We start from the raw sequence: 72,089 nt of genomic DNA on the forward strand, positions 1-72,089 counted from the left end.
CTGCAGGGATGATGAAGTCAGTAGTGTGGTGGATCTGTGAACTGGAGGTGGTGGTGGTGGATAGTTCAGTGCTGTGAGAGTTTGAAAGTTGATGTTCGACTGCTGGTAATATCCTCCAGCCTGTGGATTGTAGCTTTGGGCCTGCTGCTGCTGCAATGCCTGGCTGTAAGTAGCATGGCAGGCCTGCATGACGTTGATCTGGAATTGAGGCATAAGGTTTTCCAATACTTCCCACTCTATTGAAGAAAAAAAATGTAGCACTGGTCTCTCAATGTCGGCTTCCAGGCGGTCAAGGCGTTTGGTGACATCCTGTAGAAGTGTGTTCACATGGGTGAACCCACTCTTCAGTCTATCACCAAGCACCTTAATCCCATCGTGGAAGACTGAGCTTAAGTGCATAAACTCGGGCATAATTGACCTCTCCCAGGCCCTCTGCTGCTGACAAGAAGACCCAACCAAAGCAGTGGCAGAGGGCTGGGAGAGGGGAAAACCTGATTGACCGGTGGCTGCCTGTTCCTCAGCCTGTGAGGCCTGCCAGGTTTCCCCTTTGCTGGTGGATGATTGGGACTGTGTCTGTTCGTTGGCTAGTCAATAAGAGTCCGCTCCCACAGAGGAAGATCCAGGTTGTGTGGTGCTGCACCAGGTACTGTGGTGAAAACAAAAGAAAAACATTAGTAAAACACACAAAAAAAAATAATAGTAAGACAACACAAAATATACTCATGTTCGCATAGCAAGCGCAGGCCAAAGAAAAGCAAGGTTCCGGTGGTATTTGTATTTTCTGAGTATCCTTTGAGCAGCACCACTTTTAACCAGGTTCTCATGTCTCATGTCCTTGTTGAGGCAATCCTTCATCAAGCGCCAACTGACTCTTATTCTCTTCACTGTGAAGGGGGAAAAAAGGAAAAAAATAATTGTAAAACAATGCACCTACATTTACAGTTTCACTGGCGCGTCACACCACATTGTAATACTTACCATAATCATTTCTGGTACATGGAGTGGCATGGTCCCAATAATGCAGCAGCGATCTGGCCACTTCTTCCCAGAGTCATCAAATGACACCAACGTCGGAGTGTTGATGATCACGGGGGTTCCACAACGGTACTCGCTCTTGCACAAGGTGAATTAGCTGCTCGTTTTCAATGTTCTGTTGGGATTCTTCCCATTGTGGAACCTATAGATCCAATAAAACAAAATAATTTTAAGTAAAAATGAAACAAAAGTCAATTACAACTCTGATGAAAAGAATACTTACACCACATCTTAACTCCTGAGACACATGAGCTTGACGACCCTGGGAAGATTAATTTCCACTCGACTGCTCCTGCTCTTCATCAGTGGACGGTACCTGTAAAGAAATTACATGATTTAACACAGGTATAGTATTGTCAGTCAATACATACCAATCAGTATAGCAAATGTGATTACATAATCGGTGTCATGTCCACCCTGGGAAGTAGTCACTTCTTCACTTGAGGTGGACACCGTGTCAGCAGCTACAACTAAGACTGCATCCACCCTCCTGCTACCTAGTATATGTGACTACAACATAACCTCTTGGCATTCACCATAGTGCTATCCTGTGGATGGATATAGTATTTGTATCACAACCCTCAGTACGCAACTGACGAAGGTCTTTTGTATGGACCGAAACGTATTGTAATGCTACTGTTTGGGATACAATAAAAATCACCAACAATCTTTGCACTAAGTTGAGTGCCGGGTTCTATTTTTATTCATTACGATTTGGGAACCTACCTGAGCACCATTAGTCAGCTTTTTCTCTCCGCACCATAAAATAAAAAAGGTGATAGGAATAAGAAAAAACTGAACTTAATCATATAGTCTTATCTTGGTCCCAATTAATCACTTGCGATTTTTAAGTCACTTTTACTTTTTGTATTAGTTGACTTTTTTGTGACAAATTCATCAAAATGGTGCATGTGCTTCATGAACTTGGTGGACAGTAAAAAATTGAATTTCTTCTTACAGTAACAAAAATTAAAAGTTGGTGGTAAAAGTCGCAAAAATGATGAGGCACATAAAAATACACCAATGTGGGACTGGAGTAAAATTTCACCAAATTGTACGATTTTTTTTAAATAGTCACAATTGATGAATCAGGCTAAAACATCTGGAATTGCTAAACTCCTCCCAAAAAGCGGAAAAAATGCATGCGAGTACATATAAAATATACTTCGAAAAGGTGCAAATAGAGTAATGAATAAGGAACAAACAAAAAAAAGCCAAAACTAAACAAAAAATGACATAAAGGCAAGGAGGAGCTGGGGTCTTCGGGTCTAAAAAGGAAAAAATAAATTATCCTGCAATATAGTAAATTGTATATAAAGGCATTAAATCATTTTCATTCTGCACTTTACATTTACATCACTCTACATACATTTGAAGCACACTTTGAGAGTAATACAAAAAATAACTATTGTTATATACCTGTCAGTTTGTGAAGCCTTTATGAGCACCTAAATTAGGTTAAAATCTACATGATCAGCTTACAATGGCCGAGTCCTGACCTCAGTCATTTTGATATGTCATAGCCTGATCTGAAGGCATTAAAATATACCTAAAATTAAACATTTTCATTTCCAAACAGAAAGCATTTGGTTGTGTCTGTTGGCAATAAATAAGGTTCCACTGCCTAGTAAGGGTTCACATACCTTCCTCATAAATGTGTTTAAGATTAAAACCATTTGTTTGCTTAGATTGTCTTTATTTGTAATCCTGATTTAGAAATAAAATGTGGTTCACCTGCCCACTAGAATTAACACCATATATTCTCAGATACATGGTCAATGTGATATACATATAGATCAGATGTCAATTTTTTTTTTAAATCACTGTGTATACCGGTTTATAGCAGTAACTTTATATGTTTTTGTCTATTTTTATAGTACAAATATAAAGTAAATAACAATGGGAATCATTTATTTTGCAACATACAATAATAATAATAATAATTCATTTATAGGGTTAATAATACCTAACCACATCCAAGCTTTTTTAACTTTCACTGCATGTTGGACAGACAGTGCAAAAACTGTTATTTTTCCCTGAGAATAAAGAATTATCTGATTTTCCAACTGCATATAATCCAGCATTGGAATGTTCTTTAGTAAAGCCATTGAATCAATTACTGACATACCACATAAACTAACTCCAAGTTTCAAATTCAGTGATACAAAAATAGCTTTTAACTCATTCCCTGTGTCACAGTGGGTAAAATCACATTTTAAGAAGACATGACAGATGTGTAGTAGGTACAAAAAGGAAAGAACTTCTATACACAATAGAGCTTGTGCAGCATGTTGAGCAAGCAATATAGGAATAGCTGATACTCAAAGTGATGCCATATTTGAGAGAAATGCCATCCTACAAACAATGCTTCTATGAGAGGATGCCAAGTAATGTGGAACATAGTTCGATACTCTGAAAATTAGACTGGAGGAATACATAAGTACCTGAGGTCCCATGGACACGGTATTACAACTTTGAGGTGGTGAGCAGCATCTTAAGTTTCATTTGTTCTGCAATTTAGCTTGTAAAGTACATTTCCAGCTACTTTTTTGTTTAGGCTGTAACTTACATTAAAATAAATGGAAAATCTAAAAAGTCGCAATAAACGATATGCGAGTTACATACACATTACATAGCAACACGCACACATACAGTGGGTACGGAAAGTATTCAGACCCCTTTAAATTTTTCACTCTTTGTTTCATTGCAGCCATTTTAAATTCAAAAAAGATCATTTTTTCACATTAATGAACACTCTTGACTAGTGTTGAGCATTCCGATACTGCAAGTATCGGGTATCGGCCGATACTTGCTGTATCGGAATTTCCGATACCGAGATCCGATACTTTTGTGGTATCGGGTATCGGGTATCGCAACAACATTAATGTAATAATGTGTAAAAAAGAGAATTAAAATAAAAAATATCGCTATACTCACCTGTCCGACGCAGCCGGGACCTCAGCGAGGGAACCGGCAGCGTTGTTTGTTTAAATTTCGCGCTTTTACTTGGTTACGTGAAGTCCCGGCTTGTGATTGGTCAGGGCGGCCATGTTGCCGGGACGCGGACCAATCACAGCAAGCCGTGACGAAATTACGTCACGGCTTGCTGTGATTGGTCCGCGTCCCGGCAACATGGCCGCCATTAACCAATCACAAGCCGTGACGTCACGGGAGGCTGGACATGCGCGTATTTTGAAAAGCGCGCGTGTCCAGCCTCCAGTGACGTCCCGGAAACATGGCCGCCATTAACCAATCACAAGCCGTGACGTCACGGGAGGCTGGACATGCGCGTATTTTGAAAAGCGCGCGTGTCCAGCCTCCCGTGACGTCACGGCTTGTGATTGGTCAGGGCGGCCATGTTGCCGGGACGCGGACCAATCACAGCAAGCCGTGACGAAATTACGTCACGGCTTGCTGTGATTGGTCCGCGTCCCGGCAACATGGCCGCCATTAACCAATCACAAGCCGTGACGTCACGGGAGGCTGGACATGCGCGTATTTTGAAAAGCGCGCGTGTCCAGCCTCCAGTGACGTCCCGGCAACATGGCCGCCATTAACCAATCACAAGCCGTGACGTCACGGGAGGCTGGACATGCGCGTATTTTGAAAAGCGCGCGTGTCCAGCCTCCCGTGACGTCACGGCTTGTGATTGGTCAGGGCGGCCATGTTGCCGGGACGCGGACCAATCACAGCAAGCCGTGACGTAATTTTGTCACGGCTTGCTGTGATTGGTCCGTGTCCCGGCAACATGGCCGCCCTGACCAATCACAAGCCGGGACCTCACGTAACCAAGTAAAAGCGCAAATTTTAAACAAACAACGCTGCCGGTTCCCTCGCTGAGGTCCCGGCTGCGTCGGACAGGTGAGTATAGCGATATTTTTTATTTTAATTCTTTCTTTTACACATTAATATGGTTCCCAGGGCCTGAAGGAGAGTTTCCTCTCCTTCAGACCCTGGGAACCATCAGGAATACCGTCCGATACCTGAGTCCCATTGACTTGTATTGGTATCGGGTATCGGTATCGGATTGGATCCGATACTTTGCCGGTATCGGCCGATACTTTCCGATACCGATACTTTCAAGTATCGGACGGTATCGCTCAACACTACTCTTGACTGAAAAAAAAACAGAAATGTAGAAATTTTTGCAAAGTTAATATAAAAGAAAGACTGAAATATCACATTGGTTTGTCCAATTAACTTTACTACTGAGAGGTGAGACTCTCTTCAGAACTTTTATCTCCAAAGAAATTGTATTTTTAACAAGCAAAGAAGTCAAGATAGGTGAAATCGTGGATGTTTGGATCCGGTAGGTTTGGTCAAACATTTTAAAAACGTTCAGTTTGGGCACCAGAACAGTAACCAAACTTGAACCTGAACCTGGACCCCATTCAAATGAATGGGTGGCACTAATATCTGTGTGACATCGCCGAAAATCACCGACTCTGATGAGAGGTACATTTGTTACTTCTGGTCAGAGCGCTTCGGTTTCCACGCTGTCAAATAAAGAACTTTATTCTTGCTGTGTCTTTATTACAATCTGATTATAAGGTTAGTAATAGTAACGGGGTTAGTAACAGGGGCATCTTATACTATATACTTATATTTATCTCCATTACTAACCTGTGGGCTTGATGTCAGCTGACATCAACCCAACAACTCTTACCCCACTTGCCACTGCAGTAGTACAAGTTGGAAGAACTGGGTAAAGTGCCAGAATTGGCGCATATAATAGATGTGCCATTTCTGGGTAGCTGTGGGATGCTATTTTTAAGCTGTGGGGCCCATATCCATGGCCCCTTACCAGTATGAGAATACCAGCTCACAGCTCATTGGTTTAGCTTGGCTGGTTGCCAAATATTTTTTAAATTATCATGGGAACCCTTTTATTTTTGATAACCAGCCAAGATAGCACTGGCAGCTGAGGGCTGCAGCCCTTAGCTGTCGGTTTTCCTGTGCTAGTTGTCAAAAATATAGGGGACCTCATGTCATTTTTTATTTATTTAGTGCACAAGCACCAACGGGTTAATAATCTCATCATTGTATGCCTGCTCTCACTGCTATCAGTGAGAGCAGGTGTATGATGATGAGAGTAGTACTCTCATCAGCCAATGTCTGTGACCAGCGGTAAGCTTTTTACCACTGGTAAGAACTTCTGGCTCACATTTGCATGACAGTGTGGGAACTGCAGTGCTCTGACCGGCGGTATCAAACATACCGCAGTTCAGAGCCGGTGTTCCTTGCATTATCTCACAGATGAGAGGGTGGTAAACACCCTATGTATGGGCTGCCGAACATGAACAGTAACATGGACTTCCTGGAGAAGTCCATGTTCAGGGTCCATGCACAGACACTAGATGTTCGGTGAGGACCCTAAACTTTGTCGCTTGGGTTCATCTATACTAGCAAGTGTCAATGATGGGCCACATGTTATGTAGGAAGTAACAAGCACTAGGTCTCACTGTGCAGGGATTTAGAATCCAGCACAAATTAAAGGACACGTTTTTGTCTTTGCTTTGGGCTTCTTATTTTTTCCATGTATGCCTCTGAGCAGCGATAACTTTATTGAATCTTACTTTTCTATCTAACAATAAATGGTCACAATAAAAAGGGGTAAACTTGTTTGAGTAGAATTGAATTCTTGACTTTTCCAAAAGTGTGTAAATTCCAGAAACCAAATTTTTTGCAATTCAGTCTGGTCTGTGTAAATTTGGCAAAATGACTGCCAGCTTTTCGTTCTTTTGCTGAATTGTTGTAACGAACGGAAGCGGAGGCACAGGTGGTGAAGTTCACATTTGTTCTTTTGTTGATAAATGTGTGGGACCTCAGGACCACGGTCAGGGGGGCTCCGAAGGGGGCATAACTACATGAGCCCCAGACTCCCGTAGTAAGTCCCCTCGAGCACATTAGGACACAATTCCTGTCCGACGTGGGCACAAGAGTCTTTCCCAGGGGAAGCTCACCAAGATTAGGCTATGAGACTGAGGCTATGGGCACCAACCTGGGCAGCTCGATGATGTGCTGTGGTTCTTCCTCAGAATCAGGAGGCAGGGACGCTCTAGAGAGTGCATCGGCTTTAACATTCTTGTCAGCTGGACGAAAATGAAGGACAAAATTAAATCGGGCAACAAACAAGGCCCAGCAGGCCTGACGTACAGCCTCTGAGTAGAATCGAGATAAGCAAGGTTTGTATGATCGGTGAAGATGACAACCTGATGGACTGCTCCCTTGAGGAGATTTCACCACTCTTGCAAAGCCAATTTGATTGCCAACAATTCTCAATCTTCCACGGAATAGTTCCTTTCAGAAGTGGAAAAAACTTTCGAGAAAAAAACACAGGTTACCATACGACCGGTAGACGACTTCTGGGTGAGAACCGCTCCAGCACCTATGGAGGAAGCGTCAGCCTCAAGAGAGAATTTCTTATCTGAGTCCGGTCGATGGGGAACAGGTGCGGAAGAGAAGGCCTGTTTTAGAGAAACAAAAGCTTCCTCTGCCTCGAGAGTCCAATCTTTGGCGTTTGCGCCTTTCCGGGTCAAAGCTGAGATGGGTGCCACCTGGGTAGAGAAGTGTGGAATAAATAGACGGTAGTAGTTGGTGAATCCCAGGAACCGTTGTATGGCTTTCAGCCCGGATGGACGAGGTCACTTAAGGACGGTGGACACGTTCTCCGGATCCATCTTCAACCCCATGGACAAAACTATATAACCAAGGAAAGGCAAAGAGGATTGTTCAAAGAGGCATTTTTCAAATTTGGCATAAAGTCTGTTCTCCCTAAGTCTTTGTAAGACCTGACGTACTTGCCTCTGGTGCGAGGCTAGGTCTGCAGCAAAGATCAGGATATCGTCTAGGTAAACATCAACCCAAGAATAAAGCAGATCTCTGAAAATGTCATTTACGAATTCCTGGAAAACTGCAGGTGCATTACTTAGGCCGAACGGAATTATCAGGTATTCATAGTGTCCATCCCGGGTGTTAAAAGCTGTTTTCCACTCCTCTCCTTTACATATATGAAATGATCTTTCATATCCAGATCATATCCATATGATCTCTCATATCCCTCTGAGATCCAGTTTAGTGAAGACCTTGGCCCCTCTGAGATGATCAAACAACTCTGAAATAAGAGATAATGGGTACCTGTTCTTTACCGTGATCTGGTTCAGCCCCCTGCAATCGATACAGGGCCGTAGAGATCCATCTTTTTTCTTCACGAAGAGGAATCCTTCCCCTGCCAGCGAAGATGACTTCCAGATAAATCCTCTGGCCAGGTTCTCCTGGATGTAATCAGACATGTCCTGGGTCTCTGCTTGAGGATAGATTCACCCTCGAGGAGGAGACGTTCTGGGGAGCAGATCAATCGGACAGTCATACGACCTGTGCGGATGTAGTCTCTCTGCTTCCTTTTTCCTGAAAACATCAGCGCAAGTCCAGAAGGGCAAGGTAGACCCAGCAGGGCAGTAGACTGGACTGGAGGTGGAACAGATTGAACAGGGATGATACACCGGTCTGAGCAGGAGTCCCACCAGCGCAGAACTTCTCCCGTCTTCCAATTTAAGACTGGTTCATGCTTCCAGAGCCAGCTTAGACCTAAAAGCAAGGGGTGAGACAAACAAGGCAACACATAGAAATTGATTCTTTCCGAATGCGTTAGACCTACCCGAAGTTCCACTTCCACAGTCTGGAACCAAACGGGCTTCAATGGATCTGGAAGATGCTGGACTGGTATCTGCTATCAGTCCACGATCGCCTGCTGAATGAGATTCCCGGCAGCTCCAGAGTCCAGGTGACAGAGTTCCGAAAATGTTATCATGCCAAAAGACACGGAGACCGTTATTTGCAGTGATAAAGAGAGATGCTCCTTACCTAGGGTAGCCTCTCCTACAGACCCTAGGCACTGGAGTTTCCCGACTTCTTTGGGCAGGAGTGGATCTGATGCTCTGAACTGCCACAGTAGAAACAGCTCCCTTCCAGGCGACTCTCCTCCTGGCGGTGGTTGGCAAGCTTGCTTAATCCACTCCCATAGCCTCGGGAGAGGAGGACAAAGTCAGGAAGGCTGCAGGTTTTGGAGAACTAGAAAGCAGGTGGTAGGGCCTCTCATCACATTTAATCTCCTTGGACTGTTCCTGTAACTGTAGGTCTATCTGGACTGCCAGGGAAATCAGGTCATCCAGAGTTGTAGGCATGTCCCCTCCTGCCAGCTCATGCCAGATAATGATGTTCCTTTAATGTCCATTCTCCTCTTCTTCCTCTTCCGAAATTCCAGAGTTTTTGTCTGATTTTCAGGATGTATTCGATGAGCCCAAGTCCAGTTCTCTTCCACCACACAGGGACTGTGATTGTGCTATTGATTTGATTCCAGGCTGTAAGTTTCCTAAGGGCCGACTCTTCAACCTCTCTGTGCCGGAACATACCGCTATGCGGAGTTATGTTAAGGAGTCTTTGGAGAAAGGGCATATTCGGCCATCTTCTTCACCGATGGGAGCGGGATTTTTTTTTGTTGCTGAGAAGGATGGCTCCTTGAGACCCTGTATTGATTATCGCCTCTTGAATAAGATCACGGTCAAGTTTCAATACCCTTTACCTTTGCTTTCCGATTTGTTTGCTAGGATTAAGGGTTAAGGGGGCTAGTTGGTTTATGAAGATTGACCTTCGGGGGCGTATAATCTTGTTTGTATTAAGCAGGGTGATGAATGTAAAACTGCGTTCAGTACGCCGAAGGCCATTTTGAATACCTTGTGATGCCGTTCGGGCTCACTAATGCTCCATCTGTTTTTCAATCTTTCATGCATGATATCTTCCGGACTTATATTGATAAATTCTTGATTGTATATTTGGACGATATTTTGATTTTTTCTGATGATTGGGAGTCTCATGTTGAACAGGTCAGGATGGTATTTCAGATCCTTTGTGACAATGCTTTGTTTGAGAAGGGGTCTAAGTGTCTCTTTGGGGTGCAGAAGGTTTCTTTTTTGGGTTTTATTTTTTCTCCTTCATCTATTGAGATGGATCCGGTTAAGGTTCAGGCCATTCATGATTGGATTCAACCCACGTCCGTAAAGAGCCTTCAGAAATTTTTGGGTTTTGCAAATTTTTATCGCCGTTTCATTGCTAACTTTTCCAGTGTGGTTAAACCCTTGACTGATTTGACGAAAAAAGGCACTGATGTGGCGAATTGGTCCTCTGCAGCTGTTTCTGCCTTTCAGGAGCTTAAACGTCGATTTACTTCTGCTCCAGTGTTGCGCAAACCGGATGTTTCCCTTCCGTTTCAGGTTGAGATTGACGCTTCTGAGATTGGCGCAGGGGCCGTTTTGTCCCAGAGGGATCATGTTGGTTCCTTGACGTAACCGTGTGCATTCTTTTCCAGTAAATTTTTGCCTGCTGAATGCAATTATGATGTCGGCAATCGGGAGTTGTTGGCTATGAAGTGGGCATTTGAGGAGTGGCGACATTGGCTTGAGGGAGCTAAGCACCGTATTGTGGTCTTGACCGATCATAAGAATTTGATTTACCTCAAGTCTGCCAAGCGGCTGAATCCTAGACAGGCTCGATGGTCCTTGTTTTTTTCCCGTTTTGATTTTGTGGTCTCGTATCTTCCGGGTTCCAAGAATATTAAGGCTGATGCCCTTTCTAGGAGTTTTTTGCCTGATTCTCCTGAGGTCCTTGAACCGGTCGGCATTCTGAAAGAAGGGGTGGTTCTTTCTGCTATTTCCCCTGATTTACGATGGGTTCTTCAGGAATTTCAGGCTGACAGACCTGATCGTTGTCCAGTGGGGAAACTGTTTGTTCCTGACAGATGGACTAGTAGAGTGATTTCTGAGGTTCACTGTTCTGTGTTGGCTGGTCATCCTGGTATTTTTGGTACCAGAGACTTGGTTTGTAGGTCCTTTTGGTGGCCTTCTTTATCACGTGATGTGCGTTCTTTTGTGCAGTCCTGTGGAACTTGTGCGCTTGCAAAGCCTTGTTGTTCCCATGCTAGTGGGTTGCTTTTGCCATTGCCGGTCCCTGAGAGGCCCTGGACGCATATTTCTATGGATTTTATTTCTGATCTTCCGGTTTCCCAGATGATGTCGGTTATCTGGGTTGTTTGTGACCGGTTTTCTAAGATGGTTCATTTGGTGCCTTTGCCTAAATTGCCTTCCTCTTCAGATTTAGTTTCGTTGTTTTTTCAGCATGTGGTTCGTTTGCATGGTATTCCAGAGAATATTGTGTCTGACAGAGGTTCCCAGTTTGTTTCTAGGTTTTGGCGGGCCTTTTGTGCTAGGCTGGGCATTGATTTATCTTTTTCCTCTGCATTTCATCCTCAGACAAATGGCCAAACCGAGCGAACTAATCAGACCTTGGAGACTTATTTGAGATGCTTTGTGTCTGCTGATCAGGATGATTGGGTGGCCTTTTTGCCATTGGCCGAGTTTGCCCTTAATAATCGGGCTAGTTCGGCTACTTTGGTTTCGCCTTTTTTTTGTAATTTTGGTTTTCATCCTCGTTTTTCTTCTGGGCAGGTTGAGCCTTCTGACTGTCCTGGTGTGGATTCGGTGGTTGACAGGTTGCAGCAGATTTGGGCTCATGTGGTGGACAATTTGGTGTTGTCTCAGGAGGATGCTCAACGTTTTGCATCGTCGGTGTGTTGGTTCCCGGCTTCAGGTTGGGGATCTGGTCTGGTTGTCTTCCTGTCTTGTTCCTATGAAGGTTTCTTCTCCTAAGTTTAAGCCTCGGTTTATTGGTCCTTATAGGATTTCTGGGATTATTAATCCGGTGTCTTTTCGATTCCGGCCTCTTTTCCTATCCATAATGTCTTCCATAGATCTTTATTGCGGAAATATGTGGTACCCGTTGTTCCCTCTGTTGATCCTCCGGCCCCTGTGTTTGTTGATGGGGAGTTGGAGTATGTGGTTGAGAAGATTTTGGATTCTTGTTTTTCGAGGCGGAGGCTTCAGTATCTTGTCAAATAGAAGGGTTATGGCCAGGAGGATAATTCTTGGGTTTTTGCCTCTGATGTCCATGCTGCTGATTTGGTTCATGCTTTTCATCTGGCTCGTCCTGATCGGCCTGGGGGCTCTGGTGAGGGTTCGGTGACCCCTCCTCAAGGGGGGGGTACTGTTGTGAATTCTGCTTTTGGGCTCTCTCCGGTGGTTGTAGGTGGTAATGCAGTTGTCCCTGAGTTGCAGTCCTGGTCAGGTGTATCTGCTGATTGCAGTTCTGACTGGGGTATTTAGGCGTGCAGTGCAGGATTCATTAGTCCTTGCCAGTTACCCATGGTTGTTGGGAGGTTTTGGTCCTGGTTTGGTTCCTTCTGCCTTCTGCCAAATCAGCAAAGATAAGTGTCTGGTTTTGTTTCTGTGGCACACATGCTGTGTTCTTAATAATTCTGTGCTATTCAGTGTTTTTTTTGTCCAGCTTAGATTGTGTCACTATTTTCTCAGTCTTGTTGGATTCTCTGGAGTGGCAGATATACATTCCATGTCTTTAGTTAGATTGTGGAACTTTTTGTATTATCTGCTGTGGATATTTTTGGAAGGGTTTTCATACTGACCGCTTAGTATTCTGTCCTATCCCTATTTAGCTAGAGTGGCCTCTTTTGCTGAATCCTGTTTTCTGCCTGCGTGTGTCTTTCCTCTCCTACTCACAGTCAATATTCGTGGGGGGCTGCCTATCCTTTGGGGTTCTGCTCTGAGGCAAGGTAGTATTCCTATTTCTATCTATAGGGGTATTTAGTCCTCCGGCTGTGTCGAGGTGTCTAGGGTTTGTTAGGCACACCCCATGGCTACTTCTAGTTGCGGTGTTAGTTCAGGTTTTGCAGTCAGTACAGTTTCCACCTACTCCAGAGAAAGTTCATGCGGCTCCAAAGTCACCGGATCATAACAGCATAGGTGGTGAAGTTCACATTCATTCTTTATTGATAAATCTGTGGAACCTCGGGACCATGGTCCAGAGCGCTCCGAAGGGGGCATAACTAGGTGAGCTCCAGACACCCGTAGTACATCCCCTCAAGCGGAGTCAGAATGGAATGCCTAGAGGACATGGGTGCTACCTTCAATTAGACCCCGGACACGTGGCAGCTGTCCCAGTGGGACAAACGGACAAGCAGAGGTAGCAGATGTCGTGGAGCTGACCGGTGGATTCTGGGTGTTCGGGTTCGGCTGACACCATTGGTACTGGTGTTGTCCAGAGGTACAGATGGCTGAATGGCGTAATGTGACGGAACTGGCGTAGACAGAACAGACATTGTCCAGGATAGCCGGGTATCTGGCGGATGATAGTCTGTGGAGACAGTGTAAGCAGAGTACTGGCAAAACACTGCAGAAGCTAAGCACACACTAGCTGAAACCATAAGCTAGCAACAGAGGATAGTTGTTGCTCCTGCTCCCTCCCTATGGCAGAGGGGCTAGAAATAGTAATCACTAACATGCCATTGGTCAGAAGTACTTTTGAAAAATGCATGCTGTCTCTTTAAGAGACCGGGAGCATGCGCGCGACCTAAGCACTCTACCCGAGGATCTGCTGGGCGCGTGCCAGGAAGCGGGGGGAAGAGAGGAAGCAGGGGCTGCAGCAGGATGGAGTGGGGATGGCACAGAGTGGGAGTCCTGCAGGTGACACCACAAAAGTACATGACCGGGTATAACAATTGTGGGGGCTAGCAGAAGTTTAAAAATAAATAATACTCACCTCACCACTCACCTATCTCGCTGCTCCTACAGCATGCCATCCAATATACTGTGCCTCTCCTTTTTGCTTTATGGCACAAACTAGTTCTATGATATCACTGTGTGCCTTGCCGTCACGATGCACACTATGAATTCACAACATACATCCCTTAAGGTCCTGAATAGGCCTATAGGCAATGGAAGACATAACATTGTGACATCGAAACAGCACATAGTGATGTCAGAATCCTAGTAAAAGCAAAGCAGGCAAAAGAGAATGCTCTGAACAGGGTAAGGTGAAAAGAAGATGCATGCAAAACAGAGAGATAACAGGTGAGATATTCATATTTTTTTACATCCTTTTATTGTGATCTGGGGCTTAAAGAGACTGGAACATTTCTAATCTTTTAAAAAGAACATTTAATTTGCATGGAATAACTTTGATGCTATTGTAACTAGAGATGCAGATCATCTCTAGTCATAACTTGATTTGAATTTGCATAACTGAGTGAGTTTTAAGTTTGGAGCAGGCACAATGCTAAGTGCTATTGCACATTGTATGCTTCTGCAGCATAATGCTGGAAGAATACTTAGGAAGAGGAACCAACCACTCAAAAAGAGTGGATGAAAAAAAACAGAGCATGACAACTTGGGCAGTTGCTGCATGTTACACATTCATGTGTAGCAAAATATATTGAAATAGAAGAAGACAATTAGACATGAATGAATCGATCTGCAGAAGATCAAATTCAAATCAAATTTCCTGAAATCTGCGGTTCCACACAAATTTGAGTAATCTAGGATACAGCGAAAACTAAAAATTCCCAACACAATTTCACACATGCAACACACTTAGGGGGCTAATGGTGTCAGGTTTGGCAATGCAAGGCTTCCACATAATTCCTTGAAGCTATCCGATCACAAGGTGTAGCACTGCCAATCAAGGAGGCTATCACAATCAGTTTAACATATGTATTTAACTGCTCAGAAACCTAAGAGGAGAATGGAAGAGGAGCTGGGAACGAAAACAAACAGACTCACTACAGGAATTCATTTGGTGTTTACCATGCAAGCTAAAACCAAGTCCACCTAAAGGTGGAGACAGCAAGGAAAAATGAGAAAATATAAAACAAAACCGAGAAGGTGATAGGTGTTATGATCCGGTGACCCTGGAGCCGCATGAGACTATCTCTGGAGTAGGTGGTACCTGTACTGACCGCAATCCTAATACTGACACCGCAACTAGAAGTAGCCGTGGGATGTACCTAACATGGCCTAGACACCTCGACACAGCCGGAGGACTAAATACCCCTAAAGATGGAAATGGGAAATCCTATCTTGCCTCAGAGCAGAGCCCCAAAGGATAGGCAGCCCCCCACAAATATTTACTGTGAGTTTAAGAGGAAATACGTACACAGGCAGAAAAGACAGAGTTTAGCAAAAGAGGCACTTCCAGCTAAAGTAGAAAAGGATAGGACAGAGTACTAAGCGGTCAGTATTAAAACTCTAGAAAAATCCACAGCAGAATATACTATCACAACATCTAACTAAAGACATAGGATGTATATCTGCATCTCCAAAGAATCCAGCATGACAGAAAAATCCAAACAAAGTCTAAGCTGGACAAAAACACAATAGATTGCACTGCACATAAAAGCACACTGCATGCGTGCTACAGAGAACAAAAACCAGACACTTATCTTAGCTGACATGACAGCAGGGCAAGTGGAGCCAGACAGAGATGCAATCCCTCCAAGATACAATGGACAACTGGCAGGGATAGATGGATCCTACAACCCTAAATACCTAATAGAGCTGCAATAAGCAGAAACACCTGCCCTGCTTACAATCCAGAGACCACTGCACTACCACTAACAACCACCGGAGGGAGCCCAAGAGCAGAATTCACAACAGATAGGGCAATCCAAAATGGAAAAAATGGAAAACACCTGGAGAGGAACAAACCAAAAAGGGGAACAATGACAATTGGAAACATATAGGGATGGGCAAACCAGAATGGCAAAGTTCGGGACTAGTGTTGAGCGATACCTTCTGATACTTGAAAGTATCGGTATCGGATAGTATCGGCCGATACCTGAAAAATATCAGATATCACCGATACCCGATACCAATACAAGTCAATGGGACACAAGTATCGAAAGCTATCCTGGATGGTTCCCAGGGTCTGAAGGAGAGGAAACTCTCCTTCAGGCCCTGGGATCCATATTCATGTAAAAAATAAAGAATTAAAATAAAAAATATGGATATACTCACCTGTCCGGCGGCCCCTGGACCTTACCGATTGTAACCGGCAGCCTCCGTTCCTAAGAATGAGGAGTTTAGGACCCTCGATGACGACGCGGCTTGTGATTGGTCGCGTGCCGCTCATGTGACCGCTCACGTGACCAATCACAAGCCGCGACGTCATCGAGGGTCCTAAACTCCTCATTCTTAGGAACGGAGGCTGCCGGTTACAATCGGTAAGGTCCAGGGGCCGCCGGACGGGTGAGTATATCCATATTTTTTATTTCAATTCTTTATTTTTTACATGAATATGGATCCCAGGGCCTGAAGGAGAGTCTCCTCTCCTCCAGACCCTGGGAACCATACACTGGGAACTTCCGATTCCGATTTCCGATACCACAAAAATATTGGAACTCGGTATCGGAATTCCGATACCGCAAGTATCGGCCGATACTTGCGGTATCGGAATGCTCAACACTATTCGAGACCATATCGAACGCATAGTGTTCAGTCACACAGTCCCGAACACGGGTTTCCATGGGAAACCCATATTAAAGTTCAGGTCCAGTTCGCGCTGCAAAAACAGCATATAATTAATTAATCCGCCAGTATTCACTGCACTCAGCAGTTTTCTGCTTTTTCCGTCAGTGTTTGGGCCGTGATGTTACCGCACGAACACTGGCAGAAAAAGCCGAAGACTGCCGAGTGCAGAGAATATTGCTGGCAGTTAATGAGCTGCCGCGGAAGCAGATGCTGCCAAGAGACAGTGGATGGGAGGACACGTCACTGGACAGGTAAGTATAATTATAATGTTTATTATTAACTTTCTGCTTTTTTTACAGCTCCCCCCGCCCCATCCCTTATATGTAAAGTCCGAGTATGGGGTTCGGACACAAGTTTGTGTCATCTCCGGCCCCAAATTTACAAAAAAAACTCGGGCGAATCCGCCGATCCTGAACATCGGGGGGTTCGCTCATCACTAGAACCATAAGCATTTGGACAGGGAAGAAAAAGCAATAGCTCAGCAGACAAAGTAACCAACTGTGTAGCAAAAGGTCAGTGGATAGAATGAAACCAAGCCATGACAAACAGTGGAATTTCTAATATATCAATGACACCTGTTTCTGTTCTGCTCCAAATTCCCCAAACCCACAGCACCCTGGAGGCTAAGGAACATACTACACCAGAAAAACTTCTTCCAGTTTAGATTTTAAAAGAAGTGAACAGTCAGCCTTTGTTCTTGGAAGACATGGTGCTAGAAAAGAGAAGGACATCACAGTTCTAATGCAAATCTGTGTTGCAAGCTCTGCCAGCCAAGGTAGTAAGGACACTATATGTGGTACTAGCACACTGAGGAAGGGCAAACAATAGTTAGAAGGCACCTGTCAGCCAAATCTTTGATGAAAATTATGAAAATGATGATAATGATTATTTTGTGTTGAACAAAACCTGGGAACCAACCAGGGGGGATAAGTTGTTGAGATCATCACAGGAGGAGGTTTCTGGCATCATACGCTGTGTAGGTAATATAGTAACATAGTAACATAGCTATTAAGGTTGAAGAAAGACTTTAAGTCCATCTAGTTCAACCCATAGCCTAACCTAACATGCCCTAACATGTTGATCCAGAGAAAGGCAAAAATCGCCATGTGGCAAAGAGTAAGCTCCACATTGGGGAAAACAATTATTTCCCGACTCCACATATGGCAATCAGACTAGTTCCCTGGAACAATGCCCTTTCAAGGAATCTAGTACATATAACCTGTAACATTATACTTTTCAAGAAAGGTATCCAGTCCCCTCTTAAATTTTAGTAATGAATCACTCATTACAACATCATACGGCATAGTCTCACTGCTCTTACAGTAAAGAATATGCATCTGTTATTATGCTTAAACCTTCTTTCCTCCAGACTTAGAGGATGCCCCCTTGTCCCTGTCTCAGGTCTATGATTAAAAAGATCATCAGAAAGGTCTTTGTACTGTCCCCTCATATATTTATACATTAACATAAGATCACCCCTTAGCCTTCGCTTTTCCAAACAAAATAGCCCCAAGTGTAATAACCTATATTGGTATTGCAGACCCCCCAGTCCTCTAATAACCTTGGTCGCTCTTCTCTGCACCCGCTCTCGTTCAGCTATGTCTTTCTAATACAACGGAGACCAGAACTGTGCACAGTATTCTAAGTGTGGTCGAACTAGTGACTTGTATAGAGGTAAAATGATGTTCTCCTCATGATCATATATGCCTCTTTTAGTGCATCCCATTATTTTATTTGCCTTTGTAGCAGCTGCCTGACACTGGCCACTGAATATGAGTTTGTCATCCACCCATACACGCAGGTCTTTTTCATTGAACGTTTTGCCCAGTGTCTTACAATTAAGCACATAGTTATACATCTTATTACTTCTACCCAATTGCATAACCTTACATTTATTTCCATTAAAGCTCATTTGCCATTTATCAGCCCAAGCTTCTAGTTTACATAAATCATCCAGTAATATAAAATTGTCCTCCACTGTATTGATTACCCTGCAGAGTTTAGTGTCATCTGCAAATATTGAAATTCTGCTCTGTATGCCCCTTACAAGGTCATTAATAAATATGTTAAAAAGAAGAGGGCCCAATACTGACCCCTGTGGTACCCCACTGCTAACCGCGACCCAGTCCGAGTGTGCTCCATTAATAACCACCCTTTGTTTCCTATCCCTGAGCCAGCTCTTTACCCACTTACACATATTTTACCCTATCCCCATTATTCTCATTTTAGTAATCAACCTTTTGTGTGGCACCGTATCAAAAGCTTTTGAAAAGTCCATATACACTATGTCCACTGCTTTCCCTTGGTCCAGTCTGTAACTTACCTCTTCATAGAAATTGATCAAATTAGTCTGACAGGAACGGTCCCTAGTAAACCCATGTTGATATTGGGTCATGAGGTTACTCCTCTTCAGATACTCCATTATAGCATCTCTTAGAATACCCTCCAGGATTTTACCCGAAGTAGAGGTTAAACTTAATGGCCTATAATTTCCTAGTTCAGTTTTTGTCGCCTTTTTGAATATTGGCACCACATTTGCTATATGCCAGTCCTGTGGTACAGACCCTGTTATTATGGAGTCTTTAAAGATGAAAATTAATTGTCTATCAATGACTGTACTTTATTCCTGCAGTACTCGGGGGTGTATCCCATCCGGGCCCGGAGATTTGTCAATTTTAGTGATTTTTAGACGCTGCCGAACTTCCTGCTGGGTTAAGCATGTGACATTTAATGGGGAATTTTTGTTATCACTGATCATATTGTCTGCCATGGGATATTCTTGTGTAAATACTGATGAAAAAAAGTTATTTAGCATATTGGCTCTTTCCTCATCCTCATCCACCATTTCACCCTGACTATTTTTAAGGGGGCCAACACTATCATTTTTTAGTTTCTTACTGTTTATGTAGTTAAAGAATATTTTGGGATTATTTTTACTCTCTCTGGCAATGAGTCTCTCTGTCTCAATTTTTGCTGCCTTGACTTGCTTGTTACAGAATTTATTTAATTTTCTGTATTTATTTAATTCCTCATCACTACATACTTTTTTAATTCTCTAAATGCTTTCTTTTTGTCACTTATTGCGCCCCTTACAGCTCCATTTAGCCATAGTAGTTTCCTCCTATTTCTAGTGTGTTTATTCCCATAGGGTATATACTGTGCACAGGTCCTATCCAGTGCTTAAACTTCTCCCATCTTCTTTGTGTATTTTTATCTCAGGATATCGTCCCAGTTAATTGCACCAAGATCATCTCTCATCCGTTGGAAATTTGCCTTCCTGAAGTTTAGTGTCCTTTTAACCCCCCTACTACACATCTTATTAAAGGATACATGAAAACTTATTATTTTGTGATCACTGTTACCCAAGTGACCCCCAACCCTTATATTTGATAAGCGGTCTGGCCTGTTGGTTAATATTAGGTCTAGCAGTGCCCCCCTTCTTGTTGGGTCCTGAACCAGTTGTGAAAGGTAGTTGTCTCTAATAGTTGTCAAAATCCGATTACCTTTGCTGGAACTGCAGGTTTCTGTTCCCCAATCTATTTCAGGGTAGTTGAAGTCCCCCATAATAATGACTTCTCCTTAAGACACAGCTTCATCTATTTGCTTTACAAGGATAGTCTCCGTTGCTTCCATTATTTTTGGGGACTTATAACAAACCCCTATCAGTAATTTATTATTTTTTCCCCCTCCCCTTATCTCCACCCACAGGGACTCTACATTTTCATTAGATTCACCTATATTATCATGCAGGATGGGTTTTAAGTAAGATTTTACATATAGACACACACCTCCCCCTCGCTTAGGCCTCTTTCACACTTGCGTCGTGGCTAGGGTTAAGCGAAACTGATCGGACAAATTCAAAAATCGCCGACTTTCGGCAAAGTCGGGTTTCATGAAACCCGATGCGATCCTAGTGTGGGATCGGCCATGAGGTCGGCAATCATCGCGCCAAAGTCGCGTTTCGTATGACGCGTTCAGCACCATTTCTCAGCCAATGAAGGAGGACGCAGAGTGTGGGCAGCGTGATGACATAGGTCTCGGTCCCCACCATCTTAGAGAAGGGCATGACAGTGATTGGCTTGCTTTCTGCGGAATCTCAGGGGCTATAAAGGGGCGTGCATGCCGACCACCATCTTACTTCTGCCGATCTTAGCATAGGGAGAGGTTGCTGCAGCTTCGTCAGAAGCAGGGATATTGTTAGGGAGGAAATAATAACCCCCAAACCGCTTGTGCTGTAGCGATTTCCACTGTCCAACACCACCTTTTCTTTGCAGGGACAGTGGAGGCTTGATTTCTGTGCATCAGCTCTGTAGCTTATAAGGCTCCCTGATAGCTGCATTGCTGTTTGTACGCCGCTGTGCAAACCAACTGCTTTTTAAAAAGCAAAAGTCCTGTTGCTCCTTTCTGCACCGTTCTATTGTTTATTTGTCCACACTTTTGTGAGCAGCAGTCCTTTTTATTGCTGGCTGCCATACTTGTCCTGAGATGATTGTAGGGAGATTGTTATTGTAGTACAGTCCCTTTTTTCATATATATATCTTCCAGCCACTTTCTGCCACTTATACTGTGTAGTGTAATACAGTGGGCCTGAATTTTGCAGCAGTGTCCCACACATAAAAAGGGAGATTTATATTACCACTAAGTGCATCTGTGTCCGTTCTGTTTGGCATATATCTGCCAGCCTCTTTCTGCCACTTATACTGTGTAGTGTAATACAGTGGGCCTAAATTTTGCAGCAGTGTACCACACATAAAAAGGGAGATTTATATTGCCACTAAGTGCATCTGCGTCCGTTCTGTTTGGCGTATATCTGCCAGCCACTTTCTGCCACTTATACTGTGCAGTGTAAAACAGTGGGCCTGTTTTTATTTGCAGCAATCTCCCACACATAAAAAGGGAGATTTATATTGCCACTAAGTGCATCTGCATCCGTTCTGTTTGGCGTATATCTGCCAGCCACTTTCTGCCACTTATACTGTGTAGTGTAAAACAGTGGGCCTGTTTTTTATTTGCAGCAGTGTCCCACACATAAAGAGGGAGATTTATATTGCCACTAAGTGCATCTCCGTCAGTTCTGTTTGGCGTATATCTGCCAGCCACTTTCTGCCACTTATACAGTGTAGTGTAATACAGTGGGTCTGTTTTTATTTGCAGGAGTCTCCCGCACATAAAAAGGGAGATTTATATTGCCTCTAAGTGCATCTGCGTCAGTTCTGTTTGGCGTATATCTGCCAGCCACTTTCTGCCACTTATACTGTGTAGTGTAAATCAGTGGGCATGTTTTTTATTTGCAGCAGTGTCCCACACATAAAGAGGGAGATTTATATTGCCACTAAGTGCATCTGTGTCAGTTCTGTTTGGCGTATATCTGCCAGCCACTTTCTGCCACTTATACTGTGTAGTGTGATACAGTGGGCCTGAATTTTGCAGCAGTGTCCCACACATAAAAAGGGAGATTTATATTGCCACTAAGTGCATCTGCGTCCATTCTGTTTGGTGTATATCTGCCAGCCACTTTCTGCCACGTACACTGTGTAGTGTAATACAGTGGGCCTGATTTTTACAGAAGTCTCCCACACATATTGAAAGGGAGATTTAAATTCACAAGAAGTTTACATACACCTTCTACATTGTTTTACAGTACCATATAATGGTTGTTAGTTTGGTTACATTTTCCCAAGAATGAGGAAGTCTGGTGGAAGAGGTCGTGGCCGTGGGCGGTCATTGCCAGCTGGTAATGATGGTGGTGGTGGTGGTGGAGCATCTGGTGGTAGTGGGAAAAGCAAAATAGCACCTAAGGCTAGAGTTGTTGAGACAGCGTCATCGTCTGGCTACACAAGGCCTCGAACGCTCCCTTTTCTGGGCGTAGAAAAAACGCTTTTAAACCTGGAGCAGCAGGAAAAAGTTTTGGCTTTCCTTGCTGACTCAGCCTCTAGCTCTTTCGCCTCCTCTTCGGAAAGTTCAAAATTTAGAAGCAGCGAGTCGTCATTGGATGCTCCGGTCAGGAACAAGTCGCTTCCTTGTGTCCTTCACCCAGAACAACAGTGAAGGATGCGTCAGGTGACACAACAGGTTACTCCATGGAGCTCTTTACACATACCGTGCCTGGGTTAGAAAGGGAAATTGTTAACAGGCCATTACAAGATGAATCGGACATGGAGTGCACAGATGCACAGCCACAGCTAGATTATTATGCTGTTCCATTGACTCAGATCACAACATTGCCCTCACAGTGTACTGAGCCAGAACCTGACCCTGATGAGACTAAGGTGCCCCATCCCGAACGCTATAGCACCTTACACGGTGACACAGAGGAAGGTGCACAGGACATTGAAGAGGAGGTGATAGATGACCCAGTTGTTGACCCTGATTGGCAGCCATTGGGGGAACATGGTGCCGCTGGCAGTAGCTCTGAAGCGGAGTAGTATGAGCCGCAGCAGGCATCAACATCGCAACAGCTTTCATCTGGCAGACCGGTATCTGGCCAAAACCGTGTGTCAAAACCAAAAACAGTTTTAGGACAGCGTGGCCATCTGGTGGAAGTAGCACAGCGTGCAATGCCTGAAAAGGTATTCGATAGTAGGAATAGTGAAGTCTGGCAATTTTTTAATCAAGATCCAAATGATCAGTGCAAAGTTATCTGTAAGAAATGCTCAAGGACCTTTAGCAGAGGGCAGAATGTCAAAAATTTAAATACAACGTGCATGCATAGACATTTAACCTGCATGCTCTTGCAAGCCTGGACTAACTACCAAACGTCCCATAACGTAGTTGCACCCGCTCTGCATGAAGCTAGTCAGCAACGCTACATTGCTTCCCTCACTGTAAGCCCACCGTTTAGGACACCACCTGCAGCAAATGTGGAGGTATCGTCGCAAGGCCAAAGCAGTCAGGGAATCACCAGGTTGTTGGTAGGAATCACTGTATGTAGGCCAACAGCAAGAATACCCTCACCAACCCTCTCTCAATCTGCCATGTCCACCACCACCCCCGCTAGTTCCACCATATGCAGCTCTCCAGTCCAGCTCACCCTACAAGAGACTATCATTAGGAAAAGGAAGTACTCATCCTCTCATCCGCATACACAGGGTTTGAACGCCCACATTGCTAGACTAATCTCGTTAGAAATGATGCCCTACCGGTTGGTTGAAAGTGAAGCTTTCAAAGCCCTGATGGTCTACGCAGTACCATGCTATGACCTACCCAGTCGACATTTCTTTGCGAGAAAAGCCATCCCAGCCCTCCACCAGCATGTCAAAGACCGCATTGGCCATGCACTCAGAAAATCAGTCAGCAGAAAGGTGCAACTCACAACAGATGCATGGACCAGTAGGCATGGCCAGGGACGTTACGTGTCCATCACGGCACACTGGGTTAATGTGGTGGATGCAGGGTCCACAGGGGACAGCCATAGTGGGACAGTTCTGCCTAGCCCACAGTCTAGGAAACAGTTGGCTGTAGGCGTTCGCCACCCCTCCTCCTCCTCCTTCTCCAGCAGAAGTGAAAGCTCATCCACAGAGCGCAGTCGCAGGACCACTCCATCCGCAGCTGCCAGTGTTGCACACAAGGTGTCCCATTATGGAACAGCTAGTGGTAAGCGTCAGCAGGCTGTGTTGAAAATGAAGTGTTTGGGTGACAACAGACACACCGCGGAAGTGCTGACCGAGTTCTTGCAGCAAGAAACTCATTCATGGCTGGGCAGTGTACATCTAAAGGCAGGCAAGGTAGTCAGTGATAACTGAAGGAATTTTATGGCTACCGTAGCCCTTTCAGAACTGAAACACATACCTTGCCTGGCTCACACCTTGAACCTGGTGGTGCAGTGCTTCCTGAAAAGTTATCCGGGGTTACCAGCCCTGCTCCTGAAGGTGCGAAGACTTTGCTCGCACATCCGCTGGTCGCCCATACACTCCAGCCGTATGCTGAACCATCAGCGATCGTTGAAGCTTCCCCAGCACCACCTAATAATCGACGTTGCAACAAGGTGGAACTCCACACTGCACATACTTCAGAGGCTGTGCGAACAGAGGCGTGCTGTAATGTATTTGTGGGAGGATACACATACATGGGCAGGCAGTTGGATGGCAGACATGGAGTTGTCAGGTGTGCAGTGGTCGAAGCTACAAGACCTCTGTCAAGTCCTTCAGTGTTTTGAGGAATGCACACAGCTGGTAAGTGCAGACGACTCCATCATAAGCATGAGCATCCCACTAATGCGTCTGCTGATGCAAAGTTTGATGCACATTAAGGAGCAGGCGTCTGCAGCCGAGGATGAGGGAAGCCTTCATGACAGCCTGCCATTGTTTGCTCAGGGAACTCTCCTGGACGAGGTGGTGGACAAAGAGGAGGAGGATGATGGGGATGAATATTTATGGGATGAGGAAGCTTCTCAGGGGGCAATAGAAACTGGTGGCATTGCAAGGTCAGGTACAGGGTTTTTGCGGGAGACAAGTGATGTTGATTTGCCAGAAAGTGCTCCTCAACCCAGCACAAGCAGTGATTTGACACCTGGAACATTGGCCCACATGGCTGATTATGCCTTGCGTATCCTAAAAAGGGACCCCCGCATTATGAAAATGATGACCGATGACGATTACTGGTTGGCCTGCCTCCTGGATCCACGCTATAAAGGGAAATTGCAAAATATCATGCCACATGAGAACCTTGAGCAAATATTGGCTACCAAACAAGCAACTCTTGTAGACTGTTTGGTTCAGGCATTCCCAGCACACAGCGGCAGTGATGGTTCTCACACGAGCTGCAGGGGGCAACATGGCAGAGGTGTTAGAGGTGCACAAATCAGAAGTGGCATTGGACAGAGGGGTTTTATGACGAGGTTGTGGAGTGATTTCGCAATGACCGCAGACACGACAGGTACTGCTGTATCAATTCAAAGTGACAGGAGACAACATTTGTCCAAAATGGTTACGAACTATTTTTATTCCCTTATCGATGTTCTCCCTCACACATCATTCCCCTTTTATTACTGTTCATCTAAAATAGACAACTGGCCTGAATTGGCAGAATATGCATTACAGGAGCTCGCTTGCCCAGCTGCTAGTGTGCTATCAGAAAGAGTATTCAGTGCTGCTGGTTCAATACTGACCGAAAAAAGGAATCGTCTGGCTACTAGTGTTGAGCGATACCTTCCTATATGCAAAGGTATCGGTATCGGATTGGATCGGCCGATACCCAAAAAGTATCGGATATCGCCTTTACCGATACCCGATACCAATGCATATCAATGGGACACAAAATATCGGAATGGTTCCCAGGGTCTGAAGGAGAGGAAACTCTCCTTCAGGCCCTGGGATCCATATTCATGTATAAAATAAAGAATAAATATAAAAAATATTGATATACTCACCCCTCTGACGGCCCCGGTTCTCACCGGTCCAAGCGTCTGCCTCCGTTCCCTAAGAATGCAGAGTGAAGGACCTTCGATGATGTCGCGGCTTGTGACTGGTCACGTGACCGCTCATGTGACCACTCACGCGACAAATCACAAGCCGCGACGTCATCGCAGCCCTACATCCACTCATTCTTAGGAACGGAGGCTGCCGGTTACATCGCTAAGGTCCAGGGTCCGCCGGAGGGGTGAGTATATCAATATTTTTTATTTTTATTATTTGTTTTTTACATGAATATGGATCCCAGGGCCCGAAGGAGAGTCTCCTCTCCTCCAGACCCTGGGAAACAAACGCACCGCACACTTCCAATTCCGATTTCCTATATCGCAAAAATATCGGACCTCGGTATCGGAATTCCGATACAGCAAATATCGAAATATCGTCCGATACCCGATACTTGCAGTATCGGAATGCTCAACACTACTGGCTACCCAAAATGTTGATGATCTAACCTTCATTAAAATGAACCAATCATGGATTTCTAATTATTTTGCCACACCTTCCCGTGCTGACACGTAGCTTTCCTTTGAAAAGGTCTTGCTTTTGGCCTCTTACTGACTGCTCCAATTCCTCCATTTGCAGCTGCTGAGTGCCCACTATAGGCCATTTTTACACCTCCCTAAATGGGCTGACTCCCCCCACGGGGCCATGGTCACCACTTGGCGCAAGCACCCGTGCGAGTGCCGTTTGCCTGGATAGGTGGGTGTGCCCACTTTTGGCCGACGGTAGTGGCACAGGGTCCCTCATAGTACAATGAAGTGTCTCTGGCGGTGGTGGTGCACAACCAACGTCAGACACACCGTCGTAATATGAGGGGCCCTGGGCCAGTACCGCCGCCCACGAGAGTGTTCCCCCCCAGCTCAAACAGTGCTCTGCCACTTGCAAAACTTACCTCTCACTGCTCCACCACTGTTTAGTCTGTGCTGTTAAATCCTTCAATGGCACTGCCAATACAAATTTGTTGAAATGATAGATGATAGTATAAATATACAGGGGCCCTGCCCTCCATTTAGACCTGTGAATACTGTGTGGGAACTACCACTGTCTGCTACTCAGCAGAGGAACCCACCCCTGTACCTAGCTTTGCCACCTGTTTATTTAGGAACATTTTTTTTGCAGACATTTAGCCCACTTTACTATTTTGGCCAACTTACTGTGTCAGCCACTTCTTCCAGTTGTCCTCCACCGAACAAAGCAGTGCCACCAGTTTACTCCTGTTACCAGTTTAGAACTGCATTGAGCCTACTTTTTTATTTTAGGCGTACTAAGTCTGTCTGCACCACTCCTTGCAAACGTCCTCCTCTGACCAAACCAATGCTGCCTGTGTACCCCTGTAACCTATTTTAAACTGCATAGAGCCTACTTTTTTATTTTAGGCCTAGTAGGTCTGCGCCACTCCTTGCAATCGTCCTCCGCTGACCAAACCAATGCTGCCTGTGTACCCCTGTAACCTATTTTAAACTGCATAGAGCCTATTTTTTATTTTAGGCCTAGTAAGTCTGCTCCACTCCTTGCAATCATCCTCCGCTGACCTAACCAATGCTGCCTGTGTACCCCTGTAACCTATTTTAAACTGCATAGAGCCTACTTTTTTATTTTAGGCCTAGTAAGTCTGCTCCACTCCTTGCAATCGTCCACTGCTGACCTAACCAATGCTGCCTGTGTACCCCTGTAACCTATTTTAAACAGCATAGAGCCTACTATTTTATTTTAGGCCTAGTAAGTCTGCGCCACTCCTTGCAATCGTCCTCCGCTGACCAAACCAATGCTGCCTGTGTACCCCTTTAACCTATTTTAATCTGCATAGAGCCTACTTTTTTATTTTAGGCCTAGTAAGTCTGCGCCACTCCTTGCAATCGTCCTCCGCTGACCAAACCAATGCTGCCTGTGTACCCCTGTAACCTATTTTAAACTGCATTGAGCCTACTTTTTTACTTTAGGCCTACTACCTGTGTCTGCCTGCACCACTCAATACAGCTGTCCTCGACTGAACAAAGCTGAGCTTCAATCTTCAGGCTTTCAGCCTATATTTTGAATATGAAACTGCATTTGGCCTACTAGTTTGGTTGGGCCCTACTAACGGTGTCTGCCGCTCCTTGCTTTTCTCCTCCACTGAACAAAGCTGAGCTTAAATTTTCAGGCTTTTGGCCTATATTTACAATATGAAACTGCATTTGGCCTACTAGTTTGGTTGGGCCCTACTAACGGTGTCTGCTGCTCCTTGCTTTTCTCCTCCACTGAGCAAAGCTGAGCTTCATTCTTCAGGCTTTCGGCCTATATTTTGAATATGAAGCTGCATTTGTCCTACTAGTTTGGTTGGGCCCTACTAACGGTGTCTGCCGCTCCTTGCTTTTCTCCTCCACTGAACAAAGCTGAGCTTCAATCTTCAGGCTTTCGGCCTATATTTACAATATGAAACTGCATTTGGCCTACTAGTTTGGTTGGGCCCTACTAACAGTGTCTGCCGCTCCTTGCTTTTCTCTTCCACTGAACAAAGCTGAGCTTCAATCTTCAGGCTTTCGGCCTATATTTTGAATATGAAGCTGCATTTGGCCTACTAGTTTGGTTGGGCCCTACTAACGGTGTCTGCCGCTCCTTGCTTTTCTCTTCCACTGAACAAAGCTGAGCTTCAATCTTCAGGCTTTCGGCCTATATTTTGAATATGAAACTGCATTTGGCCTACTAGTTTGGTTGGGCCCTACTAACAGTGTCTGCCGCTCCTTGCTTTTCTCTTCCACTGAACAAAGCTGAGCTTCAATCTTCAGGCTTTCGGCCTATATTTTGAATATGAAACTGCATTTGGCCTACTAGTTTGGTTGGGCCTACTAATGGTGTCTGCCGCTCCTTGGTGTTCTCCTGTGCTTTTCTCCTGTGCTTCAATCTTCCGGCTTTCAGCCTATATTTTGAATATGAAACTGCATTTGGCCTACTAGTTTGGTTGGGCCCTACTAACGGTGTCTGCCGCTCCTTGCTTTTCTCCTCCACTGAACAAAGCTGAGCTTCAATCTTCAGGCTTTCGGCCTATATTTACAATATGAAACTGCATTTGGCCTACTAGTTTGGTTGGGCCCTACTAACGATGTCTGCCGCTCCTTGCTTTTCTCCTCCACTGAACAAAGCTGAGCATCAATCTTCAGGCTATATCAGATATTAAACTGCATTTGGCCTACTTGTTTGGTTGGGCCTACTAACGGTGTCTGCCGCTCCTTGCTTTTCTCCTCCCCTGAACAAAGCTGAGATTCAATTTTCAGGCTTTCAGCCTATATCAGATATTTAACTGCATTTGGCCTACTTGTTTGGTTGGGCCTACTAAAGGTGTCTGCCGTTGCTTGTGGTTCTCCTCCACTGAACAAAGCTGAGCCGCAATTTTCATCCTGTTTTGAATATTAAACTGCATTTGCCCTACTTGTTTGGTTGAGCCTACTAACGGTGTCTGCCGTTGCTTGTTGTTCTCCTCCACTGAACAAAGCAGTGACGCCTGTTTACTCCTGTTACCAATTTTGAACTGCATTTAGCCTACTTTATTATTTGGGCCTACTAACTGTGTTTCCTTCTCATCCTGCCCATTGCCCAGCCACTGCTAGATGAGTCTGCTGGTACATTGACCCAGACCACTACATTCCCCTTGCACTCTACACAGCCAGAATCTGACCCTGCTCAAAGTCAGGTTCCCCTTCCCGCATACTATACCACCTTACACGGGGACAAAGAGGGAGGTGCAGATGAAAGTGCAGGTTCCTTCATCAGGTGGGGGGGCATACTCGTTGGCAACGTCACTGGCACAGGGCCCCTCATAGTATGCAAAAGTGTCTCTGCCGGTGGGAGGCGCCCCCGCCGTCCAACACACCGCCGTACTTTGAGGGGCCCTGTGCCAGTGCCAATGCGAACGAGTGTGCCCCCTCTGCTTGCTCAGAATCACAGCACTTGCAAAGTTGAAATACTTACTTCTCCTTGCTCCACCGCCGTGACGTAGTCCGCGTTTCCTGGGCCCACGGAAAACTTGAGCCAGCCCTACCCCCCCACAACTTTAGCCAAATGACCCCCAATTTTCAATGCCTAATTATTATTATAAGGCAAATTAAGATTGACAAGCTTAAGTAACAAGAATTGATGTTTTTGGCATTAAAATGGACACTGTATGTGATTTCCTGTCCTCCACTCACTGCCGAATTTGCTTCCCCATTGACTTGCATTGGGTTTCGTGTTTCAGTCGGATCCTCGACTTTTCGCAATAATCGGCCGATTTCACCCGACCCGACTTTTGACAAAGTCAGGTTTCGCAAAACCCAATTTGATACTAAAAAAGTAAAAGTCGCTCAACTCTAGTACACACTTTTGTGTGCAGCAGTCCTTTTTATTGCTGCCATACTTGTCCTGAGAACATTGTAGGGAGATTGAAATTGTACTACAGTCCTTGTATTTTTTCATATATCTTCCAGCCACTTGCTGCCACTCACATTGCGTTGTTTTATACACTGTGCCTGAGTTTGGGTTCAGTCTCCCCCCAAAAAAAATGAGATTCAAATTCTCACAAAGTGGATATACCTCAGTCCCCTTAGTTTGTCGTATATCAGCCAGCCACTTTCTGCCACTTCCATTGTGTTGTTTTATACACTGTGCCTGAGTTTTGGTTCAGTGTCCCAAAAAAAAGTGAAATTGAAATTCTCACAAAGTGGATATATTTCAGACCTGTTAGTTTGTCGTGTATCAGCCAGCCACTTGCTGCCACTCACATTGCGTTGAAAAATACACTGGGCCTGAGTTTGGGTTCAGTCTTCCCCCCAAAAAAGTGAGATTCAAATTCTCACAAAGTGGATATACCTCAGTCCTCTTAGTTTGTCGTATATCAGCCAGCCACTTGCTGCCACTCACATTGCATTGTTTTATACACTGGGCCTGAGTTTGGGTTCAGTCTCCCCCCAAAAAAATTGAGATTCAAATTCTCACAAATTGGATATACCTCAGTCCTCTTAGCTGGTCGTATATCAGCCAGCCACTTGCTGCCACTCACATTGCGTTGTTTTATACACTGGGCCAGAGTTTGGGTTCAGTCTCCCCCCAAAAAAAGTGAGATTCAAATTCTCACAAAGTGGATATACCTCAGTCCTCTTAGTTTGTCGTATATCAGCTAGCCACTTTCTGCCACTTCCATTGTGTTGTTTTATACACTGTGCCTGAGTTTTGGTTCAGTGTCCAAAAAAAAAGTGAGATTGAAATTCTCACAAAGTGGATATATTTCAGTCCTGTTAGTTTGTCGTGTATCAGCCAGCCACTTGCTGCCACTCACATTGCGTTGAAAAATACACTGGGCCTGAGTTTGGGTTCAGTCTTCCCCCCAAAAAAGTGAGATTCAAATTCTCACAAAGTGGATATACCTCAGTCCTCTTAGTTTGTCGTATATCAGCCAGCCACTTGCTGCCACTCACATTGCATTGTTTTATACACTGGGCCTGAGTTTGGGTTCAGTCTCCCCCCAAAAAAATTGAGATTCAAATTCTCACAAATTGGATATACCTCAGTCCTCTTAGCTGGTCGTATATCAGCCAGCCACTTGCTGCCACTCACATTGCGTTGTTTTATACACTGGGCCAGAGTTTGGGTTCAGTCTCCCCCCAAAAAAAGTGAGATTCAAATTCTCACAAAGTGGATATACCTCAGTCCTCTTAGTTTGTCGTATATCAGCTAGCCACTTTCTGCCACTTCCATTGTGTTGTTTTATACACTGTGCCTGAGTTTTGGTTCAGTGTCCAAAAAAAAAGTGAGATTGAAATTCTCACAAACTGGATATATTTCAGTCCTGTTAGTTTGTCGTGTATCAGCCAGCCACGTGCTGCCACACACATTGCGTTGTAAAATACACTGGGCCTGAGTTTGGGTTCAGTCTCCCCCCCAAAAAAAGTGAGATTCAAATTCTCACAAAGTGGATATACCTCAGTCTTCTTAGTTTATCGTATATCAGCCAGCCACTTTATGCCACTCACATTGCGTTGTTTTAAACACTGGGCCTGAGCTTGGGTTCAGTCTCCCCAAAATAAAAAGGGAGATTTAAATTCTCACAAAGTGGATATACCTCAGTCCTCTTAGTTTGTCGTATATCAGCCAGCCACTTGCTGCCACTCACATTGCGTTGTTTTATGCACTGGGCCTGAGTTTGGGTTCAGTCTCCCCCCAAAAAAATTGAGATTCAAATTCTCACAAAGTGGATATACCTCAGTCCTTGTATATCAGCCAGCCACTTGCTGCCACTCACATTGCATTGTTTTATACACTGGGCCTGAGTTTGTGTTCAGTCTCCCCCCCATAAAAGTGAGATTCAAATTCTCAACAAGTTTATATACACCTTCTACCCTGTTTTACAGTACCATATAACAGTTGTTATTTTGGTTACATTTTCCCCAAAATGAGGAAGTCTGGTGGAATAGGCCGTGGGCGGTTGTTGCCAGCTGGTACTGATGGTGGTGGTGGTGGTGGTGGAGCATCTGTTGGTAGTGGGAAAAGCAAAATAGCACAGAAGGCTGGAGGTGTTGAGCCAGCGTCATCGTCTGGCTACACAAGGCCTCAAAGGCTCCCTTATCTGGGAATAGGAAAACAAGTTTTAAAGCCTGAGCAGCAGGAAAAAGTTTTGGCTCTCCTTGCTGACTCAGCCTCTAGTTCTTTCGCCTCCTCTTCAGAAAGTTCCAAATATAAAAGCAGCGAGTCGTCAGTGGATGCTCCCGGTCAGAAACAAGATGTTTCCTTGCGTCCTTCACCCAAACCAAAAGTGAAGGATGCCTCAGGCGACACTACAGGTTACTCCATGGAGCTCTTTACACATACCGTGCCAGGGTTAGAAAGGGAAATTGTTAACTTCCCATTACAAGATGAATCGGACATGGAGTGCACTGATGCACAGCCACAGCTAGATTAATATGCTGTTCCATTGACTCAGATCACTATGTTGCCCTCGCAGTGTACTGAGCCTGAATCTGACCCTGATGAGACTATGGTGCCCCATCCCGAACGCTATAGCACCTCACACAGTGACACAGAGGAAGGTGCACATGACATTGAAGAGGAGGTGATAGATGACCCAGTTGTTGACCCAGATTGGCAGCCATTGGGGGAAGATGGTGCCGCTGACAGTAGCTCAGAAGCGGAGGAGGATGATCCGCAGCAGCCATCTACATCGTAACAGCTGTCATCTGGCAGGCCTGTATCAGGCCAAAAACGTGTGTCAAAAACAAAAACAGTTTTAGAACAGCGTGGCCATCCGGTGAAAGTTGCATGACGTGCAATGCCTGAAAAGGTATTCGATAGTAGGAAGAGTGCAGTGTGGCAATTTTTTAACCAAGATCCGAATGATCAGTGCAAAGTTATCTGTAAGAAATGCTCAAAGACCTATCGCAGAGGGAATAATCTTCAAAATTTAAATACAACGTGCATGCGTAGACATTTAACCAGCATGCACTTGCAAGCCTGGACTAACTACCAAACGTCACGTACCGTTGGTGCACCTGCTCAGAATGAAGGTAGTCAGCAACGCTACATTGCTTCCCTCACTGTAAGCCCACCGGTTAGGACACCACCAGCAGCAAATGTGGAGGAATCGTCGCAAGGCCAAAGCAGTCAGGGAATCACAAGGTTATTGGTAGGAAACACTGTATGTAGGCCAACATCAAGAATGCCATCACCAACCCTCTCTCAATCCGCCATGTCCACCACCACCACCACCGCTAGTTCCACCATATGCAGCTCTCCAGTCCAGCTCACCCTACAAGAGACTCTCGTTAGGAAAAGAAAGTACTCATCCTCTCATCCGCGTACACTGGGTTTGAACACCCACATTGCTAGACTAATCTCATTAGAGATGATGCCCTACCGGTTGGTTGAAAGCGAAGCTTTCAAAGACCTGATGGCCTATGCAGTACCACGCTATGACCTACCCAGTCGGCACTTCTTTGCGAGAAAAGCCATCCAAGCCCTCCACCAGCATGTCAAAGACCGCATTGTTCATGCACTGAGACAATCAGTCAGTGGAAAGGTGCACCTCACAACAGATGCATGGACTAGTAGGCATGGCCAGGGATGTTACGTGTCCATCACGGCGCACTGGGTTAATGTGGTGGATGCAGGGTCCACTGGGGACAGCCATAGTGAGACAGTTCTGCCTAGCCCATGGTCTAGGAAACAATTGGCTGAAGGCGTTCGCCACCCCTCCTCCTCCTCCTCCTCCATAAGCGAAAGCTCGTCCACAGAGCGCAGTCGTACAACCACTCCATCTGCAGCTTTGACTTTGCTCGCACATCTGCCGGTCGCCCGTACACTCCAGCCGTATGCTGAACCATCAGCGATCGCGGAATCTTCCACAGCACCGCCTAATAATCGATGTTGCAACAAGATGGAACTACACACTGCACATGCATCAGAGGCTGTGCGAACAGAGGCGTGCTGTAATTTATTTGTGGGAGGATACACATACACGGGCAGGCACTTGGATGGCAGACATGGAGTTGACTGGTGTGCAGTGGTCAAAGCTACAAGATCTCTGTCAAGTCCTTCAGTGTTTTGAGGAATGCACACGGCTGGTAAGTGCAGACGACGCCATCATAAACATGAGCATCCCACTAATGCGTCTGCTAATGCAAAGTTTGATGCACATTAAGGAGCAGGTGTCTGCAGCCGAAGAGGAGGGAAGCCTTGATGACAGTCAGCCATTGTCAGCTCAGGGAACTCTCCTGGACGAGGTGGCGGACGAAGAGGAGGAGGATGATAGGTATGAATATTTATGGGAGAAGGATGCTTCTCAGGGGGCAATAGAAACTGGTGGCATTGCAAGGTCAGGTACAGGGTTTTTGCGGGACTCAAGTGATGTTGATTTGCAAGAAAGTGCTCCTCAACCGAGCACAAGCAGTAAATTGCCACCTGGAACATTGGCCCACATGGCTGAGTATGCCTTGCGTATCCTAAAAAGGGACCCCCGCATTATCAAAATGATGACCGATGACGATTACTGGTTGGCCTGCCTCCTGGATCCACGATATAAATGAAAATTACAAAATATCATGCCACATGAGAACCTTGAGCAAATATTGAGCAAAACGGATCGGTCATTTTCATAAGTCGCCGACTTTTTGAAAAGTCGGGTTTCATGAAACCCGACCCAATCCCTGTGTGGGGTCGGCCACGCGGTACGCGACTTTCGCTCCAAAGTCGCGTTTCAATGACGCTAAGAGCGCCATTTCTCAGCCAATGAAGGTGGACGCAGAGTGTGGGCAGCGTGATGACATAGATCTCAGTCCCCACCATCTTAGAGAAGGGCATTGCAGTGATTGGCTTGCTTTCTGCAGCGTCACAGGGGCTATAAAGGGGCATTCCCGCCGACCGCCATCTTACTGCTGCTGATCTGAGCATAGGGAGAGGTTGCTGCCGCTTCGTCAGAAGCAGGGATAGCGTTAGGCAGGGTACATTCACCCCCAAACCGCTTGTGCTGTAGCGATTTCCACTGTCCAACACCACCTTTTGTTTGCAGGGACAGTGGAAGCTACATTTTTTTTTTCCTCAGCGCTGTAGCTCATTGGGCTGCCCTAGAAGGCTCCCTGATAGCTGCATTGCTGTGTGTACGCCGCTGTGCAAACCAACTGCTTTTTTCAAAACACAAATCCTGTTGTTCCTTCCTTTCTGCACAGCTATCTTGTTTGTTTGTTCACACTTTTTTTTTTTTTGTGCAGCTGTCCACTCCTTGTTATTGCTGCCTGCCATACCTTGCTGAGATTACTGCAGGGAGATAGTAATTGTAGGACAGTCCCTTTTTTTTTTTTTTTTTAAATTCTCCCTGAAAAAAAAAAAAATTGTGGGAGATTAAGATTGGCATTTCTGCTTGAGTGCCGGTCCTGTTTGTGCCATCTGTCTCAAATTATTGGGGCACATAAAACCTAGTGTGTCATACTGGGAATTTTTTTATTTTTTTTTAAATTCTCCCTGAAAAAAAAAAATAGTGGGAGATTAAGATTGGCATTTCTGCTTGAGTGCAGGTCCTGTGTGTGCCATCTGTCTCAAATTATTGGGGCACATAAAACCTAGTGTGTCATACTGGGATATTTTTATATTTTTTTTAATTCTCCCTGAAAAAAAAAAATAGTGGAAGATTAAGATTGGCATTTCTGCTTGAGTGCCGGTCCTGTGTGTGCCATCTGTCTCAAATTATTGGGGCACATAAAACCTAGTGTGTCATACTGGGATTTTTTTTTTTAAATTCTCCCTGAAAACAAAAAAAATAGTGGGAGATTAAGATTGGTATTTCAGCTTGAGTGCTGGTCCTGTGTGTGCCATCTGTCTCAAATTATTGGGGCACACAAAACCTAGTGTGTCATACTGGGAATTTTTTTTTTTTTTTTAAATTCTCCCTGAAAACAAAAAAAATAGTGGGAGATTAAGATTGGCATTTCAGCTTGAGTGCCGGTCCTGTGTGTGCCATCTGTCTCAAATTATTGGGGCACATAAAACCTAGTGTGTCATACTGGGAATTTTTTTTTTTTTTTAAATTCTCCCTGAAAAAAAAAATAGTGGGAGATTAAGATTGGCATTTCTGCTTGAGTGCCAGTCCTGTGTGTGCCATCTGTCTCAAATTATTGGGGCACATAAAACCTAGTGTGTCATACTGAGAATTTTTTTTTTTTTTTAAATTCTCCCTGAATAAAAAAAATAGTGGGAGATTAAGATTGGCATTTCAGCTTGAGTGCTGGTCCTGTGTGTGCCATCTGTCTCAAATTAATGGGGCACATAAAACCTAGTGTGCCATACTGGGAATTTTTTTTTTTTTTAAATTCTCCCTGAAAACAAAAAAAATAGTGGGAGATTAAGATTGGCATTTCAGCTTGAGTGCCGGTCCTGTGTGTGCCATCTGTCTCAAATTATTGGGGCACATAAAACCTAGTGTGTCATACTGGGAATTTTTTTTTTTTTTAAATTCTCCCTGAAAACAAAAAAAATAGTGGGAGATTAAGATTCGCATTTCAGCTTGAGTGCCGGTCCTGTGTGTGCCATCTGTCTCAAATTATTGGGGCACATAAAACCTAGTGTGTCATACTGGGAATTTTTTTTTTTTTTAAATTCTCCCTGAAAAAAAAAAATAGTGGGAGATTAAGATTGGCATTTCTGCTTGAGTGCCAGTCCTGTGTGTGCCATCTGTCTCAAATTATTGGGGCACATAAAACCTAGTGTGTCATACTGAGAATTTTTTTTTTTTTTTAAATTCTCCCTGAATAAAAAAAAATAGTGGGAGATTAAGATTGGCATTTCAGCTTGAGTGCTGGTCCTGTGTGTGCCATCTGTCTCAAATTATTGGGGCACATAAAACCTAGTGTGTCATACTGGGAATTTTTTTTTTTTTTTTAAATTCTCCCTGAAAACAAAAAAAATAGTGGGAGATTAAGATTGGCATTTCAGCTTGAGTGCCGGTCCTGTGTGTGCCATCTGTCTCAAATTATTGGGGCACAGAAAACTTAGTGTGTAACATTGGGCCTGATTTTCCTTTCAGTGTCAGCCACCTATAAAGGTATATATAAATCCTACAGAAGTTTGAGTTCACCTTATAAGTTGTTTTACAGTAACAAATACCGTTACTTTGGTTACGTTTTGCAAACAATGAGGAAGTCTGGTGGAAGAGTTCGTGGCCATGGGCGGTCATTGTCAGCTGGTAATGATGGTAGTGGTGGTGGAGCATCAGGTGGTCGTGGTAAAAGCAACACAGCACCTAAGTCTCGAGTTGTTGAGCCAGGTTCGTCGTCTGGCTACACAAGGCCTCGAACGCTCCCTTTTCTGGGAGTAGGAAAACCGCTTTTAAAGCCGGAGCAGCAAGAAAAAGTTTTGGCTTTCCTTGCTGACTCAGCCTCTAGCTCTTTTGCCTCCTCTTCTGGAACTGGTAAATGTAAAAGCAGCGCGTCCTTAGTGGATGTTCACGGTCAGGGAGAAGTCGCTTCCTTGTCTTCTTCAGCAAGAACAACAGAGAAGGATGCATCTGGCGACACAACAGGTTACTCCATGGAGCTCTTTACACATACCGTTCGTGGGTTAGAAAGTGAAACAGTTAACAGGCCATGCCCATTAGAAGTTGAATCGGACATGGAGTGCACAGATGCACAGCCACAGCCAGATTTCTATGTTGTTCCTTTGACTCAGACCAGAACATTGCCCTCGCAGTGTACTGAGCCAGAATCAAACCCAGCTGAGACTATGGTGCCCCGTCACGAACGCTATACCACCGGCTTACACGGTGACACAGATGAAGTTGCACACGAGATAGAAGAGGAGGTCATAGATGACCCAGTTGTTGACCCCGAATGGCAGCCATTGGGGGAACAGGGTGCAGGCGGCAGTAGTTCTGAAGCGGAGGAGAAGGAGACGCAGCAGGCATCAACATCGCAACAGGTTCCATCTGCCGGGCCCATACCTGGCCAAAAACACCTGGCAAAGGCAAAACCAGTTGTAGGACAGCATGGCCATCCGGTTAAAGAAGCTCAGTCTGCAATGCCTGAAAAGGTATCCCATAGTAGAAAGAGTGCAGTCTGGCATTTTTTTAAACAACATCCAAATGATCAGCGCAAAGTAATCTGTCAAAAATGTTCAACTACCTTAAGCAGAGGTCATAATCTAAAAAGTCTAAATACAAGTTACATGCATAGACATTTAACCACCATGCATTTGCAAGCCTGGAATAACTACCAAACGTCCCTTAAGGTTGTAGCACCCTGGGCGAATGAAGCTAGTCAGCAACGCTACATCCCTTCCGTCACTGTAAGCCCACCATTTCCCGCACCACCTGCAGTATCTGTGCAGGTTTCATCGCTAGGCCAAAGCAGTCAGGGAATCACCAGGTTCGTAGTAGGAAACACTGCATGTAGGGCACCAGCAAGAATACCGTCTCCAACGCTCTCTCAGTCTGCCATGTCCACCGGCACCCTCGCTAGTTCCACGATCTCCAGCTCTCCAGTCCAGCTCACCCTACATGAGACTCTCGTTAGAAAAAGGAAGTACTCATCCTCGCATCCGCGTACACAGGGTTTGAACGCCCACATTGCTAGACTAATCTCGTTAGAGATGATGCCCTACCGGTTAGTTGAAAGCGAAGCTTTCAAAGCCCTGATGGACTACGCTGTACCATACTACAAGCTACCCAGTCGACACTTCTTTTCGAGAAAAGCCATCCCAGCCCTCCACCACCATGTTAAAGAGCGCATCGTCCATGCACTCAGGCAATCTGTGACTACAAAGGTGCACCTGACAACAGAGGCATGGACCAGTAGGCATAGCCAGGGATGTTACGTGTCCATCACGGCACACTGGGTGAATGTGGTGGATGCAGGGTCCACAGGGGACAGCAATATTGGGACAGTTCTGCCTAGCCCACGGTCTAGGAAACAGTTGGCTGTAGGCGTTCGCCCCCCCTCCTCCTTCTCTTCGTCCTCCTGCAGAAGCGAGAGCTCGTCCACAGACCGCAGTCGCACAACCACTCCATCCGCAGCTGCCACTGTTGCACACCAGGTGTCCCATTATGGGACAGCTAGTGGCAAGCGTCAGCAGGCTGTATTGGCAATGAAGTGTTTGGGCGACAACAGACACACCGTGGAAGTTCTGTCCGAGTTCTTGCAGAAAGAAACTCAGTCATGGCTGGGCACTGTACATCTTGAGGCAGGCAAGGTAGTGAGTGATAACGGAAGGAATTTCATGGCTGCCATAGCCCTTTCCCAACTGAAACACATTCCTTGCCTGGCTCACACCTTAAACCTGGTGGTGCAGTGCTTCTTGAAAGTTATCCGGGGTTACCCGACCTGCTCCTCAAAGTGCGCAGACTTTGCTCGCATATCCGCCATTCGCCTGTACACTCCAGCCGTATGCAGAATTATCAGCGGTCTTTGAACCTTCCCCAGCATCGCTTAATCATCGATGTTGCAACAAGGTGGAACTCAACACTGCACATGCTTCAGAGACTGTGCGAAAAGAGGCGTGCTGTTATGTATTTGTGGAAGGATACAGATACACGGGCAGGCAGTTGGATGGCAGACATGGAGTTGTCAGGTGTGCAGTGGTCGAAGGTACAAGACCTGTGTCAAGTCCTTCAGTGTTTTGAGGAATGCACACAGCTGGTTAGTGCAGACAACGCCATAATAAGCATGAGCATCCTCCTAATGCGTCTGCTGATGCAAAGTTTGATGCACATAAAGGAGCAGGCGTCTGCAGCCGCGGAAGAGGAAAGCCTTGATGACAGTCAGCCATTGTCTGGTCAGGGCAGTCTACAGGACGAGGTAGCGGGCGAAGAGGAGGAGGACGAGGAGGATGATGGGGATGAGTATTTTTTAAATGAGGAAGCTTCTCCGGGGCCAATGGAAATTGGTGGCGTGGCAAGGCCGGGTTCAGGTTTTTTGAGGGAGACAAGTGACGTAGATTTGCCTGTAACTGCCCCTCAAACCAGCAAAACCGCAGATTTGACAACTGGAACTTTGGCCACATGGCGGATTATGCCTTACGTATCCTCAAAAGGGACCACGCATTATTGAAATGATGACCGATGACGATTACTGGTTGGCTTGCCTCCTTGATCCTCGCTAGAATGGCAAATTGCAAAATATCATGCCACATGAGAACCTCGAACAAATATTAGCAACCAAACAAGCAACTCTTGTAGACCGTTTGATTCAGGCATTCCCAGCACACAGCGCCAGTGATGGTTCTCACACGAGCTGCAGGGGGCTACAGGGCAGAGGTGTTAGAGGTGCACAAATCAGAAGTGGCGTTGGACAGAGGGGTTTTCTGACCAGGTTGTGGAGTGATTTCGCAATGACCGCAGACAGGATAGGTACTGCAGCATCTATTCAAAGTGACAGGAGACAACATTTGTCCAGTATGGTTACTAACTATTTTTCATCCCTTATCGATGTTCTCCCTCAACCGTCATTCCCATTTGATTACTGGGCATCCAAATTAGACACCTGGCCTGAATGGCAGAATATGCATTGCAGGAGCTTGCTTGCCCAGCAGCTAGTGTGCTATCAGAAAGAGTATTCAGTGCTGCTGGTTCAATATTAACCAAAAACAGGACTCGTCTGGCTACCCAAAATGTTGATGATCTAACCTTCATTAAAATGAACCACTCCTGGATTTCAAATTATTTTGCCCCACCTTTCCCGGCTGACACCTAGCTTTCCTATAAAAAGGTCTTGCTTGTGGACTGGTCTTACTGAGTGTTCCAATCTTTTAATTTGCAGCAGCTGTTTGTCCAGCATACGACATGTTTACACCTCCCTAAATGGAAAAACTCCCCCCACGGGGCCGTGGTCTCGCCACTTGGCGCAAGCACCCGTTAGAGTACCGTTTGTCTGAAGAGGTGGGTGTGCCTGCTTTTGGTCGACGGCACTGCCACTGGGTCCCTCATAGTACAATAAAGCGTCTCTGGCGGTGGTGGCGCGCAACCAACGTCAGACACACCGTTGTAACATGAGGGGCCCTGGGCCTGTACCGCCGACCACAAGAGAGTTCCCCCCCCAGCTCAAACTGTGCTCTACCACGTGCAAAATTATCTCTCACAGCTCCAACAATGTTTAGTCTATGCGCTGACATCCTTCAATGCCTGGCACTGACAATACCAATTTGTTGACATGTATGATGCTAGTTAAAATAGTCAGGGTCAGTGTCCTATATTGACACCAGTAAATACTTAGTGCCAAATTACTATGCCTGAAACTCAGCAGAGGAGCCCACCCCTGTACCTAAGTATGCCACACTTTTGTTTTTTTGTTTTGTTGTTTTGCAAGACATTAACATCTATTTATTTTTTGGGAGTACTAACTGTGTCAGACACTCCTTGCAATCGTCCTCCGCTGACCACACCAATGCTGCCTGTGTACCCCTGCGAGATAACTCTAAGTGCCTTGAGCCTATTTTTATTTATTTTAGGCCTAGTAAGTCTGTCTGTGGTCCCTCCTTGCAATCGTCCTCCGCTGACCACACCAATGCTGCCTGTGTACCCCTGCGAGATAACTCTAAGTGCCTTGAGCCTATTTTTATTTATTTTAGGCCTAGTAAGTCTGTCTGCGGTCCCTCCTTGCAATCGTCCTCCACTGACCACACCAATGCTGCCTGTGTACCCATGTAACCTATTTAAAACTGCATAGAGCCTGCTTTTTTATTTTAGGCCTAGTAAGTCTGTCTGCGGTCCCTCCTTGCAATCGTCCTCCGCTGACCACACCAATGCTGCCTGTGTACCCCTGCGAGATAACTCTAAGTGCCTTGAGCCTATTTTTATTTATTTTAGGCCTAGTAAGTCTGTCTGCGGTCCCTCCTTGCAATCGTCCTCCACTGACCACACCAATGCTGCCTGTGTACCCATGTAACCTATTTAAAACTGCATAGAGCCTGCTTTTTTATTTTAGGCCTAGTAAGTCTGTCTGCGGTCCCTCCTTGCAATCGTCCTCCGCTGACCACACCAATGCTGCCTGTGTACCCCTGCGAGATAACTCTAAGTGCCTTGAGCCTATTTTTATTTATTTTAGGCCTAGTAAGTCTGTCTGCGGTCCCTCCTTGCAATCGTCCTCCGATGACCACACCAATGCTGCCCGTGTACCCATGTAACCTATTTAAAACTGCATAGAGCCTGCTTTTTTATTTTAGGCCTAGTAAGTCTGCGTCACTTCTTCCAATTGTCCTCCGCTGACCACACCAATGCTGCCTGTGTACCCCTGCGAGATAACTCTTAGTGCCTTGAGCCTATTTTTATATATTTTAGGCCTAGTAAGTCTGTCTGCGGTCCCTCCTTGCAATCGTCCTCCGCTGACCACACCAATGCTGCCTGTGTACCCCTGCGAGATAACTCTAAGTGCCTTGAGCCTATTTTTATTTATTTTAGGCCTAGTAAGTCTGTCTGCGGTCCCTCCTTGCAATCATCCTCCGCTGACCACACCAATAATGCCTGTGTACCCATGTAACCTATTTAAAACTGCATAGAGCCTGCTTTTTTATTTTAGGCCTAGTAAGTCTGCACCACTCCTTCCAATTGTCCTCCGCTGACCACACCAATGCTGCCTGTGTACCCCTGTGAGATAACTCTTAGTGCCTTGAGCCTATTTTTATTTATTTTAGGCCTAGTAAGTCTGTCTGCGGTCCCTCCTTGCAATCGTCCTCCGCTGACCACACCAATGCTGCCTGTGTACCCATGTAACCTATTTAAAACTGCATAGAGCCTGCTTTTGTATTTTAGGCCTAGTAAGTCTGTCTGCGGTCCCTCCTTGCAATCGTCCTCCGCTGACCACACCAATGCTGCCTGTGTACCCCTGCGAGATAACTCTAAGTGCCTTGAGCCTATTTTTATTTATTTTAGGCCTAGTAAGTCTGTCTGCGGTCCCTCCTTGCAATCGTCCTCCGCTGACCACACCAATGCTGCCTGTGTACCCATGTAACCTATTTAAAACTGCATAGAGCCTGCTTTTTTATTTTAGGCCTAGTAAGTCTGCGCCACTCCTTCCAATTGTCCTCCGCTGACCACACCAATGCTGCCTGTGTACCCCTGCGAGATAACTCTTAGTGCCTTGAGCCTATTTTTATTTATTTTAGGCCTAGTAAGTCTGTCTGCGGTCCCTCCTTGCAATCGTCCTCCGCTGACCACACCAATGCTGCCTGTGTACCCATGTAAACTATTTAAAACTGCATAGCGCCTGCTTTTTTATTTTAGGCCTAGTAAGTCTGTCTGCGGTCCCTCCTTCCAATAGTCCTCCACTGGCCACACCAATGCTGCCCGTGTACCCCTGGAACCTATTTTAAAGTTCATAGAGCCTATTTTTTTATTTTATTTAATATTAATAAAGCCATGATGGACTACGCTGTACCACGCTATGAGCTACCCAGTCGACACTTCTTTTGCGAGAAAAGCCATCCCAGCCCTCCACCAGCATGTAAAAGACCGCATTGTCCATGCACTCTGGCAATCTGTGAGTACAAAGGTGCACCTGACAACAGACGCATGGACCTGTAGGCATGGCCACGGAAGGTTACGTGTCCATTACGGCGCAATGGGTTAATGTGGTGGATGCATGGTCCACAGGGGACAGCCTACTAAGTCTGTCTGCAGTCCCTAATTCAAATTGTCCTCAATTCAGGTTTTCGGGCTTTTTAAAAAAATAGGAAACTGCATTTGGGCTACTAGTTTGGTTGGGGCCTACTAGCGGTGTCTGCCGCTGCTTGCTGTTCTCCTACACGACTAGCTTCAATCTTCAGGCTTTCTGGCTTTTTTTAAAAATAGGAAACTGCATTTGGGCTACTAGTTTGGTTGGGGCCTACTAGCGGTGTGTGCCGCTGCTTGCTGTTCTCCTACACGACTAGCTTCAATCTTCAGGCTTTCGGGCTATTTTTAAAAATAGGAAACTGCATTTGGGCTACTAGTTTGGTTGGGGCCTACTAACGGTGTCTGCCGCTCCTGGGTGTTCTCCTCCTCCTGGGTGTTCTCCTCCTCCTGGGTGTTCTCCTCCTCCTGGGTGTTCTCCTCCAGGTTTCCTTGTCTGAGCTTCAAACTTCAGGCTCTCATTAAGTAGTTGTTTAGATAACACAGCATTAGGCCTACTAGTTTGGTTGGGGCCTACTAACGGTGTCTGCCGCACCTTGCTGTTCGCCTCCACTGAACAAAGCAGTGCCGCCTGTTTACTACTGTTACCAATTTTGAACTGCATTTAGCCTACTTACTTATTTGGGCCTATTCACTGTGTCAGCTACTCCTTACAACTGTCCTCCACTGAACAAAGCAACGCCGTCAGTTTAGTCCTGTTACCAATTTTGAACTGCATTTAGCCTACTTACTTATTTGGGCCTACTCACTGTGTCAGCCACTCCTTACAATTGTCCTCCGCTGAACAAAGCAACGCCGCCAGATTAGTCCTGTTACCAATTTTGAACTGCATTTAGCCTACTTACTTATTTGGGCCTACTCACTGTGTCAGCCACTCCTTACAATTGTCCTCTGCTGAACAAAGCAACGCCGCCAGTTTAGTCCTGTTACCAATTTTGAACTGCTTTTAGCATACTTACTTATTTGGGCCTAATCACTGTGTCAGCCACTCCTTACAATTGTCATCCGCTAAACAAAGCAACACCGCAAGTTTAGTCCTGTTACCAATTTTGAACTGTTTTTAGCCTACTTTATTATTTGTGCCTACTCACTGTGTCAGCCACTCCTTACAAATGTCCTCCGCTGAACAAAGCAATGCCGCCAGTTTAGTCCTGTTACCAATTTTGAACTGCATTTAGCCTACTTACTTATTTGGGCCTACTCACTGTGTCAGCCACTCCTTACAATTGTCCCCTGCTGAACAAAGCAATGCCGCCTGGTTAGTCCTGTTACCAAGTTTGGACTGCATTCAGCCTACTTGCTTACTTGGGCCTACTCACTGTGTCAGCCACTCCTTACAATTCTCCGCTGAACAAAGCAATGCCGCCAGTTTAGTCCTGTTACCAATTTTGAACTGCTTTTAGCCTATATATTATTTGGGCCAACTCGCTGTGTCAGCCACTCCTTACAATTGTCCACCGCTGAACAAAGCAACGCTGCCAGTTTAGTCCTGTTACCTTTTTTGAACTGCATTTAGGCTACTTACTTATTTGGGCCTCCTCACTGTTTCAGCCACTCCTTACAATTGTCCTCCGCTGAGCAAAGCAATGCCGCCTGGTTAGTCCTGTTACCAATTTTGGACTGCATTTAGCCTACTTGCTTACTTGGGCCTACTCACTGTGTCAACCAATCCTTACAATTCTCCGCTGAACAAAGCAATGCCGCCAGTTTAGTCCTGTTACAAATTTTGAACTCCTTTTAGCTTACTTTACTATTTGGGCCTACTCACTGTGTCAGCCACTCCTTACAATTGTCCTCCGCTGAACAAAGCAACGATGCCAGTTTAGTCCTGTTACCAATTTTGAACTGCATTTAGCCTACTTATTTTTTTGGGCCTACTCACTGTGTCAGCCACTCCTTACAATTGTCCTCCGCTGAACAAAGCAATGCCGCCTGGTTAGTCCTGTTACCAATATTGAACTGCATTTAGCCTACTTGTTTTTTAGGCATACTCACTGTGTCAGCCACTCCTTACAATTGTCCTCCCCTGAACAAAGCAACGCCGCCAGTTTAGTCCTGTTGCCAATTTTGAACTGCATTTAGCCTACTTACTTATTTGGGCCTACTCACTGTGTCAGCTACTCCTTTCAATTGTCCTCCGCTGAACAAAGCAACGCCGCCATTTTAGTCCTGTTACCAATTTTGAACTGCTTTTAGCCTACTTTATTATTTGTGCCTACTCACTGTGTCAGCCACTCCTTACAAATGTCCTCCGCTGAACAAAGCAATGCCGCCAGTTTAGTCCTGTTACCAATTTTGAACTGCATTTAGCCTACTTACTTATTTTGGCCTACTCACTGTGTCAGCCACTCCTTACAATTGTCCTCCGCTGAACAAAGCAACGCCACCAGTTTAGTCCTGTTACCAATTTTGAACTGCTTTTAGCCTACTTACTTACTTGGGCCTACTGACTGTGTCAGCCACTCCTTACAATTGTCCTCCACTGAACCAAGCAACGCCGCCAGTTTAGTCCTGTTACCAATTTTGAACTGCATTTAGCCTTCTTGCTTATTTGGGCCTACTCACTGTGTCAGCTACTCCTTACAATTGTCCTCCGCTGAACAAAGCAGTACCGCCAGTTTAGTCCTGTTACCAATTTTGAACTGCATTTAGCCTACTTACTTATTTTGGCCTACTCACTGTGTCAGCCACTCCTTAAAATTGTCCTCCGCTGAACAAAGCAATGCCGCCAGTTTAGTCCTGTTACCAATTTTTAAACTGCATTTAGCCTACTTACTTATTTGGGCCTACTCACTGTGTCAGCCACTCCTTACAATTGTCCTTCGCTGAACAAATCAATGCCGCCTGGTTAGTCCTGTTACCAATTTTGAACTGCATTTAGCCCACTTACTTATTTGGGCCTACTCACTGTGTCAGCCACTCCTTACAATTGTCCTCCGCTGAACAAAGCAACGCCGCCAGTTTAGTCCTGTTACCAATTTTGAACTGCATTTAGCCTACTTACTTATTTGGGCCTAGTCACTGTGTCAGCTGTTATGATCCTTAGTGGCTGAGGATCACCGAATGGACTAGCTAAGTTATTGAACATAGAACAAGCTCTAGGGAGGTGGTAACTGGACTGACCGCAACCTGATCCTAACCAAACACACTAAAGGTAGCCGGTGAACGTGCCTAAATTCCTGGACGTCTCGACGCAGCCTGAGAAACTTGCTACCCCTATAGAGAAAGTAAGACCTCACTTGCCTCAGAGAAATGACCCCAAAGATATAGGAAGCCCCCAACAAATAATAACGGTGAGGTAAGGGGAAAATACAAACGTAGAAATGAAAACAGATTCAGCAAATGAGGCCCACTAATACTAGATAGCAGAAGACAGACAGGGAACTGGGCGGTCAGTAAAAAACCCTATACAAAATATCCACGCTGAGAATTCAAGAACCCCCACACCAACTAACGGTGTGAGGGGGAAACTCAGCCCCCTAGAGCTACCAGCAAGCAAGGAAATCACATATTAGCAAGCTGGACAAGGACAAATAAATAACCAAGAAACATATTGAACACTGATGAGCAAAAAATAACCAAAGAGAAACTTAGCTTCTCTTGGCGAGACAGATAACGAAGGAATTCAGGAGAGATCAAAATAGCACTGAATACATCGACAGCAGGCAACCACTGAAAGTCCAGGTGAGCTAAATAGGAAACCAGCTAACAGATAACGAGACAGCTGAACCAGCCTCAGACCTGCAGAATGACACAAAGAGCCACCAGAGGGAGCCCAAAGACAGCACTCACACAGTACCACTTGTGACCACAAGAGGGAGCCCAAAAACAGAGTTCACAACAGTACCTACCCCTTGAGGAGGGGTCACCGAACCCTCATCAAAACCCCCAGGGCGATCAGGATGAGCTACATGGAAGGCATGAACCAAATCGGCCGCATGAACATCAGAGGCGACAACCTAGGAATTATCCTCCTGACCATAGCCCTTCCACTTAACCAAATACTGAAGCCTCTGTCTAGAAATACGAGAATCCAAGATCTTCTCCACCACGTACTCCAATTCGCCCTCAACCAGCACCGGGGCAGGGGGCTCAACAGAAGGAACCACAGGCACCACATACCTCCGCAACAAAGACCTATGGAACACGTTATGAATGGCAAACGATGCTGGGAGGTCCAAACGAAATGACACCGGGTTAAGGATTTCCAAAATCTTATAAGGACCGATGAAGCGAGGCTTGAATTTAGGAGAGGAGACCTTCATAGGAACATACCGAGAAGACAGCCAAACCAAATCCCCAACATGAAGTCGGGGACCCACACCGCGACGGCGGTTGGCAAAGCGCTGAGCCTTCTCCTGTGACAACTTCAAATTGTCCACCACATGGTTCCAAATCTGCTGCAACCTATCCACCACAGAATCCACCCCAGAACAGTCAGAAGACTCAACCTGACCCGAGGAAAAACGAGGATGAAAACCAGAATTGCAGAAAAAAGGCGAAACCAAAGTAGCAGAACTAGCCCGATTATTAAGGGCAAACTCGGCCAATGGCAAAAAAGTCACCCAATCATCCTGATCAGCAGAAACAAAACATCTTAAATAAGTTTCCAAGGTCTGATTAGTTCGCTCGGTTTGGCCATTTGTCTGAGGATGGAAGGCCGACGAAAAAGACAAATCAATGCCCATCTTAGCACAAAAGATCCGCCAAAATCTGGACACGAACTGGGATCCTCTGTCAGACACAATATTTTCAGGGATGCCATGCAAGCGGACCACATTCTGAAAAAATAGAGGAACCAAATCGGAGGAGGAAGGCAACTTAGGCAAGGTCACCAAATGGACCATCTTGGAAAAACGATCACATACCACCCAGATGACAGACATTCTCTGAGAGACTGGAAGATTCGAAATAAAATCCATGGAATTGTGCATCCAAGGCCTCTTCGGGACAGGCAAAGGCAAAAGCAAACCGCTGGCACGAGAACAGCAAGGCTTAGCCCGAGCACAAATCCCACAGGACTGCACAAAGGAACGCACATCCCGCGACAAGGAAGGCCACCAGAAGGACCTAGCCACCAAATCTCTGGTACCAAAAATCCCAGGATGGCCTGCCAACACCGAAGAATGAACCTCGGAAATAACTCTGCTGGTCCATCTATCTGGGACAAACAGTCTCTCTGGTGGGCAACGGTCAGGTCTATCCGCCTGAAATTTCTGCAGCACTCGTCGCAAATCTGGGGAAATGGCAGACAAAAGCACTCCCTCTCTGAGGATACCAGCCGGCTCTGAAACTCCCGGAGAGTCAGGCACAAAACTCCTAGAAAGAGCATCAGCCTTCACGTTCTTCGAACCAGGCAGGTACGAGACCACGAAATCGAAACGGGAGAAAAACAACGACCAACGAGCCTGTCTAGGATTCAGCCGCTTGGCAGACTCGAGATAAATCAGATTTTTGTGATCAGTCAAGACCACCACACGATGCTTAGCTCCCTTGAGCCAATGTCGCCACTCCTCAAATGCCCACTTCATAGCCAACAACTCCCGATTACCAACATCATAATTGGTGAAAAACTTTCTTGAAAAGGAAGCACAAGGCTTCATCACAGAGCAATCAGAGCTTCTCTGCGACAAAACAGCCCCTGCTCCAATCTCAGAAGCATCAACCTCGACCTGAAAAGGAAGAGAGACATCAGGCTGACACAAAACTGGAGCCGAAGAAAACCGGCGCTTCAGCTCCCGAAAGGCCTCCACGGCCGCAGGAGACCAATTAGTCACATCAGAACCCTTCTTGGTCAAATCCGTCAAGGGTTTAACCACGCCAGAAAAATTAGCAATGAAGCGACGGTAAAAATTAGCAAAACCCAAGAACTTCTGAAGACTCTTAACAGATGTAGGCTGAGTCCAGTCATGAATAGCCTGGACCTTGACTGGGTCCATCTCAATAGTAGAAGGAGAAAAAATAAAACCCAAAAAGGAAACCTTCTGTACTCCGAAGAGACATTTTGAGCCCTTCACAAATAAGGCATTAGCATGTAGAACCTGAAATACCATCCTGACCTGCTTCACATGGGACTCCCAGTCCTCAGAAAAGACCAAAATGTCATCCAGATACACAATCATAAATTTATCCAGATATTCTCGGAAGATGTCATGCATGAAGAACTGGAACACAGAAGGAGCATTAGAGAGTCCAAAAGGCATCACCAAGTACTCAAAATGGCCTTCGGGCGTATTAAATGCTGTTTTCCATTCATCACCCTGCTTAATACGCACAAGGTTATACGCACCACGAAGATCTATCTTGGTGAACCAACTGGACCCCTTAATCTGAGCAAACAGATCAGATAATAATGGCAAAGGATACTGAAATTTAACCGTGATTTTATTTAGAAGACGATAATCAATACAAGGTCTCAGAGAACCATCCTTCTTGGCCACAAAAAAGAATCCTGCACCAAGAGGGGAGGAGGACGGGCAAATATGTCCCTTCTCTAAAGACTCCTTTATATAACTCCGCATCGCAGCATGTTCTGGTACAGACAAATTAAAAAGTCATCCTTTAGGGAACTTACTACCAGGAATCAAATTTATAACACAATCACAATCCCTGTGAGGAGGCAGGGCACCGGATCTGGGCTCATCAAATACATCCTGGTAGTCTGACAAAAACTCAGGGACCTCAGAAGGAGTGGAAGAAGCAATTGACACCAAAGGAGCATCGTCATGAATCCCCTGGCAACCCCAACTTGAAACAGACATAGCTTTCCAATCCAGTACTGGATTATGGGCCTGCAACCATGGCAGACCCAAAACGACAACATCATGCAAATTATGCAGCACAAGAAAGCGAATCACCTCCTGATGTACAGGAGTCATGCACATGATCACTTGAGTCCAATACTGAGGCTTATTCTCAGCCAACGGTGCAGCATCAATTCCCCTCACTGGAATAGGGAATTCCAAAGGCTCCAGGACCAAACCACAGTGCCTGGCAAACGACAAATCCATCAGGTTCAGGGCAGCACCTGAATCCACAAAAGCCATAACCGAGTAGGATGACAAAGAACAAATTAAAATAACAGACAAAATTAATTTAGGCTGTATAGTACCAACGGTGACAGATTTAGCGATTTTTTTTACGCGCTTAGAGCATGCTGAGATAACATGAGTTGAATCACCACAGTAAAAGCACAACCCATTTTGACGTCTATGATTTTGCCACTCAATTCTGGTCAGAATTCGGTCACATTGCATAGACTCAGGTCTCTGTTCAGAAAACACTGCCAGATGGTGCGCAGATTTGCGCTCCCGCAAACGCCGATCAATCTGAATGGCCAAAGCCATTAAGTCATTCAGACTTGCAGGCGTGGGGAACCCCACCATAACATTCTTAATGGCTTCAGAAAGACCTTCTCTGAAATTTGCAGCCAGGGCACACTCATTCCATTGAGTAAGCACCGACCATTTCCGAAATTTTTGACAATACACCTCAGCTTCATCCTGGCCCTGAGAGAGAGCCAGCAAGGCCTTTTCTGCCTGGTTTTCAAGATTAGGTTCCTCATAAAGCAATCCAAGCGCCAGAAAAAACGCATCCACATTCAGCAATGCAGGATCTCCTGGCGCCAGGGAGAAAGCCCAATCTTGAGGGTCGCCACGTAACAGGGAGATAACAATTCTAACTTGCTGAGCGGAATCACCAGTGTTGTGAACTCCGTTTTCAGGCTCCCTCTTGTGGTCACAGATGGTATTGTGTGACTTTGTTTTTTTGGCTCCCCCTGGTGGTTTGGTTTATTATCCTGTGGGTCTGGCTGGATCAGCTGCCTCGTTATTCACCAGGGAGGCTCCTATTTAGCTCTGCTTCACTTCCACTTGTTGCCAGCTGTCAATGTATTCAGTGCTATTCTGATTACTCCTGATCATCCCGTTTTCTGCCTCTTCAGGATAAGCTAAGTTCTGTTTGAATATTTTTTGCTCATCTGCCTGCAATATGATTTCTGTGTATGATGAGTCTAGTCCAGCTTGCTAATATGTGATTTCTTTTTGCTGGTAAGCTCTGGGGTACAGAGTTGCTTCCCCCGCACCGTTAATTGGTGCGGGGGCTCGAGCAATCTCTGCGTGGATATTTTGAATAGGGTTTTTTATTGACCGCACAGTTCCCTTCCTATTTTCTGCTATCTAGTATTAGCGGGCCTCATTTGCTAAATCTGATTTCATCTCTGCGTTTGTGCTTTCCCCTTAACTCACCGTTAATATTTGTGGGGGGCTATTCTATATCTTTGGGGTCATTCCACTGAGGCAAGAGAGGACTTTCTTTCCCTCCAGGAATAGTCAGTTTTTCAGGCCGTGAAGAGACATCTAGGATTTTTAGGTAACGTTCCACGGCTGCCTATAGTTGTTTGCGGATAGGATCAGGTTGCGGTCAATCTAGTTACCACTTCCCCAGAGCTAGTAGTCTGTTCAGTTACTTAGCTAGTCCGACCTGCGATGCTTGCCACTAGGATCATAACAGTACAGCCAGCCTATAAAGTGTTAAATGCATGGCAGAAGCAGGAGAAAAGAAGCTTGGAGATATTTTTTTTTTTTTTTTTGCTGCCGTGTGTCTAGCTGCTGTGTGTCTGGCTTCTCTCCTCCTCTTAATCTTGGTGTGGCTCTGAGTTCAGCTGCTGATATGGATATCCAGAGTTTAGCCTCAGTGTAGATCATCTTGCTGCAAGGGTACAAAGTATTCAGGATTTTGTTGTGCACAGTCCTATGTCAGAGCCTAGAATACCTATTCCGGAGTTGTTTTCTGGAGATAGATCTAGGTTCCTGAATTTTAAGAACAATTGCAAGTTGTTTCTTTCTTTGAAACCTCGTTCCTCTGGGGATTCTGTTCAGCAAGTTAAGATTATTATTTCTTTCTTGCGTGGTGATCCTCAAGATTGGGCTTTCGCATTGGCTCCAGGGGATCCTGCATTGCTCAGTGTGGATGCGTTTTTTCTGGCCCTTGGATTGCTCTATGAGGAACCTAATCTTGAGAACCAGGCTGAAAAAGCATTGTTGGCCCTCTCTCAGGGGCAAGATGATGCAGAGGTGTACTGCCAGAAATTTCGGAAATGGTCGGTGCTTACTCAATGGAATGAGTGTGCCCTGGCTGCAAATTTCAGAAAAGGTCTTTCTGAAGCCATTAAGAATTTCATGGTGGGGTTCCCTACGCCTGCAGGTCTGAAAGAGTCAATGACTCTGGCCATTCAGATTGATCGGCGTTTGCGGGAGCGCAAACCTGCGCACCATTTGGCGGTGTCTTCTGAACAGACACCTGAGTCTATGCAATGTGATAGAATTCTGACCAGAAGTGAATGGCAAAATTATAGACGGCAAAATGGGTTGTGCTTTTACTGTGGTGACTCAGCTCATGTTATCTCAGCATGCTCTAAGCGCACAAAAAAGATTGATAAATCTGTCACCATCGGTACTTTACAGCCTAAGTTTATTTTGTCTGTTACCCTGATTTGTTCCCTGTCATCTTACCCAGTTATGGCTTTTGTGGATTCAGGTGCTGCCCTGAGTCTGATGGATTTGTCATTTGCCAGGCACTGTGGTTTTGTTTTGGAGCCTTTAAAATTCCCTATTCCACTAAGGGGAATTGATGCTACACCATTGGCTACGAATAAACCTCAGTACTGGACACAAGTGACCATGTGCATGACTCCTGTTCATCAGGAGGTGTTTCGCTTTCTTGTATTGCATAATTTGCATGATGTTGTCGTGTTGGGCCTGCCATGGTTGCAGACTCATAATCCAGTCCTGGATTGGAAAGCAATGTCTGTGTCAAGTTGGGGTTGTCAGGGAATTCATGGCGACGCTCCTGTGGTGTCAATTGCTTCATCCACTCCTTCTGAGGTCCCTGCGTTTTTGTCAGATTACCAGGATGTATTTGATGAGCCCAAGCTCAGTTCTCTACCTCCTCATAGGGATTGTGATTGTGCTATAAATTTGATTCCTGGTAGTAAGTTTCCTAAGGGACGACTTTTCAATTTGTCAGTGCCGGAGCATGCTGCTATGCGGAGTTATATAAAGGAGTCTTTGGAGAAAGGACTTATTCGCCCCTCCTCCTCCCCTCTTGGTGCGGGGTTCTTTTTTGTGGCTAAGAAGGATGGTTCCTTGAGACCTTGTATTGATTATCGCCTTCTAAACAAAATCACGGTCAAATTTCAGTATCCTTTGCCATTGTTATCTGATCTGTTTGCTCGCATTAGGGGGTCTAGTTGGTTCACCAAGATAGATCTTCGTGGTGCGTATAACCTTGTGCGTATTAAGCAGGGTGATGAATGGAAAACTGCATTTAATACGCCCGAAGGCCATTTTGAGTACTTGGTGATGCCTTTTCGACTTTCTAACGCTCCTTCTGTCTTTCAGTCCTTTATGCACGACATCTTCCGCGAATATCTGGATAAATTTATGATTGTGTATCTGGATGATATTCTGGTTTTTTCGGATGATTGGGAGTCCCATGTTAAGCAGGTCAGGATGGTGTTTCAGGTCCTGCGTGACAATGTTTTATTTGTGAAGGGCTCAAAATGTCTTTTTGGAGTCCAGAAGGTCTCTTTTTTGGGTTTCATTTTTTCTCCTTCTGCTATTGAGATGGACCCAGTCAAGGTTCAGGCTATTCATGACTGGACTCAGCCTACATCTGTTAAGAGTCTTCAGAAGTTCTTGGGTTTTGCTAATTTTTACCGTCGCATCATCGCTAATTTTTCTGGTGTTGTTAAGCCATTGACGGATTTGACCAAGAAGGGTTCTGATGTTACTAATTGGTCTCCTGCGGCTGTGGAGGCCTTTCGGGAGCTGAAGCGCCGGTTTTCTTTGGCTCCGGTCTTATGTCAGCCAGACGTCTCCCTTCCTTTCCAGGTCGAGGTTGATGCTTCTGAGATTGGAGCAGGGGCTGTTTTGTCGCAGAGAAGCTCTGATGGCTCTGTGATGAAGCCATGTGCTTTCTTTTCAAGAAAGTTTTCGCCTGCCGAGCGGAATTATGATGTTGGTAATCGGGAGTTGTTGGCTATGAAGTGGGCATTTGAGGAGTGGCGACATTGGCTCGAGGGAGCTAAGCATCGTGTGGTGGTCTTGACTGATCACAAGAATTTGATTTATCTCGAGTCGGCCAAGCAGCTGAATCCTAGACAGGCTCGTTGGTCGTTGTTTTTCTCTCGTTTTGATTTCGTGGTCTCATACCTGCCTGGTTTGAAGAATGTGAAGGCTGATGCTCTTTCTAGGAGTTTTGTGCCTGACTCTCCTGGTGATTCAGAGCCAGCTGGTATCCTCAGAGAAGGGGTGATTTTGTCTGCCATCTCCCCAGATTTGCGACGAGTGCTGCAGGAGTTTCAGGCGGATAGACCTGACCGTTGTCCACCGGAGAGACTGTTTGTCCCGGATAGATGGACCAGCAGAGTTATTTCCGAGGTTTATTCTTCGGTGTTGGCAGGCCATCCTGGGATTTTTGGTACCAGAGATTTGGTGGCTAGGTCCTTCTGGTGGCCTTCCTTGTCGCGGGATGTGCGTTCCTTTGTGCAGTCTTGTGGAATTTGTGCTCGGGCTAAGCCTTGCTGTTCTCGTGCCAGTGGCTTGTTGTTGCCTTTGCCTGTCCCAAAGAGGCCTTGGATGCACATTTCCATGGATTTTATTTCAGATCTCCCTGTCTCTCAGAGAATGTCGGTCATTTGGGTGGTGTGTGATCGTTTTTTTAAAATGGTCCATTTGGTGCCCTTGCCTAAGTTGCCTTCCTCCTCCGAGTTGGTTCCTCTGTTTTTTCAAAATGTGGTTCGTTTGCATGGGATCCCTGAAAATATTGTTTCCGACAGAGGATCCCAGTTTGTGTCTAGATTTTGGTGGACCTTTTGTGCTAAGATGGGCATTAATTTGTCTTTTTCGTTGGCCTTCCATCCTCAGACGAATGGCCAAACCGAGCGCACTAATCAGACTTTGGAAACCTATTTAAGATGTTTTGTTTCTGCTGATCAGGATGACTGGGTGACTTTTTTGCCATTGGCCGAGTTTGCCCTTAATAATCGGGCTAGTTCTGCTACTTTGGTTTCGCCTTTTTTTGTAATTCAGGGTTTCATCCTCGTTTTTCCTCGGGTCAGGTGGAGCCTTCTGACTGTCCTGGAGTGGATGTTGTGGTGGATAGGTTGCATCAGATTTGGAATCATGTGGTGGATAATTTGAAGCTGTCACAAGAGAAGGCTCAGCGCTTTGCCAACCACCGTCGCTGTGTGGGTCCCCGACTTCGCGTTGGGGATTTGGTGTGGTTGTCTTCTCGCTTTGTTCCTATGAAGGTCTCCTCTCCTAAGTTTAAGCCTCGGTTTATCGGTCCTTATAAGATTTTGGAAGTCCTTAACCCTGTGTCATTTTGTTTGGACCTCCCGGCATCGTTTGCTATTCATAATGTGTTCCATCGGTCGTTGTTGCGGAGGTATGTGGTGCCTGTGGTTCCTTCAGTTGAGCCTCCTGCCCCTGTGCTGGTTGAGGGAGAATTGGAATACGTGGTGGAGAAGATCTTGGATTCTCGTATTTCTAGACGGAGGCTTCAGTATTTGGTTAAGTGGAAAGGCTATGGTCAGGAGGATAATTCCTGGGTTGTCGCCTCTGATGTTCATGCGGCCGATTTGGTTCGTGCCTTCCATGTGGCTCACCCTGATCGCCCTGGGGGTTTTGATGAGGGTTCGGTGACCCCTCCTCAAGGGGGGGGTACTGTTGTGAACTCCGTTTTCAGGCTCCCTCTTGTGGTCACAGATGGTATTGTGTGACTCTGGTTTTTTGGCTCCCCCTGGTGGTTTGGTTTATTATCCTGCAGGTCTGGCTGGATCAGCTGCCTCGTTATTCACCAGGGAGGCTCCTATTTAGCTCTGCTTCACTTCCACTTGTTGCCGGCTGTCAATGTATTCAGTGCTATTCTGATTACTCCTGATCATCCCGTTTTCTGCCTCTTCAGGATAAGCTAAGTTCTGTTTGAATATTTTTTGCTCATCTGCCTGCAATATGATTTCTGTGTATGATGAGTCTAGTCCAGCTTGCTAATATATAAACACAAGGAATACAAAGCAAGCAAAATTGTTGTAACCATATGACCATGGTGATAATAAACAGGTGAAAAAAATTTAAATAGGAGCCTGCTACTATGGATATAGCGAGGAAACACCAATGCTGGGACAGCAGAAAACAACCAATACGGAAGAATGGTGCAAAGAATCCATATAATGAAAAAGTGTAAACTTTATTAAATAGATAACCAATACAACAAAGGAAACTGACAGTGAGGGATAAAACAGCCAATGGCCACCATGGACCGCAAGGAGACACGAAAAACACTCCTCATGTAACACAATGCACTATATATAGAGACAAAAAGTACCCAATATATATCCAAAACCAATATATGGAAATGGAATCTACTACGCTATCTAGGTAAAGAGATGTTAACATAAATATACATGTGCAGCGTGTAGATGCATAGCCAATATAAAGGGGAACATACCCAAGTTGTAACTGAGGAGAGGAAACGGCTCCTGCCCACCCTGACACGCGTTTCGGAGGTCCTTCTTCAGGGGGCGTGCCATGACATAAAGGAACTTGTTTAAATAATAGCCGCTGAGACAAATAGGACAATAGTGTATACACTACACTAACGATAAACGACGCACAACGCCGGGAAACACGGGCCCATGTAAACCAGCGTGTGACGGCGTACCGGAAGTGAGGCGGGACTAGCGTGCGCTGTACCGGAAGTGGCCATGCGGCCATCTTGGAAAAAGGCAAAATGCTAGAAATCCATAAAATACAATATAGAGGAGCGCCACAGATGTCAAAAACATGATCAAAGTATGGAAAATAACTGGATAAACCTACCCAGAACAGGGCATATGTGTAGATGGAAAATCAGAACACCTAGGATGCAGCTACTAATAAGCATGCAGTCATAATACGTATAATATACAATATATAGCACATCCATATAAATGTCCATAACTCACATGCCATAGTATAATAATACAACTCAGCGATCATATATAATAATACAAATACAGCGGCTACATTCAAATACCCACAATACATTTACAATATACTGCAAAAACCGTAAACAAAAAATAATAAAAATAAAAGAAAAAAAGGGAGACAAGAAATAAAAAACAAAAAAAGAAAATAAAATAAAAAACAATAAACAAAGAAGATCAACATCTACATATACATAATAGCCATACAGAATATACACTCACTGGCCACTTTATTAGGTACACCTGTCCAACTTCTTGTTAACACTTAATTTCTAATCAGCCAATCACATGGCGGCAACTCAGTGCATTTAGGCATGTAGACATGGTCAAGACAATCTCCTGCAGTTCAAACCGAGCATCAGTATGGGGAAGAAAGGTGATTTGAGTGCCTTTGAACGTGGCATGGTTGTTGGTGCCAGAATGGCTGGTCTGAGTATTTCAGAAACTGCTGATCTACTGGGATTTTCACGCACAACCATCTCTAGGGTTTACAGAGAATGGTCCGAAAAAGAAAAAAAATCCAGTGAGCGGCAGTTCTGTGGGCGGAAATGCCTTGTTGATGCCAGAGGTCAGAGGAGAATGGGCAGACTGGTTCGAGCTGATAGAAAGGCAACAGTGACTCAAATCGCCACCCGTTACAACCAAGGTAGGCCTAAGAGCATCTCTGAACGCACAGTGCGTCGAACTTTGAGGCAGATGGGCTACAGCAGCAGAAGACCACACCGGGTACCACTCCTTTCAGCTAAGAACAGGAATCTGAGGCTACAATTTGTACAAGCTCATCGAAATTGGACAGCAGAAGATTGGAAAAACGTTGCTTGGTCTGATGAGTCTCGATTTCTGCTGCGACATTCGGATGGTAGGGTCAGAATTTGGCGTAAACAACATGAAAGCATGGATCCATCCTGCCTTGTATGGAGCATCTTTGGGATGTGCAGCCGACAAATCTGCGGCAACTGTGTGATGCCATCATGTCAATATGGACCAAAATCTCTGAGGAATGCTTCCAGCACCTTGTTGAATCTATGCCACGAAGAATTGAGGCAGTTCTGAAGGCAAAAGGGGGTCCAACCCGTTACTAGCATGGTGTACCTAATAAAGTGGCCGGTGAGTGTACATAATAGCAACGACGCATATCGAAATGATGTTCCTCTTGGCTCACTCAGATGTAATGGATAGCAGGTATAGCCAATTTATGAATGTCATAGCAAAACGATGGTCTAGAACTAAAAGATAAAAAATGTAATGAGTAAAATACACAAAAATACTAAAACAATAAATAAAACCAAATCCAGGTGGGAGAGGACAGTCAATATTGCCCAGCTACACTCAGACTAAAGGAATGCAGCAAAGGAGAGACACTCATTAAGGCCATGGGGATGGACTGTATTTAACTGCCAAATCCATCTCGCCTCCAGCCTACACAGTTTTTTCGTTAATTCACCACCACGTATATTTATTTTTATGATGTCTATCCCCCGCACCTTCAAGAGCATGTCATCACAATTGTGAAACCTCTTGAAGTGGCGGGGGATCGTCTTGAGCGAGGCTACGTCCTCGTGACCGGCTGCCGCCTGAATGCCCAGGACATGCTCACGGATGCGAACCTTTAACTGGCGTGTGGTGAGCCCAACGTAAATTAGGCCACACGGACATGTGGCGTAGTACACCACATATCTAGTTGTACATGTGATGTAATGCCTGATCTTAAAAGACTGGGTCCCATCAGAATTGGAGAACGTGTCACTGCGCACAATGTTTGGACAGGCGACACACCTGCCACAAGGAACACAGCCCACTCTCCTAGGAAAGACGTCAAGAAATGTAGGTTTCTGATAATTAGTATAGTGGCTGGAGATGAGATGGTCCCTCAAATTTTTCCCCCTTCTGTATGCAATAGAGGGCTTACTCGGGATAAATTTGGACAAAATAGGGTCAACAGACAAAATTGGCCAAGCATTTTGTAGAGCGGCTCGAACCCTGTCCAACTGAGAGCTATAGGTGGTAATGAATCTAGTGACTTGTCCACTGGAGGATCTTGACTAAGAACGATTGTATAGAAGATCCGGGCGAGAAGAATGTTTAGCCCTATGATATGCACGTTTGATCATCCGACGACTGTATCCCCTAGAGAGAAAACGTTCCTTCAGCTCCTACGCCCTATGCTCAAAGTCACAATCCGAAGAGCATATTCTACGGATATGGAGGAACTGACCAATGGGGACCGATTCAATCATATGTCGCGGATGGCCAGACGTAGCATAGAGCAATGTGTTGGTAGCAGTAGCCTTTCTGAAAATGTCAGTATGCAGAATACCTGAGAAGTCCCTTTTTATAGTAACATCCAGGAAATCCAACACCAACTCACTATGACAAAATGTGAGTTGGATGTTGCGGTCATTGCTGTTTAAAGTAGTAATAAGCTGCACAAGGTCGACAGGAGTGCCCTGCCAGATGAAGAAGATATCGTCAATGTAGCGTGTCCATAATGGGACACGCTCCATAGACCCCAATTCATCCGACAGGAAGAGGTCCCTCTCCCACAGCCCCAGGAAGAGACCCACATAGGACGGCGCAAAGGCCGCCCCCATGGCGGTCCCCTGGAGCTGTAGGTAGAAGCACCCCTTGAAGACAAAAAAAAATTGTGAGTGAGGGTGAACTCCAATAGTTCCAGCAGAAGAGAACGAATCCCTGTGGATAAAGACGAGGACTCAAGGAAAAACCTTACCGCCTCCAGTCCATCCTTGTGTCGAATGTTAGTGTACAGGGACTCGACATCTGCCGAAACCATTAGAGAACCACCCTCAAGATACAGTCCGTCGACCCTGCGCAGTAAGTCCCCAGTGTCTCTGAGGAAGGAGGGGAGGCCCGAGACCAAAGGTTGGAGATAATAATCAATCCATTTATTAACGTGCTCCAAGAAATTGCTATTCTGATTACTCCTGATCATCCCGTTTTCTGCCTCTTCAGGATAAGCTAAGTTCTGTTTGAATATTTTTTGCTCATCTGCCTGCAATATGATTTCTGTGTATGATGAGTCTAGTCCAGCTTGCTAATATGTGATTTCTTTTTGCTGGTAAGCTCTGGGGTACGGAGTTGCTTCCCCCGCACAGTTAGTTGGTGCGGGGGCTCGAGCAATCTCTGCGTGGATATTTTGAATAGGGTTTTTTATTGACCGCACAGTTCCCTTCCTATTTTCTGCTATCTAGTATTAGCGGGCCTCATTTGCTAAATCTGATTTCATCTCTGCGTTTGTGCTTTCCCCTTAACTCACCGTTAATATTTGTGGGGGGCTATTCTATATCTTTGGGGTCATTCCACTGAGGCAAGAGAGGACTTTCTTTCCCTCCAGGAATAGTCAGTTTCTCAGGCCGTGAAGAGACGTCTAGGATTTTTAGGTAACGTTCCACGGCTGCTTATAGTTGTTTGCGGATAGGATCAGGTTGCGGTCAATCTAGTTACCACTTCCCCAGAGCTAGTAGTCTGTTCAGTTACTTAGCTAGTCCGACCTGCGATCCTTGCCACTAGGATCATAACACACCAGAGGAACGAGGTCTCAAAGAAAGAAATAATTTACAATTATTATTAAAATTCAGAAACCTAGATCTATCTCCAGAAAACAACTCAGGAATAGGTACTTTTGGCTCAGACATAGGACTGTGAACAACAAAATCCTGAATGCTTTGCACCCTTGCAGCAAGATGATCCACACTAGAAGTCAGACTCTGAATATCCATGTCTGCAGCTGAACTCAAAGCCACCCAGAGATTAAGGGGATGAGAGAAGCTGGACAGACTGCAGCAAAGGGAGAGGAAAAAAAAAATTGTACTCAGGACTTCTCTTATCCCACTTCTGCGATGCATTAAACACTTTTTGGCCTGCTGTACTGTTATGATCCTTAGTGGCTGAGGATCACCGAATGGACTAGCTAAGTTATTGAACATAGAACAAGCTCTAGGGAGGTGGTAACTGGACTGACCGCAACCTGATCCTAACCAAACACACTAAAGGTAGCCGGTGAACGTGCCTAAATTCCTGGACGTCTCGACGCAGCCTGAGAAACTTGCTACCCCTATAGAGAAAGTAAGACCTCACTTGCCTCAGAGAAATGACCCCAAAGATATAGGAAGCCCCCAACAAATAATAACGGTGAGGTAAGGGGAAAATACAAATGTAGAAATGAAAACAGATTCAGCAAATGAGGCCCACTAATACTAGATAGCAGAAGACAGACAGGGAACTGTGCGGTCAGTAAAAAACCCTATACAAAATATCCACGCTGAGAATTCAAGAACCCCCACACCAACTAACGGTGTGAGGGGAGAAACTCAGCCCCCTAGAGCTACCAGCAAGCAAAGAAAATCACATATTAGCAAGCTGGACAAGGACAAATAAATAACCAAGAAACATATTGAACACTGATGAGCAAAAAATAACCAAACAGCTTCTCTTGGCGAGACAGATAATGAAGGAATTCAGGAGAGATCAAAATAGCACTGAATACATCGACAGCAGGCAACCACTGAAAGTCCAGGTGAGCTAAATAGGAAACCAGCTAACAGATAACGAGACAGCTGAACCAGCCTCAGACCTGCAGAATGACACAAAGAGCCACCAGAGGGAGCCCAAAGACAGCACTCACACAGTACCACTTGTGACCACAAGAGGGAGCCCAAAAACAGAGTTCACAACAGTCAGCCACTCCTTACAATTGTCCTCCGCTGAACAAAGCAATGCCGCCAGTTTAGTGCTGTTACCAATTTTGAACTACTTTTAGCCTACTTACTTACTTGGGCCTACTCACTGTGTCAGCCACTCCTTACAATTGTGCTCCACTGAACAAAGCAACGCCGCCAGTTTAGTCCTGTTACCAATTTTGAACTGCATTTAGCCTTACTTCTTGCTTATTTGGGCCTACTCACTGTGTCAGCCACTCCTTACAATTGTCCTCCGCTGAACAAAGCAATGCCGCCAGTTTAGTCCTGTTACCAATTTTGAACTGCTTTTAGCCTACTTACTTACTTGGGCCTACTCACTGTGTCAGCCACTCCTTACAATTGTGCTCCACTGAACAAAGCAACGCCGCCAGTTTAGTCCTGTTACCAATTTTGAACTGCATTTAGCCTTACTTCTTGCTTATTTGGGCCTACTCACTGTGTCAGCCACTCCTTACAATTGTCCTCCGCTGAACAAAGCAATGCCGCCAGTTTAGTCCTGTTACCAATTTTGAACTGCTTTTAGCCTACTTACTTATTTGGGCCTACTCACTTTGTCAGCCACTCCTTACAATTGTTTTCCGCTGAACAAAGCAATGCCGCCAGTTTAGTCCTGTTACCAATTTTGAACTGCTTTTAGCCTACTTTTATTATTTGGGCCTACTCACTGTGTCAGCCACTCCTTACAATTGTCCTCCACTGAACAAAGCAACGCCGCCAGTTTAGTCCTGTTACCAGTTTTGAACTGCATTTAGCCTACTTGCTTATTTGGGCCTACTCACTGTGTCAGCCACTCCTTACAATTGTCCTCCGCTGAACAAATGTCATGTCGGACGCTGTTCACACTAGGGCGTCCAACAGACAGCGGTAATTCCTCATTTGTCCACTATATGCTCAGTGGCGCCGGCTAGATTGATCCAGATTGTCCAGGGTTAATCTGGCTGGTACTCGGGTTGGAGGCTTAGTCACGCCCATTGCCTTTAAATAGTTTTGCTGGGCTTTGGGCGTCACCGATTATAGCTTGTGTCTTGTGCCTGGTGATCTCGGTTTGGAGTGGTGGTCTAGGAGAGGAAATATCGTATCTGGTGGTGTATTATCCTTCGTTATATTTCTCCTTCCTATATTTGTATTGTTTTGCCTTGTGCACATTATAGTGTTTTCCTGTGAGTCTGCGGCGTGGTGCGTTTTTTTGTTTTCCCTGTCTGTGCTTTCTGTAGGGGATGGTGAGAGGTCTTATCACTGGGTGGCGGGTGGAGGTTTCAGCTTAGTACTGAAACAGGACTCAGGGTCCCGTCTGACATCGCGTCTGATAGGGGTACTCAGTTTGTGGCAAAATTTTGGAAAGCATTTTGCTCTCGGCTGGGGATCAAGTTGTCGCATTCTTCGGCATTTCATCCTCAGTCAAATGATCAGACCGAGCGTATAAACCAAAATTTGGAGCAGGACTTACGCTGTTTTGTTTCTGACAACCAGGAGGAGTGGTCGACGTTCCTTCCTTTGGCTGAGTTTGCCATAAATAATCACCGCCAGGAATCTTCTGGTGAGTCTCCATTCTTTTGTGTTTACGGGCACCATCCTCAATTTTGTACTTTGAGTCAGGGGGGCTCTTCCGGTGTCCCGGAGGAGGACCTGTTAGGAGCACAACTGTCTTCCGTCTGGAGGAAAGTGAAACAGCGCCTGTTGAGCTTGGGTGCAAGGTACAAACGTGTGGCTGACAGTAGACGTGTGCCAGGTCTGGACCTGAGTGTGGGTGACTGGGTGTGGTTGTCCACAAAAAAACGTAAGAGTCAAAATACCATCCCTTAAATTGGGTCCTAGGTTTATTGGTCCGTTTAGGGTCGCCGCCATCATTAACCCGGTTGCCTACTGATTGGAGCTCCCTAGGTATATAAGATTCACAACGTGTTCCACAGATCGTTATTAAAAATGGTGGTGGGTTCTGTGGACGATGCGCCGATGCCTCCTCCAGTCTTGGTGGATGGCAGTTTAGAGTTTGAAGTCTCCAAGGTGGTTGACTCTCGAGTGGTGCGCCGCACGTTACAGTACCTGGTACACTGGCGTGGTTATGGGCCGGAGGAGAGGTCTTGGGTACTAGCCTCGGATTTAAATGCGGACCGGCTGGTCAGTATGTTTCACCACCGCCATCCGGACAAGCCGGGTCCTATAAGTCGTGAGGGCCCTGGGGTCCCTCGTAGAAGGCGGGGTACTGTCATGTCGGACGCTGTTCACGCTAGGGCGTCCAACAGACAGTGGTAATTCCTCATTCGTCCACTATATGCTCAGTGGCGCCGGCTAGATTGATCCAGATTGTCCGGGGTTAATCTGGCTGGTACTCGGGTTGGAGGCTTAGTCACACCCATTGCCTTTAAATAGTTTTACTGGACTTTGGGCGTCACCGATTATAGCTTGTGTCTTGTGCCTGGTGATCTCGGTTTGGAGTGGTGGTCTAGGAGAGGAAATATCGTATCTGGTGGTGTATTATCCTTCGTTATATTTCTCCTTCCTATATTTGTATTGTTTTGCCCTGTGCACATTATAGTGTTTTCCTGTGTGTCTGCGGCGTGGTGTGTTTTTTAGTTTTCCCTGTCTGTGCTTTCTGTAGGGGTTGGTGAGAGGTCTTATCACTGGGTGGCGGGTGGAGGTTTCAGCTTAGTACTGAAACAGGACTCAGGGTCAGGCCTGGCGGCCCAGACATGCACACCTTCAGTGTAAACTCTGGGAGAGGGACAGACAGGGTTTCCCTAGTTTGAGGGATATTGCAGGGGCCCGGGTAATCAGCTGTAATCTACCCAGTACCCCCGTGACAAAAAAGCAACGCCGCCAGTTTAGTCCTGTTACCAATTTTGAACTGCATTTAGCCCACTTTATTATTTGGGCCTATATCTGTATTTCCTCCTCATCCTGCCCATTGCCCATCCACCGCTAGATAGTCTGCTGGAACATTGACCCAGACCACAACATTCCCCTTGCACTCTACACAGCCAGAATCTGACCCTGCTCAAAGTCAGGTTCCCCTTCCCGCATACTATACCACCTTACACGGGGACAAAGAGGAAGGTGCAGATGAAAGTGCAGGTTCCTTCATCAGGTGGAGGGGGCATACTCGTTGGCGACGTCACTGGCACAGGGCCCCTCATAGCAAACAATAGTGTCTCTGAAGGTGGGAGGCGCCACCCGCCATCAAACACACCGCCGTACTATGAGGGGCCCTGTGCCAGTGTCAAAGCCAACAAGTGGGCCCCCACTGCTTGCTCAGGATCACAGCACTTCCAAAGTTGAAATACTTACCTCTCACTGCTCCAATGCCGTGATGTATTCCGTGTTTCCTGGGCCCACAAAAAACTTGAGCCAGCCCTACCCCCCCACAACTTTAGCCAAATGACCCCCAGTTTTCAATGCCTAACTATTATTATAAAGTAAATTAACCCCTTCACCCCCAAGGGTGGTTTGCACGTTAATGACCGGGCCAATTTTTACAATTCTGACCACTGTCCCTTTATGAGGCTATAACTTTGGAACGCTTTGACGGATCTTGGCGATTCTGACATTGTTTTCTCGTGACATATTGTACTTCATGTTAAAGGTAAAACTTATTCGATATAACTTGCGTTTATTTGTGAAAAAAATTGAAATTTGGCGAAAATTTTGAAAATTTTGCAATTTTCCAACTTTGAATTTTTGTGCCCTTAAATCACAGACATATGTCACGCAAAATACTTAATAAGTAACATTTCCCACATGTCTACTTTACATCAGTACAATTTTGGAACCAAAATTTTTTTTTGTGACGGAGTTATAAGGGTTAAAAGTTGACCAGCAATTTCTCATTTTTACAACACCATTTTTTTTTAGGGACCACATCTCATTTGAAGTCATTTTGAGGGGTCTATATGATAGAAAATACTCAAGTGTGACACCATTCTAAAAACTGCACCCCTCAAGGTGCTCAAAACCACATTCAAGAAGTTTATTAACCCTTCAGGTGTTTCACAGGAATTTTTGGAATGTTTAAATAAAAATGAACATTTAACTTTTTTTCACACAAAATTTATTTCAGCTCCAATTTGTTTTATTTTACCAAGGGTAACAGGAGAAAATGGACCCCCAAAGTTGTTGTACAATTTGTCCTGAGTACGATGATACCCCATATGTGGGTGTAAACCATTGTTTAGGCGCATGGCAGAGCTTGGAAGGGAAGGAGCGCCATTTGACTTTTCAATGCAAAATTGACTGGAATTGAGATGGGACGCCATGTTGCGTTTGGAGAGCCCCTGATGTGCCTAAACATTGAAACTCCCTACAAGTGACACCATTTTGGAAAGTAGACCCCCTAAGGAACTTATCTAGATGTGTGGTGAGCACTTTGACCCACCAAGTGCTTCACAGAAGTTTATAATGCAGAGCCGTAAAAATAAAAAATCATATTTTTTCACAAAAATGATCTTTTCGCCCCCAATTTTTTATTTTCCCAAGGGTAAGAGAAGAAATTGGACCCCAAAAAATGTTGTGCAATTTGTCCTGAGTACGCTGATACCCCATATGTGGGTGTAAACCATTGTTTGGGCGCATGGCAGAGCTTGGAAGGGAAGGAGCGCCATTTGACTTTTCAATGCAAAATTGACTGGAATTGAGATGGGACGCCATGTTGCGTTTGGAGAGCCCCTGATGTGCCTAAACATTGAAACTCCCTACAAGTGACACCATTTTGAAAAGTAGACCCCCTAAGGAACTTATCTAGATGTGTGGTGAGCACTTTGACCCACCAAGTGCTTCACAGAAGTTTATAATGCAGAGCCGTAAAAATAAAAAATCATATTTTTTCACAAAAATGATCTTTTTGCCCCCAATTTTTTATTTTCCCAAGGGTAAGAGAAGAAATTGGACCCCAAAAAATGTTGTGCAATTTGTCCTGAGTACGCTGATACCCCATATGTGGGTGTAAACCATTGTTTGGGCGCATGGCAGAGCTTGGAAGGGAAGGAGCGCCATTTGACTTTTCAATGCAAAATTGACTGGAATTGAGATGGGACGCCATGTTGCGTTTGGAGAGCCCCTGATGTGCCTAAACATTGAAACTCCCTACAAGTGACACCATTTTGGAAAGTAGACCCCCTAAGGAACTTATCTAGATGTGTTTTGAGAGCTTTGAACCCCCAAGTGTTTCACTACAGATTATAACGCAGAGCCGTGAAAATATTTTTTTTTTTTCTCAAAAATGATTTTTTAGCCCCCAGCTTTGTATTTTTACAAGGGTAACAGAATAAATTGGACCCCAAAATTTGTTTTCCAATTTGTCCTGAGTACGCTGATACCCCATATGTGGGGGGGAACCACTGTTTGGGCGCATGACAGAGCTCGGAAGGGAAGGAGCGCCATTTGGAATGCAGCCTTAAATGGATTGGTCTGCAGGCGTCACGTTGCATTTGCAGAGCCCCTGATGTACCCAAACAGTACAAACCCCCCACAAGTGACCCCATATTGGAAACTAGACCTCCCAAGGAACTTATCTAGATGTGTTGTGAGAACTTTGAACCCCCAAGTGTTTCACTACAGTTTATAATGCAGAGCCGTGAAAATAAAACATCTTTTTTTTCCCACAAAAATGATTTTTAGCCCCCCAAATTTTTATTTTCCTAAGCATAACAAGAGAACTTGGACCCCAGAAGTTGTTGTTCAATTTGTCCCGAGTACGCTGATAACACATATGTTGGGGTAAACCCCTTTTTGGGCGCACGGGAGAGCTCGGAAGGGAAGGAGCACTGTTTTACTTTTTCAACGCAGAATTGGCTGGAATTGAGATTGGACGCCATGTCGCGCTTGGAGAGCCCCTGATGTGCCTGGACAGTGGAAACCCCACAATTCTACCTGAAACCCTAACCCAAACACACCCCTAACCCTAATCCCAACGGTAACCCTAACCACACCCCTAGCCCTGACACACCCATAATTCTAATCCCAACCCTAATCCAAACGTAAATGTAATCCAAACCCTAACCCTAACTTTAGCCCCAACCCTAACTTTAGCCCCAACCCTAACTTTACCTCCAACCCTAGCCCTAACCCTAACCCTACCCCTAACCCTAACCCTAAACGTGACTGAAATACGTGGCACTGAAATACGTGGCACTGAAATACGTGGCACTGAAATACATGATACGTGGCACTTAAATACGTGGCACTGAAACACGTGGCACTGAAATACGTGGCACTGAAATACGTGGCACTGAAATACGTGGCACTTAAATAAGTGGCACTGAAATATGTGATATGTGGCACTGAAATACGTGGCACTGAAATACGTGGCACTGAAATACGTGGCACTGAAATACGTGGCACTGAAATACGTGATACGTGGCACTGAAACACGTGGCACTGAAATACGTGGCACTGAAATACGTGACACTGAAATACGTGGCACTGAAAAGGGTGGCACTGAAATACGTGGCACTGAAATACGTGGCACTTAAATAAGTGGCACTGAAATATGTGATATGTGGCACTTAAATACGTGGCACTGAAATACGTGGCACTGAAATACGTGGCACTGAAATACGTGGCACTGAAATACGTGGCACTGAAATATGTGATACGTGGCACTTAAATACGTGGCACTGAAACACGTGGCACTGAAATACGTGATACGTGGCACTGAAATACGTGGCACTGAATTACGTGGCACTGAAATACGTGCAACTGAAATACGTGGTACTAAAATATGTGGCACTGAAATACGTGATACGTGGCACTGAAATACGTGGCACTGAAACACGTGGCACTGAAATACGTGATACGTGGCACTGAAATACATGGCACTGAAATACGTGGCACTGAAATACGTGGCACTGAAATACGTGGCACTGAAATACGTGGCACTGAAATACGTGGCACTATGACTGTCAGAAAATGTTCATTAAACGGTTAGGGGTGAGGTTAGGGGTAGAGTTAGGGTTAGGGTTTGGATCCCTTTATCACCTTGATGGTGGTGGGTGGCTTTTCAGTGTGTTTTCTGTTTTTTTCGATAAAAATGCATGCGTTTTTAACGCAAACAAACGCATGTGCTTAAAAACGCAAGAAAATACTGCAGGTTGTATTTCTGAAAATGAACGCATGCAGAAAAAAACCGCATGCGTTTGAAAACGCGACCAAACGCGTACAAAAAAACCGCATGCGTTTTCAATGTTAAATATAGGGAAAAAACGCATGCGTTTTTTTGTGCAAAAAACGCTGCAGACAAAAACGGAAGTGTGAAACCAGCGACGCTTTTTATAGCAAAAAAGTTTTTGCGTCTCCACATTTTGAGACCTATAATTTTTCCACATTTGCTCCACAGAGTCATGTGAGGTCTTGTTTTTTGCGGGACGAGTTGACGTTTTTATTGGTAACATTTTCGGACACGTGACCGTTTTTGATCGCTTTTTATTCCGATTTTTGTGAGGCAGAATGACCAAAAACCTGCTATTCATGAATTTCTTTTGGGAGAGGCGTTTATACCGTTCCGGGTTTGGTAAAATTGATAAAGCAGTTTTATTCGTCGGGTCAGTACGATTACAGCGATACCTCATTTATATCATTTTTTTATGTTTTGGTGCTTTTATACGATAAAAACTATTTTATAGAAAAAATAATTATTTTGGTATCGCTTTATTCTCAGGACTATAACTTTTTTATTTTTTTGCTGATGATGCTGTATGGCGGCTTGTTTTTTGCGGGACAAGATGACATTTTCAGCGGTACCATGGATATTTATATCAGTCTTTTTGATCGCGTGTTATTCCACTTTTTGTTCGGCGGTATGGTAATAAAGCGTTGTTTTTTGCCTCGTTTTTTTTTTTTTTTCTTACGGTGTTTACTGAAGGGGTTAACTAGTGTGGCAGTTTTATAGGTTGGGTCGTTACGGACGTGGCGATACTAAATATGTGTACTTTTATTGTTTTTTTTTTAATTTAGATAAAGAAATGTATTTATGGGAATAATATATTTTTTTTTTTTTCATTATTTTGGAATATTTTTTTTTATTTTTTTTTACACATTTGGAAATTTTTTTACTTTTTTACTTTGCCCCAGGGGGGGACAATACAGATCGGTGATCTGCCAGTTTGCATAGCACTCTGACAGATCACCGATCTGCGAGAAGTACAGGCTGCTTCACAGTGCCTGCTCTGAGCAGGCGTCTGTGAAGCCACCTCCCTCCCTGCAGGACCCGGATCCGCGGCCATCTTGGATCCGGGTCTGGAGCAGGCAGGGAGGGAGGTAAGACCCTCGCAGCAACGCGATCACATCGCGTTGCTGCGGGGGGCTCAGGGAAGCCCGCTGGAGCCCTCTCCCTGCGCGATGCTTCCCTGCATCGCCGGCACATCGCGATCATGTTTGATCGCGGTGTGCCGGGGGTTAATGTGCCGGGGGCGGTCCGTGACCGCTCCTGGCACATAGTGCCGGATGTCAGCTGCGATATGCAGCCGACACCCGGCCGCGATCGGCCGCGCTCCCCCCGTGAGCGCGGCCGATCGGCTATGACGTACTATCCCGTCGGCGGTCATACGGGCCCACCCCACCTCGACGGGATAGTACGTCAAATGTCGGGAAGGGGTTAAGATTGACAAGCTTCAGTAATAAGAATTGATGTTTTTTGCATTAAAATGGGCACTGTAGGTGTTTTCCTGTCCTCCACTCTCTGCCGACTTTGATTTCCCATTGACTTGCATTGGGTTTCGTGTTTCAGTCGGCCCCCGACTTTACGTAATAATCGGCCGATTTCACCCGACCCGACTTTTGACAAAGATCAAAAAAAGTAAAAGTCGCTCAACTCTAGTCGTGGCTGCTCCGTCGCAATCCATCATTTTGGGCAAAAAACGTATCCTGCAAATGTGCTTGCAGGATGCGTTTTTTGCCCATTGACTTGTATTGCCAACGGATCGCGATGTATGGACATACGTCGCTTCCCTCGTGCACTGGATCCGCCGTATTTTGGCAGACCATAGGCACGGAAAAAAAAAAGGTTCAAGTGAACGTTTTTTCATACGTCACATCCACCATTTCCGACCGCACATGCGTGGCCGGAACTCTGCCCCCTCATCGCCGGACTTTACACTGCCCGCGTCGTGACACAATTTCACAACGTGTGTCGGTACGTCGGCCTGACGCATAGCGACGGACCCGTACCGATGCAAGTGTGAAAGTAGCCTTATCCGTTCAGTCATTTCTGAACAGACTATAGGCCTGCAAGTTAACAGCCCAGTCATGGCTCTCATCCAGCCATGTTTCAGATATCCCCACCATGTCATAATTATGCTCCAACAACATTAATTCTAATTTCTCCATTTTGCTGGTGAGGCTTCTGGCATTAGTATACATGCACTTTATGCATCTCTCTGTACCTCTATTCTTTCT

Source organism: Ranitomeya variabilis, chromosome 2, assembly GCF_051348905.1.
Source record: "Ranitomeya variabilis isolate aRanVar5 chromosome 2, aRanVar5.hap1, whole genome shotgun sequence".
In the NCBI taxonomy this organism is placed as follows: Eukaryota; Metazoa; Chordata; class Amphibia; order Anura; family Dendrobatidae; genus Ranitomeya; species Ranitomeya variabilis.